Raw genomic sequence first — 72,089 nt, forward strand, 5'->3', positions numbered from 1 at the left:
AAGATGACGCTCTCCGTATTTCTCGTACAACCCACCCTCCCCCCAGGTCTATTGTTACTGAAATAAATATGTGTTCTTGATTAGAATAATTACAAACGACAAAGGCGTTGCTATCATTTCTATTTTGAGAATATTGTCAATTTTAATCGACTTCAATAGACATCAATCGTCAATAATAGACATCAATCAACGCCAATAGTCATGAAAAGACATCAGTAGACATCGATAGGCGTAAATCGACAATAAAAGACATTAATCATCAACAATAGACATCAATTGACTTCATTAGACATCAATCGTCAATAATAGACATAAATTGACTTCAATAGACATCAATTGACTTCAATAGACATCAATCGTCAACAATCGACTTGAATAGATTTCAAGATCGTCAACAATAGACATCAATCGACTTCAATGAACATCAGTAGACATCAATTTACTTCAATAGACATCAATCGTCAATAATAGAGATAAATCAATGTTAATAGTCATGAAAAGAAATCAGTAGACTTCGATAGGCGTAAATCGACAATAAAAGACATTAATCATCAACAATAGACATCAATTGACTTCATTAGACATCAATCGACTTCAACAGACATCAATCGTCAACAATAGACATAAATTGACTTCAATAGACATCAGTAGACATCAATTGACTTCAATAGTCATCAGTAGACATCAATTGACCTCAATTGACTTCAATAGATATCAGTAGACATCAATTGACTCCAATAGATATCAGTAGACATCAATTGACTTCAATAGACATCAATCGTCAATAATAGAGATAAATCAACGTCAATAGTTATGAAAAGACATCAGTAGACATCGATAGGTGTAAATCGACAAAGATATTAATCGAAATCAGCTGACAATCGACTTCGATGGACATCAATCGACAAAAATTGTTAACAATCGATATCGGTAGACATCAATCGACTCTTATGGATAATCGAATTTAAACCCTTATAGAGAAATTCATCCCCTTGTCATTCGGTATGCCTCTTGGCACCCGTTTCGGTCCGCAATTACAAATTTAACCTGAGTCTACATCGTTAATGTTTGAACAACTACAAAGGGTCAATGATAAAATAAAATATTTGATATAAGTGAGATTAGTTGGGCCAGAACAAATTAAACTTGGGCCATTAAGGTCTTGTTTCAGTTGTTGAACTTAATTAAAGGGAAGTTCGCGCCATAATTCAATGCCCACACTCGCAAATGAGTAAGCTCCTGTTATAAGGTAAAATTTGTTTATGCTTTGATATAGTTTCAATTTTCGACGTACACGAAATGGGGCGTTAGTGGTTTTCTTACTGATTAACATCTACTTCGATAAATTTCACATCGAAATTTTTTATATTTAAAAGAATTTTTTTATGTTTTCCAATAAGTATGAGAGCGAGATTTCGTTTTTTGCACTTAACGATCTTATACAGTGTACTGAATTTGGAATTTTTTCGAAATTTTTGAGGTTATATAACTCTACAGAGATACCATTTAGTATAGGTACAAATCGTCATATTTTGGGTTCACTATTACGTCTACGCTTTATGTTATTTTTATTCGCGACACCCTGTATAATTATCAAAATGATTAACGTCAAGAAACGAATCCCGATTAAAATCTTGTATTTGAAACCGAAATTGCTCTTTTTCTCAACATTACAGCCTTCAAAGTTTCCTTAAAGTTTTCTCATTGTATCAAATTACCCCGTATAATTTCTCGAATCAATCATTTCAGTATGTCACGTACACAATACCACCCGACAACTAATTGTTATAAATCTTCCATTCCGAATGATTATAGTAATAATGAGACCCCAAATAATCCGGTTTCAAAGAAGAACAACACCCCTGCAGACTTCCCTTTCCTCGCAATTCGTATATAACTTTGGGGGGTTATAACTGTCTCGTGAATTAACCCTTCGTCTAAGTTATTCCCCGGATATTCTGCGGCGTTTACTGAATAAACAGATCTGCAGATAGGATACTCATTGAAGGAATATTTATGGTTGTTGTAGTATTTGATAAGGGCGGGTCCAATACATCCAATATGGGATGTAATTTTAAAGGATTTACTCCTCGTCTTATAGATTTGCTAATCAATGCGCGTCCTAGACGGTTTTTAATAGATTTTATTTCCGTGTATTCCGCGTCTATTTATAATATAAAAATTTATATTTTCACATTCCCGAATCTATAACAAACATTAATTCAAAAGTCAGATTCTGTTTGAAGTACTGTAAAAAGATTTATACATGTTGGATAACAGAATAGGGCGAGGTTATCCTTAGGGACACACTTGCTTATGTACGATCTTTTTTGGCTTTAGAGACAGGAGAGATATTACAGTAGCATTTCTAACTTATGAGTTTCATCAAGTGAAGTATATGGGGGAATCAAAGATCTATGGTATTTTAATGAGTTTTTTTTTTTTTAGAAAGGCCAGTTGTTGCCATTTAATTTTCCGTCCCCTCGCGTTTACTTTAGGGAGAATTGAGTTTATAGTGCACCCTGTTGACGTGTTTTTAATCAAACTATTTGTTCGCTTTCTGAAAATTTATGAACCGAATAATTTTAAAAATAGCTTGAAAAGTAATTTCATCGTTGTTATTTATCATAATTGACCTAATTTATTGCACATATCTGTTAATGATCAGAAGTATCTGCCGATGATATCTATTTGAAAACAAATCAAAATTATTTCCCTACTATAGTCGGCCTTACACGTTCAATATTGCTATCCATACAATAATTTTGTTTATTATAATTTCGATTAGAAATTTCCCAAATTTAGGAAATTACAGACATCAATCGTCAACAACAGACAACAATCGGCTTGAATAGACATAAATCGACTTCAATAGACATCAGTAGACGTCAATTGACTTCAACAAACATCAATCGTCAATAATAGACATTAATCGAGTTGAATATACATCAGTAGACATCAATTGACTTCAACAGACATCAATTATCAACAATAAACAACATTCAACTTGAATAGATATAAATCAATCAGTAGACATCAAGATCGTCAACAATAGACATCAATTTACTTGAATAGATATAAATCGACTTCAATAGACATCAATTGACTTCAACAGACATCAAGATCGTCAACAATAGACATCAATCGACTTGAATAGACATCAGTAGACATAAATTGACTTCAACAGACATCAATCGTCAACAATTAACAACAATCGACTTTAATAAACATCAATTGACTTCAACGGACATCAAGATCGTCAACAATAGACATCAATCGACTTGAATAGACATCAGTAGACATAAATTGACTTCAACAGTCATGAATCTTTAACAATAAACAACAATCGACTTGAATAGACAAAAATCAACTTCAATAGACATCAGTAGACATAATTTAGCAAGTCTACCATTCACTTCACCCGGTTAATTTTTAACTTTAACTAGCAGATTGCAAATAGATGGGATGATCTGGACTGTCGATTTTGTCGAATCAAGGATAGAATTACTGAAAAAAATCTTATTTTTAAGCGAACGATTCCTGAAGGAGTTTCCAAAGATCACCAAGGGGATCATTCAGCTGTAAATCAGTATTCTTTTGGTATACAAAACATACTAGTAGCAAAAAATTCGCGGTATAAACTATTCAAGATTCTAGAAGAATATTTTTTACGCTAATGAGAAACATATTTTTTCTTTTAGATTTAGATGATTATTTTTTTTTAAATATTCGTTTTATTTATTATCATCTGAAGAAGTTTTATGTTACGACCTGAAGTAATCGTTTAGGTAATTAATAGAAGATGTAATATTTCTTTTTTTTGCCCTCGGTGGTATTATAAATTTATTTTGATTATTAGAAAATAGATTCGTAATTAATTGTTATAAAAATCAGTATATATTATTATTAATTTGTAAATCTTTCGTTAGTTTTTACTGGATGTGTAATTTCCTTTTTAGAACTAATCTTCCAAATAACAGTTTTTAGAAATTTCGAGATGTACTATTAATATTTGTTTCTTCGAATTCCTCCACCGCCGCCCTACGTTATTTTCAATTTATCTAAATACGGATGTTTCCCATTCCCTATGTTTCATTTCACCCTCACAATAAAGTCATTAGAATTATAATTACCGTTGATAATTTTCGAAATATATTTTTCTTCAGTCGTCGCAGATATCATCAACAACATGTCAACATGTGTACCAACAACAGTTTTTATGTTAATTTTAGAACTCGACGAAAAAGTATTTGAAATTTATTACGATCGTTAGTATGAATTATTATTCCAATGTTATACATGTGCGTTTTTTTATTTGAGTGAAAGAACTCTTAGATAATTCAAATTCATTTATATTTTTAACTGTTTAAATAATGAAAAAAGCGTCAAAAATCGACTCAAGTCGCAAGCTGTAGCTACAAAATGTATCTAAAACCCATCATTTATTTTTTTTGACGATGAAAATATATGAAAATACACGCTGGATAGCTGTTAGATGATTTTTGATATTAAGAGCTCATTTTCATTGCCTTTTAGACGATTTTTGATATTAAGATTTCATTTAGAGGTTCTTTTAGACGATTTTTGATATTTAGAGCTCATTTTCAACGCCTGTTTGGTAATTTTTGATATTAAGAGCTCATTTAGAGATTCTATTAGACGATTTTTTATATTTAGAGTTCATTTCGAACGCCTGTTGGATTATTTTTTATCTCAAGAGCTCATTTAGAGGTGCATCAAAACGATTTTTGATATTTAGAGCTCATTTTGAACGCCAGTTAGATGATTTTTTATCTCAAGAGCTCATTTATAGGTTCTTTTAGACGATTTTTGATATTTAGAGCTCATTTTGAACGCCAGTTAGATGATTTTTCAACTCAAGAGCTCTATTAGAGGTTCTTTTAGACGATTTTTGATATTTACAGTTCATTTCGAACGCCCCTTGGATGATTTTTTATCGATTTTTTATCTCAAGAGCTCATTTAGAGGTGCATCAAAACGATTTTTGATATTTAGAGCTCATTTTGAACGCCAGTTAGATGATTTTTCATCTCAAGAGCTTATTTAGAGGTTCTTTTAGACGATTTTTCATATTTACAGTTCATTTCGAACGCCAGTTAGATGATTTTTTTCTCAAGAGCTCATTTATAGGTTCTTTTAGACAATTTTTGATATTTAGAGCTCATTTTCAACGCCTGTTTGGTGATTTTTTAACTCAAGAGCTCATTTAAAAGTTCTTTCAAACGATTTTTGATATTTAGAGCTCATTTTCAACGCCTATTTGGGGATTTTTGACATTAAGAACTCATTTAGAGGTTCTTTTAGACAATTTTTGATATTAAGAGCTCATTGTCAACGCCTGTTTGGGGATTTTTAGTATTAAGAGCTCATTTAGAGGTGCATTAAAACGATTTTTGATATTTAGAGCTCCTTTTGAACGCATGTTAGATGATTTTTGATATTAAGAGCTCATTTTCATTGCCTTTTAGACGATTTTTGATATTAAAATCTCATTTAGAGGTTCTATTAGACGATTTTTGATATTCAGAGCTCATTTTGAATGCTTGTTAGATGATTTTTTATCTCAAGAGCTCATTTAGAGGTTCTATTATACGTTTTTTGTTATTTAGAGCTCATTTTGAACGCCCGTTAGATGGTTTTTGATCTCAAGAGCTCGTTTAGAGGTTCTTTTAGACGATTTTTGACATTAAATTCTCATTTAGAGGTTCTATTAGACGATTTTTGATATTAGAGCTCATTTTGAACGCCTGTTAGATGATTTTTTATCTCAAGAGCTCGTTTAGAGGTTCTGTTAGACGATTTTTTATATTTAAAGCTCATTTTGAACTTTTTTCATTTTATGACCTTTGAAGCTTCCGTGATACTATACTTAAAATTTTCGTTAAAACAATTTTAATAATCGGTTTTTTTCCAAGTCACCGGGGGTCAGATCTGGACTATACGGTAGATGAGGAAACAATTTGAAGTATAATTCGCTTCGGGCGTGGTCCACCGGCTGCAGTTCACTCAGATGGTGATTTATTACGTGTAAACATACGTCATATGAAATTGACATTGACAGCGCTAAAAAGTGTGTAATCACTCGACTTATCGAGTGTCGTTATACATAATTAACTTCGATCTAAGTTACGAGAACTGCTAGTCAAGTTTTAAGGTACGGCAACACTGATTTGATCATAAAGTTTGACATTTCTGATGATGAAGGTACTCTGATAACCACTTCAATTGGACTACCAGAACGTTCAACATCAATGCTGTCGTTTAAATTTAATAAATCAATAAAAAATTGCTTGTACAGTATTTTTTTCATCAAGAGAATAACAGAAGTAGCTACACCTATCAATATTTCGTTTTTGCATGAATCTAGTTCTAGTCCGAACTTCTTTTCATAAATACTCGATAGGTCGGGTCAATCCATAGCAAAAATTTCGATATCCTGTAAATAAACGTCTAGTATGTGGACGAAATGAAGTTTTCGCCGATGAAATTAACGTAGGGAACGATATGATCCTCTAAAATTTCTTGTATCGCCAATTTCCAAAAAAAAACTCGGTTTTTGATTCAATTGAAAAGCCCTCCCAAACCATCTAGTAAATTTATACAAAAACCACATTTCCTTTTATGCAAAGCTGCGAGAATCAGAGTCTGGATAATCAGAGATTCCTTCTGATTATCCAGCTACTTCCCGCATTTTTCTGAGCTCTTGTTGAACTTGAATACCAGTGATGGATCGACGATAATGTCAGGATAATGTCAATGTCAGGAATTGTATAAAACCAGAAATCGCGTAGTGATAAATCTGGTCGTATTATTGAACCTCATAAATGTTTTATCAAGTAGGAGTTTCACCATCGCATCGATTTGTATTTTCAAATAACTTGAGGCTAAAGCATGGTAAACACTACGTTATAGTTGAAATATTTAGAGAACGTTCGGAATTCCATCAAATAATCCATACACAACGTGTAAAGATCTGTATTCATAATCGAGTTACATGGTTCTTGCGGTTTTTGTCAATCCCTCATATTAAACTTTATACCGAAAGATACAAAAGATTTTGTTTACTTAGGATGGTTACGTTTGTTTAAAATTTAAAAAGGTAAAAAAATATTTGTTCGTAAAATATTAAACATAACTTATTTAAGAACTTAATATTCTTGAAAATCGAAACAACGATAATATGACATCCTGTACATATTTTTTTTTATTCCATTTGTTATATGTTGAATTTGTGTGAAAATGAAAAGATGTACAGCTGATCATTAGACACGCTTTGGATTTCTTTCACGCTGATTGGTCTAACGCTTTTTTGTGGAATCTAAAATTTTCGATCCAGAAGTTACCAAACAATGAATTCAATTCGTAAAATGTCAACGTTTAGCATTTTACGAAAAACATTTTGTCGTCCACTGGTTGGGGTTTAGTGAATATCTCTACCCCCATGACTAATCTTCGTTATGCTCATTACCCGGGAACGAATAAGGATAATACCTTTAGTGTGTCCTCTAGGCGTGCAAATCCTTTTATAGAAAATACCTAGCGACACTTATTCATACGGAAATGTCTTTAAAACCAGAATGATACCCACTGATGTATACAATAGCGGAAAGAGAATATGACAAAAGAGAAATTTAATTGCTGTTATGAAACAACCCCCATTAACGCGCGAATTGTGAGTTAACATAAATTTTTACGGGGTTTGTACAAAAAAATATTTTAATTCAATTATATATACTTTATAAAACAATGCATATTCAATTCGAATAGATAACGACATTTATTAAATTGTAAATTTCAATTTACCTACCCTTATTGATAGTTCACCCCGCGTTTCAATCAAATTACAGTTTATTATATTATTGTTACAGAGGAAAATGAAGTTGTTCGGTGTCAATAGTTTCTACCTGAAATTCGACAACGTCGAGCAATAAACGTTTACCTTTGTTCTCTAATTGGCGAATTGTTATTTGATACCGAGGCCATAATAGTTTTCGTGTGACGGGTAGTTCATTAGTTCGAACAATAGTCATTTGTTATGCCGTTTCATATCGATAACCGATGATGACGCATTCTCGATTAAACGTATCGCTATGATTTATTTAACTGTTTAACTAATTCCGGATCGACGACGTTTTCAAATTTTCTAATATCTTTCGTTCTACATTCAGTACATAATAATTATTCGTTGAGGATCTAATCTACTCGAAAAAAAAAACCGTTAATTTGTATGTTTATACTCGCAGGACATTATTTCCCTGTCCTTGCTTTTAAAATGAAATTTTTTCGGAAGATCTCCTTTGTGACTTGAATTTCTATACCATCCTTTAAGAAATCAGTGGCGCAACTTTCGAAAACGTACTAACGAAATTCGGATTTATTTTCACGATAATTTTTTTTTTAATTTTCATTATTTGAAATTTCCCACGTCAACAAGACGACCAACTCTTTATCGAAAAAGTGGTATGACATAAAAAAACGTCTCGAGTTGGGTTCTTTTGAACTATAATGAATTTCTTGATATAGGAAAGTTTATTCTGTACCGATTTATATTTTCGTAGACCGATTTTGTCTTTTCGAAACCTAATCAGTATAAATTTGTATTTTCATATTCGATATTTATTGGAATAGATTTAATAGACCCCGCCTGTGTGGTATCTTTGGAAACTATCGCGACAGGTTAGGGAGAAGGGTGAAAAGTAACCGCAAGGGATATTTTTCCTCCGTTCTGTATTGAACAATTTATTTTGCGGGAATGCGTCGGAGCGGATAACCTCAAAGTGGATTTCGTATTATGAACAAAGCATCTAACAAGCCGAAATTTCGGGATGAAATTTGGTTATCTGATATAAAAATAAAGTTTAGGTTCGATGGAAGCGTTCGGTTTCAAATTATTCGACGCAAAGTTGTATAAATTGTTTCAAATTTTATTCAACATGCATACCAACATTTCAAAAAAAAATCGTGTATAAACAAAAATACCTTTAGATAGTCCAGTATTTTTAAATTTCAAATTTAACTATTTGAATTACATCCACTAGCATGTAATTATAATTTATTTTCGTTACAGATTTCTACCAATCAACATTGAGAGAGAATTTTGGAAATCAATCTTCTAGTTCAAGACCTGGAATGCTGAAACGTTATGATATCCAGCTAAGCGATTTATTTCTACACGAAATAAAAAGTAAGTACGAATTTGACTGACTGCTTTCTACCGTTTGAATATTTCGATTCATTAAATTTTCATAATAATTTGTTACGTTAAAAATTATGTTGTTTTTTTTTTCCAATTTCATCTGTCCCTTTCACGACATCCAATTTCTTTCACTATTGGAAGATTTGCCCGAAACAAATACTTGTCCTCTCGAAATCTAAGTCTTCGGCTAACATTATTTAAAGTTTGCTAGGAGAAATTATACTCTAGGGAAGACAGGAAAAGGACGCGCTTATACAATGTGACTCGTTTATTTTGGAAAAGTATTAAATCTAAAATTATTTTTTCGAAATATTTATTTAATACTGTATCCCGAAACAAAGAACTTCTGATCAATACACCAAAGGAAAATCTGCTTTTTTGTCAGTCGTGAGAAGGTCTATAAGGTGTATATACCACCAGGAATCAAGTATTCCCTCGACATTGCTTGGAAAGCGTCATCATGGTGTGTCCAAACATCGAGAAAAGCACCCTGCTATAGCATCCTAAGAGTGATGTAGTTTTTGATTTCTGGGGAGTGCCGTCTTAATCACCGATTCTATTTACTTTTTCTTTTATCCAAAATCAAAAAAGTCCTTAAAGGAACTCAATTTTGATCGATTGGGGACAACCATCGGAGGTTCTAGTGTCAAAGACTCAAAATAGCTGGAAAGGAAATTTACTTCGAAGGGGATCATCATAAAATTAATAATATAATTTCTCTTTCGTATTTTCAAATATGTACGCGAAAACTATTTTCAGACATTCTCAAGTTATTAGAGGACATAGAAATTTGCACTTTATGAAGGAAACGTAACTGTCAGGCATATATTTGGAACACAACACATGTTTTCACATATTTTCGAGGGTGTCTTCCGTTACAGATGATTTCTAAAAACCGATATGTATATAAGGAAGTGACATAAACTTTCGAAATTCCTCCTAATAGATCTATTAGCAACAGGTGTTTGAAAATATGTATCGCTATTATTGTTTTAATTAGTACAACATCCGTTTAACTAAATGTTCATAATTTGAAATTTGGTTTTACAACTGACAGGAAAATCGAAATAATATTATACGGGGTGATTGTCTGTATGTGGCCTGGTCTTATTATAGTTTTGTATAATTGTAGCCTCCCCTTTTTGGAGATTTTTTTATTATTGAATTCAAACTGTTCACTTCCCTTCGTCATCCCAAGATGTACATAACTTTAAACTTGTTCCAAATTCATTGCTTTTTCTTCGTTCAGTCGTATTGGAAAACTTCTCGTTGCTCGTTTCCTTTGTGGTGTTGTCATTATCGTGAACTTCGATTTATCTTCGTTGATTCGTAGCTTCATTGTCTGCCGTTTCTATGAAGGCTCATCATATTTCCTTCATCTAGGTTTCCGATGCTGATCTCTTAGAAAATTCAAAATGTGGTATGACTGCAGCTGCCCAGGAATCCTTTTATTATTAGGTTGTCCCGGTAGTTCATTTTACCCTTATCTACTTTCCTTTCCCGTGCTTTTTCCATTGCTCTGTAACTCCGTTGTGCTCCGAAATCCATTGCACAGTAACTTTAAATGATTTACTTCATAGGTTATTTTCGATAGTATATTGTGGAGCTCCGTGCCTTTTAAGACTTTAAACAGCTTTCTTCACATTATCTTTATGTCGAGTTTGAAAGAAATTAGCAGAAACTAATTCCTCTCATTCCAGGGTACTTTCGGACCCTTAGGGGTAAATAAAATTGCAGAAATCGTATTTCTATAAGTTTAGAGCGGGGTATTTTATTTAATACTTACTCGTAATCGCACTAAAAGTTTCATTCTCTCAATTGAAAATGTACAGAAACAAAACTTGTCCCTTTACTAATATTTTTTTCTATTTTTTTCAGCAACAACATATCCTGGACCGGAAATGATGCGATTAATAATATTTTTATTATATGTGATATTTCTTAAGGAATTTTCATGTATTCACTAGGTACCAAACAAAATCTTGTCCTTTTCCATTATATTTAGATATTTTTTAAACATTTAATATATTTCAACAAAGTTGGAAGGGGAAATGGGGAAGATTTTTGGAAAAACGAAGAATTGGTCAACTTTTCGTAGGTACTCTGTATATATATATGTATATCTCTGTGTAACGATCTTACTGTTATAAATTGTATGTGTATTTTTCAATTAAATAAAATTTATTCAATAAAATCCGTGACAATAATCTGTGTTTCATTCCAGTCACATACTTAACTATCACTTGCTTTTAGAAGAAATCATATTTCGCATCAGAATAATAGAAAATTGAAGCGGTGTACGGTGTGAAATTCGTTGCTCCTGATATTTCCATACACCTCCTCGCTTTTCTGTTATCCTGATACAAAATTGGAATTTTTTTGTTAAATTTTGTAGATTTGTAGTTAAAAGATTTAAAAATTTCAGTTGTTCCAAATATTTTCGTACACCTCCTCACTCTTCTGTTATCCTGATACGAAATCAGACATTTTTCGTCAAATTTTGTCGATTTATAGTTGAAAGATTTTAAAATTTTAGCGGCTTCTGATATTTCCGTTAACATCCTCGATTTTCTGTTATCCTGATATAAAATCGGCATGTTTGGTCAAATTTTGTCGGTTTGTAGTTAAAAGTTCAAAGATTTTATCAAATTCAAGAATCCGATTTTGTATTAGGCTAACAGAAGAGCGAGGAGATATAAGGAAATATCGGGAGCTGCTAAAATTTTAAAATCTTTCAACTAGAAAATCGACAAAATTTGAACAAAAATTCCGATTTCGTATCAGGATAAGAGAAGAGTGGTATAGAGAAATATTAGGAGCAACTGAAATTTTTAAATCTTTTAACTACAAATCGACAAAATTTGACCAAAAATGCCGATTTTATATAAGGATAACAGAAGGGCGAGGAGGTGTAAGGAAATATCAGGAGGAGCGAATTTAGGAAAATAAAATAATAAGTAGTGATTATCATTTTTATTGAATTTTCATCTATAACACGATAAAACAAAATATACATATAACATATAAAACTTATAAATATTATATATATCACTGTCACAGTTGTCCATTCATTGAGGGTCCAATTGCCATTTCGTTGCTTTCTTCCATCTGAAAAAGAAAAAATGAAATTAGATAAATATAGAAGGGAAAATATAAGTGAAATGGGGATAAAGGGAACGAAGATGAGGTTTTTCACCCCATATATTGATTGAGCAACAATTGTTGCCACCAGACGGAACACCCAATGCAACCTTTACCAAATATAGCGAATGGCTCAAAATACACATCCAACTGCGATATACGTTCACCGAACGCAACGGAGATGCCATTACACTATAAATACTCCCTGCTATAAGACGCTTGCGCCTCCTTTTACGATTTCCCCTGTGCGTATCATCCATAAAATGACTACCACAACTACTTCCTAAAATCAAACTACCAATCTGAGAGCCCTACCATAAAAATAATGCTCTCAGGAATCGCTCTTAAAACACCTCCGACAAGCCTCGTTTGTTCATACAATTCCCCGCATACTTCACAGCTAGAAGTTCACCAAGCTCCAGCGATGGAGTACAAATTTCCATCTCATCCTGTTTATTTCGGATCCGAGAAATGTACTCTGATTAAATTGAGGAGGTCTACACCCTGTATAGCAATCCTAATCTATATAGTACCACTACCGTACTATGTTGAAGACTAAGAAGATTCACGAGTGAATATTTTCACGTTCCGAGCCGCCTGAAATCGGCCGTTAATCAAAGTTTCTTTTCCGGACACCGGAAACAGCATATCGATAATGTGTCTGTATCAAACTTTCCGGCCAATTCCGACAGACCATAGTTGACAGATGGTCTCCATAGTCGTTGCATTTAGTGAATGCCCTACGACCGACTATTCGTCCAACTCCTTTTGAGCGACTAGAGAACGAGAGAGAGAGAGAGAGAGAATTGAGACAGGCTCTTCTCCATTGGGGATCAGCCACCGCGTAAATGGAATCTTGTTGTTCACTGGTTGTTACTAGAGATGGAACACTGTATCAGCTTGGAGTAAATTGTACTAATAGTAGTAGAAACGATTCCTCATATTTTATTTTAAATCTCGAAGTTAATTTACAGATAACGATAAATGAAAATCAAGAGTGAGAACTAAATCAAGAGAAAACGATAAGTTAATAACATTGGAAATGGTATTTATTATTCAAAATTCAAGTATCCACCTCTAACGTTTTATTTTCAACAGCAAGAAGCGGTAAATGCAAACCTGTGAACCCGTTGAATAAAATATCAGGAAACGGTCGCGTTACTTCTCGGGGTGAGACTCTTTCTTGATAATCTCCTGAGGCGGATGATACGCTAAATGGACTGACCGTATCCAACGTGAATGTAGATTCAGAAAAAATCAATTTTTAAATCGCAGTATGTTTTGTCAAAAATAGAAATATAATTTACTTACTTGGGTACAATCCGAGATCTTATTTCTTTATAGGTCGTCAAAAATACCAAAATCCGGAACATGTAAAAGAAAATAGAGATTAATTGAGATCAAATTGAAAATTTATAGTAAAAGAATTTTTAATATTATCAAAATTATAAAGTTATTAGAATTAGATAAATTTTACTTACTTACGTCTTAGTTTTGGTTAAATTTCCGCTTTCTCTGTAGGTGACTGACTTATTCGTGTCGAAACGCCAATCTGTAACATAAAAAGAACGTCAATTAGATGAATATAAATAGCTACACTATCATTCAAAAACACATACAAACAATAAAAAAATTTATCAGATTCACGACTTGTTCAATATACGATTCGAATGGTTGTAGTTTATCCGAAATTGTTGGAAGATGTTTAGAGTAACATGGAATAAAAAATCATGGAATACGTATTTTAATTTACCTCGCACTTTGAATATGATTCGAATAATGCCACCTTTCAAAGCGTGCAAATAGTTCGCAAAGACGCTTCAACGTTCATAAATACACGTTGAGAAAAGTATGAAAAAGACGCAATTTCAAAACGGGTCACTTCAAAAGACCCAAGTGTGAATAGTTAGTAGGACTGTTAGTGATGTTGGCGTTTCTCTAGAGTTTTAAATAAAGAAATGTGAGTAGAGATTTGTGGAAGTTTCGAAACGGAATAAACGGACAGTGTTGCACTTTTTTTAAAAAGGAATAAAAAGCTAACAAAATTTACTTAAATTTCCTGTGTCCTGTGATATCGATTGTATCGAGAATGATTATTCGGGAATGCAAAAGCTGTGTTCAAATTTAACAACGACTTAGTGCTCTGAACGTGAAGAATCGACTCCAAAGCGCCTTATGGAATCAATGTTTGAGGATTCACTGGGTATATTCGGTAAATTTTTTTCTGTTCTTTGAGCTCACTGAACCGAGGTTATTGTCGAAATAGTAGCTTATTTTGAGGCTAAAGACAAACTCGAAAAATATTATATCTAATGCTAGTCTACGAATTTTCCACTAGGGTAAATAAATAAATATTTTTGTGAAATTTGACAATGTATACGATGAGTAAATAGGGAAAATATAAGGGAAGCTCTCATAAATTTTTCTGTCATCCATATGATAAATAAGAAATCTCCTTTATATCTTTTATACGTAGTCTCAGTGATATGTAGACATTTTAATATAGTGAACAGGCAAAAAGTCTTTGTGAAAACGGCGCTTTTTGATATTCGAGTCTCCGTCGAGATCACGTCATATTTGAGATATAGGAAGTGTGAGAACTTTCGAACGCTTTGAACTGGGGAAATCCTGAATTATGCCGAGTATTCGGAAACTAAACCATGTTATTCGATACTTGTTACGCTAAGACCATATTCAATTTAATAATGTATGAATAATAAAGAAAAAAAAAATATCGTACATGAAAGAATATGAATAAAGTTTGGGTGTAATTTAGAATTAATAATTTTTGTTGTGTATAATTCACGAAATGCAGTTACGTGGAGGAGAAAGGCATATGTTTGACGATACGGCATTCCGGGACATGTTTCGCATAATTACTAACGAGCTGCGATGTCCGATGGTAATTATCCCTAATACTCCAAACACATAAGAGAGGTTGGTATGCGTGTTGAATCGTAGGTTCACCAACAGCCGCAGATTCGAGAGTTTAATTATTGTACTCGTATTGTCTAAATAATAACCGACGAGTAATGGCTACCAAAAAAATAAAAAACGTCGTACATTTAACAAAAGTTTAATAGTGGAAGATACGTTGCGAAACAACCCCAATTTTATTTTCTACGGAAAAGATACCAAAGTAGAAGAAAAAACTAGAAAATGAAATTTGCGGTTACTGATATTTCTAGCGTATATATTTACATTCGTATACCAACAAAATTATGGGAATTGAAAAGGTGTATAGACTCTCAAAGATACAGAGCGGAAGTCATTATTTCAGGAACGTCTGGATTTTCTTCTCCTAAACGTTTGACGAGCAACGACGTATCCTTTTTGAAAAATAAATTGTTGTATAAACAACAACAATAAAACTATATTGGACAGGATTAAAAATAATATAGGAAAAATCCTATAAGGGAAAAGCAGTTGAGGAAAAATTTCTTAAAGAAAAACTATTTAGAGAATTAGCGAACTTTTACGGAAACAAAAATAATTACCAGAAATGTAATAACAAGAAAAGGTATAATTTCGTATTTAATTATTTAAGCCGGAAGAATTGTATGAAAAAAGTTTTCCGGAAAATTTCGTTCGTGACCGCTTTCATAAACAACTCGTTTTGAACTTCTTTAATTGATGAAGTTTTTAAATCAGTTGCACGCGAAAGTGAAAAAAATACGCTATGTAGATAAAATAATACTTGAAAAAGAACCAAAACATACACATGCAACTTGAATGCAGTCTCTACAATTTCATAATAATAATATATATATATACTGCACTCGATAAGAAACAGTCTGGAAAATTAGCTTCCCTAGTATCCGTCACGATATGCATTAAGTTATAATTTTCTTTAGTTTCACCAATCTTATAAATCACAGTATGATTAGTAGATATACAAACAAGTTTTTTCCAACTAATGAATTGTTGAATGGAAAAATAATGTGCTTCGATGTATCGGTAATGTAGCTTGTTAATTTCAATTGTTGTTTGTTAGATAATTCAAAAAATTTCCAAATATATGCACACACCTACCTTTCATATTTCGTAACAACCGTATTTCAAATACTTTGTTGATCGATTTAATTAAATTTAATTATAGAAATAAGTGGAACTTCATTAATTATTCGTTGTTAAGTTAATTAATGTGTGTGTAAATTAAAACGCGCCTTCTCGAAGAATTTTAAAAACTAGATTTATAACATTCAATCGAAGATTATTGAGTTTGTTATTTTAAATAATCGATTATAGTCCATTCACTTTCAGTGGCAATATGAATTGTAGCTTCAAATTTTCTAATCTTTTACTACACTTGGAAGTTTCCTCATGTTTCTTTAGAAAATTCAATGAAATCCCCATGGAAATTTTCGGTTTAGTCATGGAACTGCCACTAAACGAATGGACTATAAAAAATTTTCAACCGCAATATTCGTTAATATAATGGTTCCTAAAAGAGTTGCGATGTTTCCAACAAATCTAGGGATAATCTCCGATGAAAAGGCAGTTGAACAATGACCGTTCTCGGGAGTTTTTCCGTTGTTTATTGCAATTTATTTTAAGGTTATGGGTAGTTGATAAAAGAAATAATAATTTTTAGTCGGTTCGGGTTCAATACTGATACAGTAAATAAAGACGACTTTTATTAATAAAATCTAAATGAATCACATTGTATATATCGTATAGAACCGTCCCTGCGGAAATTATTTGGTTTTATACGTGTTAAATTTATAATTAAATGCGGACTTATCATGTACCCTAACCTAACTAAGGATTTAACCCTGCGGGGGTCAAGAGTGTCCTTCGTTGACAACGGTATGGGACGAAGAAATTAATTGCTGCAGGTCCATACAAGAAGTTTTTAGTATAGCTACCTAACACAATTTAAGGGGAAATGGTGCCTAGAACGAACCCTTTTGATTTATTCGGTCCGCAATACATTTGTTGAATGGAGATGAATAAAAAATTTTGTTTTGTGGTACAAAGGACAAAAGATTTATATATAGATATTTATTTTGTAGGTAAAAAACCCCGCTACTGTTAGTAAACTCACCTTACGCCTTGCCGCGTTGTAAACTCTTGAAGTAAATCGAATTACGTGCCTGACATAAAATCGTAGAAAATGTCCTGTCCATTTGATGGATGAAAATCCTTCTCATCTATCTTGACCTGTCGATAGTTTCCGAGAAAGGCCAGACTCCCTAATCCAAGTTAATTGACGTTAATTTGTACGTATTTATCAATCTACTAGGGGTATTTTTCTTGTGAGATGGGACGCGATTCGAGATTTTTAGCCCTTAACGGGAAACCGTATTTTTTATTGGGACAGGTTCCAAGTGGATTTAAGATTAATTAAATTAAGATTTTATTTATAGTATATCGATAAATTTGACTAGACTAAAATATCTTTGTCGAAGTTTACACCCTTTACATTTCACATGCAAATCTTACAACCGTCTACGAGAGAACTTCAAGAATATTTCTTTTGTTTAGTTTACAGGATATGATTTTCTCCCCTCAAAGTTTCAGTATCTCTTGTTTGGAAATTGTTCTGTCTCAAATGGATGAGGAAATGGAAAGTTTTAAGCTGATTGCGAAGAGACATTTGGAATTAATTCAGTCAACCAAAAAGGGTATACGATAATTTCAAAAATTTTACATATATAAAGAAACGTTAAAAATTATGAAAAGATGATTTAAGTTATATAACATTGTTTTTACATTATCTTGAATATATAATAAATGGCAACATTGCTAATTTGAAAGCATTGTTTAATGTCTTATCTACGTTTTTATTTAGAACAAAACAAATTACCTGAAATTTTAAAATTTAAATTGCCAGATAATGTTCAGCAACTACTGACTATTATCAATGTAAGGGAACAAATAAAACAAAAAAGTTAAGTAATTAAAAAGCAATAAGATTCTGGGTTAGGAGAAAAATCGATACAAAAATGTTAAGCTTATACACGATAAGTAACTTTCTAATAATTACACGGCCCAACAAAAAGATTTTTTGTTGTGGAAATTTTTGTATTTAATACTGTCATTTCAATGACATCCAGTTTGTTGGTGACTGCTACATATATCCATCTGATTTAATATAAGTCTCTTTTTTCGAAAATCTTCAATTAGACTGTACTAGGATAATCCCAGAAGTACCTAGACTCACCTAAAAGTGGCGGTAGTTGCTTGAAAAATACCACAATCTGTTTTAAGTTTGGAGACGCCGCGTTGTTTAGTATTTGTTTGACAGCCATTAAATAGTGAACGTTTTCAGTGAATTTGTAAACAGCCTTTGCTCATCCGATACAAAAATTGAACTAGATTCTACGCTGGATGAGATTACGAAGACCAGCATTGGTATGGGTCGACCAAATCAAGTGACGACTCCAAACATATTGACGAAAATCCACAAAGCGGTACTAGACGTCCAAGCGAACTAGAAGACATGACAAAGCTGCGTCGTGAAGAGTTTTTCATAAAAATATAGCATTTTCATATCCATGGATGAAACGTGGATCCATCACTTCACACCAGAAACAAAATAACAATCAAAACAATGGGCTAAAAAGGGAGAACCGCCAAAGTTCCATCGGCAGGATTTTTTGAAATACGCGTAGAATAATTTTCAGTGATTTTCTTGGAAAAGAAAAATGAATTAAAAGTTTAAATTGCTTCTTTATACACACCCTATTCGCCGGATTTAGCCCTCTCGGATTATTTTACGTTCCCATTCTTGGTGGTCGAAGTTTTTCCAGCAATGAAGAGAAGATGTCGGCGATTAAAGACTATTTTGAAGAGCTTGAAGATTCTTATTATAAAAATTTCAACTTACTCCTATGTTAGACTGCTATTAGGTTTCATATAGGTCTTAAGACCTATGCCAAAGTCTCCAAATCGAACAGAAAGATTCCAGATTGCACTCCGAAACATGTTCTAAGTCATCACGATTAAGTATCTGAAGATACTGAACTTCAAAAAAATCGCATTTATTGAGATAAAGTGATTTAATTGATTTGTCATTTGAATCTATCGAAAAGAATGATAAACTTTTGGGCTTCACCTTTCATTGTGGCAAATTTGGGGGTTGTAAGTTGTAACTGAAGCAAGAGGTTTCATCGGAACATTTGCCAGGTGATTATTAAGACTTTCCAGAAGCCAAATATTCACAAAAATTTATTCATTCATTCAATAATTTATACACAACCCTGTCTTTAAGGGTAAGATTCAATTTGATATATTTATTTTTTAAAGAAGAAAATTTCTATAATGATATTCCGAAAAATTGTTTTCAAATTTAAACGAAATCATTGAAGCTTTTGAAATTCAATAAGGAAGTTATTCCGTAAGAATTTTTTTTTCTCCAGACTGTCATATAGTAAAAAAAATGATATATTTTTTAAAATTCTATTAAAATTCTTGGTTCCCGAAGGGATACGTGCAACTGGTAGAGCTTTATAAACATCGCATTCTTTCGCAAACCTTTTTCAATTCAAATCATTAATCATTCATCGCTTGTGTGTGTGGAGGCCCTTCGAAAAATCGAAAAGAAACTAACACGCGGATTTGAAGGTACGACGAAACGACATTGATGGAATGGGTCTTTGAGTGGCATTGTCACATGTCAAGTCGAATACGAGGGTTTACGAGACTACTAATTTTTTTTATACGATGGAATTAGTGCGTCTTTAAAAATGATTTTGTACGGTTTGTTCTGTTATAAAAAATCTAATCGAAAAGAAATAAACGAAATAATAATTGAATCATCTATAATCTAAGAATTTTTAACCTAAACTATCACTCACAATTGGAGGTGTGTGATGGGAAGTATATTGGACAAACTAAGAGATCCGTTCATGTTCGGTTGAAGGAACATAAATATTATAATGTAAAGGGCCCGTTGGACTCAATTTTCGTGGGAGAGAAGGTTTATTAGTAGGAAAATTCGATATAAAACAGGTTCCAATTTACCTTTAGTCTCTGAAGATGATAACTTGGTTATCGAAACGCGCGCCAGACAGTGTTATTAGCATTATAAGAATGATTGTGTTATATAAATTTGAGAATCGTTTTTTCTGAATTTAGAACGTGATTTTAAACTAAAAGAATTTAGAAAATAACATCTCCATAATTTATCTACGTATTTACATGGTTTTGGTAATTTATTTTAGATCTATTAACGTCCGTTTCAACGGCAACATATATTTCAAACGGTTGCACATGTCTTCTGTAAATAAACGCGTTTATTCTTTTTGATTTTTTTTCTTCTCTCATCGTTCGAAAATGTCATCAAACATCTGTCCCGTTGCGGTATTCTCTAAAAATTATTTGTTCACCAAAGCGTAAAACTCGGTGGCCATGATTTCATCGACTATATACGTTTAAAATAAGAATTAACGACGTAAATCTTTTTGCCTACCGAAGATCTCTTCGGGTTCCGTCCCGTATCATTCCAGATGAATTATCTAAATTCGTGTTACGTGTTATTCGTTTATGATTGTTTAATTTAGCGATCGTTTCTAGGGAATCTAAACGAAAGCGACATGTTTACAAGCATTGTACCAGTACTTTCGGTGACAATGAAACGGGTTCCTTATACGACATTTGTAAGGGATTTACATTTATTTTCTAGTTCATTCAAGGAGCGAAGGGACAGAAAGCTTATACGACTATACGACATTAGCGTATCGTCATCATTTGAAATAGGAAAAAAAAAAATAGATTATGACAAAACTTATAGTCCATTTTTTATATATTCGATGTATAGATAAAAAATAAGTGATACGCCTATGGATTACGAATACCTCATTATTTTATTACTCTTTCTTTAATCAAAAATAAATAAACTGGAACTACGTCAATTTACAATGAAAATTTGTCTTTTTAAAAGTTACGTGTTTGAATTTTTGTACCTCCACTGGTACATTCGATACGAAATTAGATTCTCACTGCATAATACTTGATATACATCTGAATGGGACGCATCTTCAAGCCTAGAGCAAGTCTTATTTGCTGATTTGGTTGTATGCCAGCTTGCAGCTTTATACGTATAGGTAAATATTTGTCTCCGGAGGCTTTCTTTTTTTTTTTGGAAATAGAAAAATTCTTTTGTCTACGACATACTAAAAGAACATACTGTCTGTATACGAGGTTTGACGCTCAAGTTCTAAGATACGGCGATACTGATGTGGATATGTTAAAGCTGACATTGACAACTTTTGAAGTTTGACGTTTGACGTTTCTAATAGTGAACGTTGTCATACGAGTGCGATGATTTTCTAAGATATTCGAACCACAGAATCCATTTAAGTAGCTCTAAGATGTCTTAGAATTTGAAATATTTGTTGAGTTTGTATATGAAAACAAACATGTACTTTTCATCGGAATTGATTTCTTTTTTTACAACTTGTCATACAGTTTATGAGCTCCAATAACTGAGATGGCTTCAAGAGATGATTTCATAAATTATTTATTTAATCAAAAATTATGATGAATAGAATAGAAAGTTCACACAACTATTTAAAGACGTTTTCAATATCCCGGATTTTCTTTACACCGTTTTTTTTTGGAAAGGAAACCCGAAAAAAAAAAATAGTTACTAATGACTCAAAACAGATGTTACGAGTCAAATACCGTATCAATCTGGTCTACCCTATGTTTAGTCTCATGACGATGGTTTGTTACAAGATTTTTCACACTTGAAAAAAACTTCCCTAAATAGTTGAATCATTTTTTTATCCCACAACTAAATTGGGGATCGTTTACTTGTTTTTTGTAATTAGATATATGTACAAGGTTTTTCGTTATTGTTTTTAGTTAATGTGCGGGACTGTTTTTTTTTTTTTCGTCAAGTCACGTGTTATTCTAGGTGTCGATCGGTAGACATATCGACTATCTTTGAAGAAGTTTTTGTGAAAAGGCCGCTCCCGCATTGTCACCTGAACAAAGGTGTCTAAGGAAACCATAATAAAGGACGCCGAACGCATTGTGTCGGATAAATCTAAAGTCAAAAAAAGTTGATTTGTGGTGTTTTGTAAATATTATTTCCCATTTCGAGCTTTTGTTGTCAACGAGTGCCGAATTGTGAAAATTATTTCGTCGGCAAAAATTTTTGATTTTATTTATAGAGCTTACTTAACATCCTTCGTTTCTCATAGATTGACCAACAGGGTGTTCCAAAGTCAAGTATAACAATATTTGCAGGTAGATTTGCCGGAAATAGACCACTTGACAAGTACATGTCAAATTCAACTACGAGGTGCACATGAATTTATATCGCAAACAAGATAACAATGGATTTTAAATAAAGGTTCGCGGGTCTCTTGAATTTCCGAAAGCTGAGTAAATATTTTATGTCTGAATCTCAGATACATTTTGTTTGTTCTGATTTTGACGAGTCAAAAATGAAAAATAACAGCAAATTATACTACACGAAGAGACAATAATACAATTTGGGGACACAAAAAATGCAGAAACGTTGTATTAATTTCCATATCGATGAAGATGACTGACGACAGCAGAAATGTCACAAATTAATCGATCTAATTAAATTCTGTTGTCAGTGAAGTATGGACGGTCCGTCAAAGTTATCTCGATGGTCATCTGATCGTCCTACCATCGACCAGCTCATTAAGCATTAACTAAATCGACCGGTGGCTTCTCTCTTAACACATGACCGATTTTCTATTAATAATATTTGATAATACATGACCATCATTTAGGGATAATTTAAAAAATATTTAGTTGATTATACTGGTTAATAAATTTTTTTTTTGTCGCGCGAAAGCTTATGCCAAATTTTGATTGGACTATGGTCGACAAAAAATGGAAAAACATTTATATATATATATATATATATATATATCAGGTTTCTTTATGACATCGAGACATATATTTATATAAAATGTTAAAAAATCACTAAATATGAAAAAATATTTTTTAATTTATAATAAATAGCTTTAATTTTCGTGAATGTTCGCTTCTGGTAGATCCCTTCTAAGTAATCTGCCAGCATTTTTGGGTTTTTCCCCTGCTTGCGCTTTTCCATTAAGGAAAATGACCTGATGAAATCTTTCGCTTTTTTCGTCAATCGCAGTACCCAAATTCTCGTGGAAAAAATCCAGATGATCAAAGACATATTACATTCCGAAGGTTGCTACGAAATTACAAGCTAGTTGATTAAGTCTTAGTAAATTTTACCTTCATTATCTTTCCAGATAATTCAGCTTTCCTTCATTAGTTTCCGAATTTGTGGACCAATAAATATTTTTTCTTCAATTTGTTTCTTACTGACGAAATATCACTTTCAGGTATAAGATGCCATTTACTAAAATTTTCATTAGGTCAAGCTTTATATGCATTGGTGGTGAAAGAATGTGGTCAAGGTTCAATGTTCTGGAGTAAGGGATCTATGCTTGGGTCATGCTTTCGAGGTGTAGTGACTTTCTCTGTTCCTGCTGTCCCATTCGCAAATGAAACATTAATATTATGTGTAACCAAGCTAAAGAGCTTCGACTTTAAAATCTCCACAAATTTTTCAAACAGTATTAAATTTTTTCAAGAAGGAACTTCATATTTTTGTCTCTTTCAAATCACAACCATGGACAACCAGTACTGAAGGACATTTGTTTCAGTTGTGTAACAGCACTGCTTTCAAACTAATTTTTGAGGAATCAATTAACAATTGCCAATGACGTGGATCATAATCAAAATTCAATAAATTAATCACTATAGGAATATTATTACGAAAGACTAAATCATTTGCTTTCCGTACCAGGAAAAAGTAATTTCCAGTCGTTTAATTTAGACCCCAAAAGCTCACCTTGTTTTGACTAAGAACTAATTCCAGACTAGAAACAGAATCCTGACTTTCTGTTTGATTTAGAGGCTTTAGCACTGGCAGTTCGGCACAATGTAAGATTAATTTATTGACCGATGACGAGTTTAGGTACTGAACAGTGTGTTTGGACTTGATTATGGCGCTTTTTGTTTGATTCAAACAAAAATAACAATCATTTAGATGATCTGATAAACTTAGTCAAAAGCAATCGTTATACCACCAAACAAAAACTGGATGTGACTGGAACAAATTGTTTTTGAATGAAAATATAATAAAACACATAAAAATCATGACGTTTAACATCCTCTAATACCACGTGGAATTTTTTTTAAAAAAATAAAACAAACTAAGCAACATACCTGCTATCGATAAAAGCAAGGGTTATTAAAGTAAACATCCCACTTACAAGCAACGTATATATCCTGCAATAAATTACGTAATAATTTGTTTACATGAACTAGTTGAACAACATATTAACTTGGATGTAATATAAACAGTTTACCGGATTTACAGATGATCTCAATAAATTTATACAGAGACGGTTTTTATCTAAACTTCTTCTAGAAAGTTGTAGTGAAAATTAAATTGAAGAATGAAGAATATAGAATACTTCTCTTGAGGATTTCTGTGACTTTTATCGACGTATTAAAATGATAAATTATGTATTCTTGCCTCATTGTATAGTTCATTAATGTACAAACGCAGTCGCCTAATAAAAATTGCGATAAAATTCCGTTTTCACAATTTCTACAACTTCCTTTCTATAAAGACATCGACATCCGCCACTGAATATCGTCACAAAGTTCTTTTGTTCTATTGTTTATGTTAATAGTTTCATCGATGGTGTGATAATCCACCTAATGAAATGAAATGTCCATAGAGACGTCTTTATTGTTGTCTACTAAAACTTGTACGAACGTTCAATGTTTTTTATAATACGAATCGTCAAGCTACTCAAAATAAGCATTAACTCTGTCGATATCAACAAGTCTGGGAATAGAAAATAGTCCGAGGAAGCTAAATCTGGCGAATAAGATGGATGAAGTATCAATTCAAACTTTAATTCATTAATTTTGGCCATTACAATAACGCCCAAACGTTGGAATGTGTTCGCATTATACACGCCGTTGATAGTTTTTCCTTTATCAAGATAATCAATGAAAATTATCCCAAAAAACCGTCGCCATGACTTTGCCTGTAGATGTAACGGTCTTTGAAATGTTGAAATTTGTTTATGATTATAAATGTAGCAACTTTATTTAGTGGATTATCACTCGGTACGTGATTTAAACAAGTTTCGTGTCGAGTTTCTCGTAGCGGGGGAGTATTATAATGCATCGTTGTCTCATTAAAACCTTTCCCAACTTTAATACGATATGTCTCAACAATGCACGTTTCTAATTCTAATTCTCTAAGGCAGATTAAAATTCCGCTTCTGGTTACCGGGATGGAAGGTTTATGCTAATTTTATAGTTCAACTTAATACGACGACATGAAGAAATTACCGTGGTTATTCGAAAATAATGTTTCTTAAAGCGATTCATCATATTTTTAGTTAATTTAAATAATAGAGTTTGTATTTAAAAAAGATATACAATAATAATAAATACGATATTTCGTTTTAATAGGGGGCGTAGCTCAGATGGTAGAGCGCTCGCATGCGAGAGGTACCGGGATCGATGCCCGGCGCCTCCAAAATAATTTTTAATTTTTCAAAAAATCAATTGATTATAAAGTTTTTTTCAATTTTTTTTACTTCACAATCATTTGGATACTGATTTTATCTGAAATTATCATTATCGAATCTTTGAAATCAAAATTTCAAAAGACGAAATGTCAAAAATTATTTCTGATTTTTCAAAATTATATATATTATTCCGGTATTTGTTGTAGATGCCTCTATTTGCAGCCCGGCTAGCTCAGTCGGTAGAGCATGAGACTCTTAATCTCAGGGTCGTGGGTTCGAGCCCCACGTTGGGCGGTAATAATTTTATACATACAAAATAAACAAACTCATTAATTTTTGTTCCAGCGGAATATTTTTCAAAATTTGATCTATCTAAACCTAACCTAACAAAATTTAATTAAATCAAGGCATATATGAGGGTTGTAGAAAAAGTTTTCGATTTCGATGTCAACTCTTCTCAATATAATTTCAGTTTAGTTGCGAAGATTTTTTTTTGAAAATAGAAAGAATTGAGTACCGATCTGTTCGGAATGGCTAACATTTAAAACTATATATGACTTATGAGAAGACTTTACTGAATGATAAAAATAATATAGATGAGAAATTTATGTTGGGTTATGAAATTAAAAAAAAAAATTACCGCCCAACGTGGGGCTCGAACCCACGACCCTGAGATTAAGAGTCTCATGCTCTACCGACTGAGCTAGCCGGGCTTGTATGAAACACTTCATTGACTCATTTTTCACTAACAGAGAATTGGGAAACAAAAGACCCAGGATAAAAAAAAGAAAGATACACGTAAAGGTTCAACTCTAAAAAATATACGAAAAGAGAAAAGAAAAAAATTCCGATTGTCATTTGACAGATCTATGTCTTGATTTTTTTTTGCAATATCTAATTTTGTATCTTAAAAATAGATTCCATGTTGATAACAAAAAAAATAAATCAACTATTCATAGAGGTAGGTTTTGATTTTGAGCTAGCTTTGATAATTTAAGTAATATTGAAAAATATTTTTTAAAAAACTCAATTAACTAGAAATTCGATTTGCATTAAGTAAAATCTAGATTTAAATATAATAAGGTTACGAAATGAAAAGAGTTTTAAATTTTTTTCTATATTATTGTTTTTTGTATACCTATGTCTGATTTTCGTTATGAGGTCCTGTGGCGCAACGGATAACGCGTCTGACTACGGATCAGAAGATTCCAGGTTCGAATCCTGGCAGGATCGAAACTTTTTAATATTGATTAGAATATTTTTATACATAAGATTATAACTCAAAAAAAGAACTAAACAGTAAACAGTAAACAAAAAAGTCAATGTTTATAACGATATTGAGTGCTCCTTTTTGATATAATTTTCATTTTGAGTATTTCTTTATCATGATATATCATCCCACGTTTTCCAATACCATCGTTTGGGTTACCATATGTTCCTGTAGCTGTTGTCTCCATGTTTCGAACATAAATAATAGAACAATCACTGTAATTCGATTTTACTGCTAGAAACCCCCTAAAAGAGGCATACTTCCACCTCAACAGCCGATAAATCACTGGTAGGGGCGGATTTCCCAAATAGGATCGTGAAATTAACAGGGACGGTCTTTAAGAAATGAAATTCGATCGGATTGACGTTTCAATATTATTTTCTTTGCTCCATTTTGATATTTCTGAAATGTATTATCAATGGAAAGGATACGATGAAAAGGATAATCATCAACTTTATCCCTATAACTTCCAGTTGCTATTTTTACTTTCTTTTACTGTTTCTTTCGTGTTTCTCAGATAATTCTGTGTCTCATCTATCTCCTAACTTCATTTAACTTGGCTGTTTCTTGGCCATTTGCCTTCGATGTCTCTTGTTTCCTTTTTTGCAGTTTTCTAGTGAGTTTTCAACTGTTTTTTTTCAAATAATTTTTGTTTTTCAACATCGTTGTCACTTTCTTTAACTGTTTCTTTGGTATCTCTGTCTTTCATCTATCTCCCAACTTCATTTAAGCGTTTCCTTGATGTGTTTTGGATTTGTACCTTTGTTGAATCTTAATTGATTATCTTCCAACTTTTTAAATAGTTTTCCTCGTAATTTCTATTTGAAAGTGTTTTTAAACATTGTTTTCGCTTTCTTTTATTGTTTCTTTGGTGTTTCTAGGCTAATTCTATGTCTCATCTATCTCTTAGCTTCCTTTAACTTGGCTGTTTCTTGGCCTTTTCCCTTGGATGTCTCTTGTTTCTCTTTTTCAGTCTTCTAGTGAGTTTTCAACTGTTTCTTTTTCAATAATTTTTGTTTTTCAATATCGTTGTCACTTTCTTTAACTGTTTCTTTGGTGTTTCTGTCTTTCATCTATCTCCTAACTTCATTTAACTTGGCTGTTTCTTGGTCTTTTCCCTTGGATGTCTCTTGCTTCTCTTTTTGAGTTTTCTAATGAGTTTTCAACTGTTTTTTTTTTCAAATAATTTTTGTTTTTCAACATCGTTGTCACTTTCTTCAACTGTTTCTTTGGTGTTTCTGTGTTTCATCTATCTCCTAACTTCATTTAACTTGGTTGTTTCTTGGCCTTTTCCCTTGGATGTCTCTTGCTTCTCTTTTTGAGTTTTCTAATGAGTTTTCAACTGTTTTTTTTTTCAAATAATTTTTGTTTTTCAACATCGTTGTCACTTTCTTCAACTGTTTCTTTGGTGTTTCTGTCTTTCATCTATCTCCTAACTTCATTTAACTTGGTTGTTTCTTGGTCTTTTCCCTTGGATGTCTCTTGCTTCTCTTTTTGAGTTTTCTAATGAGTTTTCAACTGTTTTTTTTTCAAATAATTTTTGTTTTTCAACATCGTTGTCACTTTCTTCAACTGTTTCTTTGGTGTTTCTGTGTTTCATCTATCTCCTAACTTCATTTAACTTGGTTGTTTCTTGGCCTTTTCCCTTGGATGTCTCTTGCTTCTCTTTTTGAGTTTTCTAATGAGTTTTCAACTGTTTTTTTTTCAAATAATTTTTGTTTTTCAACATCGTTGTCACTTTCTTCAACTGTTTCTTTGGTGTTTCTGTCTTTCATCTATCTCCTAACTTCATTTAACTTGGTTGTTTCTTGGTCTTTTCCCTTGGATGTCTCTTGCTTCTCTTTTTGAGTTTTCTAATGAGTTTTCAACTGTTTTTTTTTCAAATAATTTTTGTTTTTCAACATCGTTGTCACTTTCTTCAACTGTTTCTTTGGTGTTTCTGTCTTTCATCTATCTCCTAACTTCATTTAACTTGGTTGTTTCTTGGTCTTTTCCCTTGGATGTCTCTTGCTTCTCTTTTTGAGTTTTCTAATGAGTTTTCAACTGTTTTTTTTTCAAATAATTTTTGTTTTTCAACATCGTTGTCACTTTCTTCAACTGTTTCTTTGGTGTTTCTGTCTTTCATCTATCTCCTAACTTCATTTAACTTGGTTGTTTCTTGGCCTTTTCCCTTGGATGTCTCTTGCTTCTCTTTTTGAGTTTTCTAATGAGTTTTCAACTGTTTTTTTTTTCAAATAATTTTTGTTTTTCAACATCGTTGTCACTTTCTTCAACTGTTTCTTTGGTGTTTCTGTGTTTCATCTATCTCCTAACTTCATTTAACTTGGTTGTTTCTTGGCCTTTTCCCTTGGATGTCTCTTGCTTCTCTTTTTGAGTTTTCTAATGAGTTTTCAACTGTTTTTTTTTTCAAATAATTTTTGTTTTTCAACATCGTTGTCACTTTCTTCAACTGTTTCTTTGGTGTTTCTGTCTTTCATCTATCTCCTAACTTCATTTAACTTGGTTGTTTCTTGGTCTTTTCCCTTGGATGTCTCTTGCTTCTCTTTTTGAGTTTTCTAATGAGTTTTCAACTGTTTTTTTTTCAAATAATTTTTGTTTTTCAACATCGTTGTCACTTTCTTCAACTGTTTCTTTGGTGTTTCTGTGTTTCATCTATCTCCTAACTTCATTTAACTTGGTTGTTTCTTGGCCTTTTCCCTTGGATGTCTCTTGCTTCTCTTTTTGAGTTTTCTAATGAGTTTTCAACTGTTTTTTTTTCAAATAATTTTTGTTTTTCAACATCGTTGTCACTTTCTTCAACTGTTTCTTTGGTGTTTCTGTCTTTCATCTATCTCCTAACTTCATTTAACTTGGTTGTTTCTTGGTCTTTTCCCTTGGATGTCTCTTGCTTCTCTTTTTGAGTTTTCTAATGAGTTTTCAACTGTTTTTTTTTCAAATAATTTTTGTTTTTCAACATCGTTGTCACTTTCTTCAACTGTTTCTTTGGTGTTTCTGTGTTTCATCTATCTCCTAACTTCATTTAACTTGGTTGTTTCTTGGCCTTTTCCCTTGGATGTCTCTTGCTTCTCTTTTTGAGTTTTCTAATGAGTTTTCAACTGTTTTTTTTTCAAATAATTTTTGTTTTTCAACATCGTTGTCACTTTCTTCAACTGTTTCTTTGGTGTTTCTGTCTTTCATCTATCTCCTAACTTCATTTAACTTGGTTGTTTCTTGGTCTTTTCCCTTGGATGTCTCTTGCTTCTCTTTTTGAGTTTTCTAATGAGTTTTCAACTGTTTTTTTTTCAAATAATTTTTGTTTTTCAACATCGTTGTCACTTTCTTCAACTGTTTCTTTGGTGTTTCTGTCTTTCATCTATCTCCTAACTTCATTTAACTTGGTTGTTTCTTGGCCTTTTCCCTTGGATGTCTCTTGCTTCTCTTTTTGAGTTTTCTAATGAGTTTTCAACTGTTTTTTTTTTCAAATAATTTTTGTTTTTCAACATCGTTGTCACTTTCTTCAACTGTTTCTTTGGTGTTTCTGTCTTTCATCTATCTCCTAACTTCATTTAACTTGGTTGTTTCTTGGTCTTTTCCCTTGGATGTCTCTTGCTTCTCTTTTTGAGTTTTCTAATGAGTTTTCAACTGTTTTTTTTTCAAATAATTTTTGTTTTTCAACATCGTTGTCACTTTCTTCAACTGTTTCTTTGGTGTTTCTGTGTTTCATCTATCTCCTAACTTCATTTAACTTGGTTGTTTCTTGGCCTTTTCCCTTGGATGTCTCTTGCTTCTCTTTTTGAGTTTTCTAATGAGTTTTCAACTGTTTTTTTTTCAAATAATTTTTGTTTTTCAACATCGTTGTCACTTTCTTCAACTGTTTCTTTGGTGTTTCTGTCTTTCATCTATCTCCTAACTTCATTTAACTTGGTTGTTTCTTGGTCTTTTCCCTTGGATGTCTCTTGCTTCTCTTTTTGAGTTTTCTAATGAGTTTTCAACTGTTTTTTTTTCAAATAATTTTTGTTTTTCAACATCGTTGTCACTTTCTTCAACTGTTTCTTTGGTGTTTCTGTGTTTCATCTATCTCCTAACTTCATTTAACTTGGTTGTTTCTTGGCCTTTTCCCTTGGATGTCTCTTGCTTCTCTTTTTGAGTTTTCTAATGAGTTTTCAACTGTTTTTTTTTCAAATAATTTTTGTTTTTCAACATCGTTGTCACTTTCTTCAACTGTTTCTTTGGTGTTTCTGTCTTTCATCTATCTCCTAACTTCATTTAACTTGGTTGTTTCTTGGTCTTTTCCCTTGGATGTCTCTTGCTTCTCTTTTTGAGTTTTCTAATGAGTTTTCAACTGTTTTTTTTTCAAATAATTTTTGTTTTTCAACATCGTTGTCACTTTCTTCAACTGTTTCTTTGGTGTTTCTGTCTTTCATCTATCTCCTAACTTCATTTAACTTGGTTGTTTCTTGGCCTTTTCCCTTGGATGTCTCTTGCTTCTCTTTTTGAGTTTTCTAATGAGTTTTCAACTGTTTTTTTTTTCAAATAATTTTTGTTTTTCAACATCGTTGTCACTTTCTTCAACTGTTTCTTTGGTGTTTCTGTGTTTCATCTATCTCCTAACTTCATTTAACTTGGTTGTTTCTTGGCCTTTTCCCTTGGATGTCTCTTGCTTCTCTTTTTGAGTTTTCTAATGAGTTTTCAACTGTTTTTTTTTCAAATAATTTTTGTTTTTCAACATCGTTGTCACTTTCTTCAACTGTTTCTTTGGTGTTTCTGTGTTTCATCTATCTCCTAACTTCATTTAACTTGGTTGTTTCTTGGCCTTTTCCCTTGGATGTCTCTTGCTTCTTTTTTTGAGTTTTCTAATGAGTTTTCAACTGTTTTTTTTTCAAATAATTTTTGTTTTTCAACATCGTTGTCACTTTCTTCAACTGTTTCTTTGGTGTTTCTGTCTTTCATCTATCTCCTAACTTCATTTAACTTGGTTGTTTCTTGGTCTTTTCCCTTGGATGTCTCTTGCTTCTCTTTTTGAGTTTTCTAATGAGTTTTCAACTGTTTTTTTTTCAAATAATTTTTGTTTTTCAACATCGTTGTCACTTTCTTCAACTGTTTCTTTGGTGTTTCTGTGTTTCATCTATCTCCTAACTTCATTTAACTTGGTTGTTTCTTGGCCTTTTCCCTTGGATGTCTCTTGCTTCTCTTTTTGAGTTTTCTAATGAGTTTTCAACTGTTTTTTTTTCAAATAATTTTTGTTTTTCAACATCGTTGTCACTTTCTTCAACTGTTTCTTTGGTGTTTCTGTCTTTCATCTATCTCCTAACTTCATTTAACTTGGTTGTTTCTTGGTCTTTTCCCTTGGATGTCTCTTGCTTCTCTTTTTGAGTTTTCTAATGAGTTTTCAACTGTTTTTTTTTCAAATAATTTTTGTTTTTCAACATCGTTGTCACTTTCTTCAACTGTTTCTTTGGTGTTTCTGTCTTTCATCTATCTCCTAACTTCATTTAACTTGGTTGTTTCTTGGCCTTTTCCCTTGGATGTCTCTTGCTTCTCTTTTTGAGTTTTCTAATGAGTTTTCAACTGTTTTTTTTTCAAATAATTTTTGTTTTTCAACATCGTTGTCACTTTCTTCAACTGTTTCTTTGGTGTTTCTGTCTTTCATCTATCTCCTAACTTCATTTAACTTGGTTGTTTCTTGGCCTTTTCCCTTGGATGTCTCTTGCTTCTCTTTTTGAGTTTTCTAATGAGTTTTCAACTGTTTTTTTTTTCAAATAATTTTTGTTTTTCAACATCGTTGTCACTTTCTTCAACTGTTTCTTTGGTGTTTCTGTGTTTCATCTATCTCCTAACTTCATTTAACTTGGTTGTTTCTTGGCCTTTTCCCTTGGATGTCTCTTGCTTCTCTTTTTGAGTTTTCTAATGAGTTTTCAACTGTTTTTTTTTTCAAATAATTTTTGTTTTTCAACATCGTTGTCACTTTCTTCAACTGTTTCTTTGGTGTTTCTGTCTTTCATCTATCTCCTAACTTCATTTAACTTGGTTGTTTCTTGGTCTTTTCCCTTGGATGTCTCTTGCTTCTCTTTTTGAGTTTTCTAATGAGTTTTCAACTGTTTTTTTTTCAAATAATTTTTGTTTTTCAACATCGTTGTCACTTTCTTCAACTGTTTCTTTGGTGTTTCTGTGTTTCATCTATCTCCTAACTTCATTTAACTTGGTTGTTTCTTGGTCTTTTCCCTTGGATGTCTCTTGCTTCTCTTTTTGAGTTTTCTAATGAGTTTTCAACTGTTTTTTTTTCAAATAATTTTTGTTTTTCAACATCGTTGTCACTTTCTTCAACTGTTTCTTTGGTGTTTCTGTGTTTCATCTATCTCCTAACTTCATTTAACTTGGTTGTTTCTTGGTCTTTTCCCTTGGATGTCTCTTGCTTCTCTTTTTGAGTTTTCTAATGAGTTTTCAACTGTTTTTTTTTTCAAATAATTTTTGTTTTTCAACATCGTTGTCACTTTCTTCAACTGTTTCTTTGGTGTTTCTGTGTTTCATCTATCTCCTAACTTCATTTAACTTGGTTGTTTCTTGGCCTTTTCCCTTGGATGTCTCTTGCTTCTCTTTTTGAGTTTTCTAATGAGTTTTCAACTGTTTTTTTTTCAAATAATTTTTGTTTTTCAACATCGTTGTCACTTTCTTCAACTGTTTCTTTGGTGTTTCTGTCTTTCATCTATCTCCTAACTTCATTTAACTTGGTTGTTTCTTGGTCTTTTCCCTTGGATGTCTCTTGCTTCTCTTTTTGAGTTTTCTAATGAGTTTTCAACTGTTTTTTTTTCAAATAATTTTTGTTTTTCAACATCGTTGTCACTTTCTTCAACTGTTTCTTTGGTGTTTCTGTCTTTCATCTATCTCCTAACTTCATTTAACTTGGTTGTTTCTTGGCCTTTTCCCTTGGATGTCTCTTGCTTCTCTTTTTGAGTTTTCTAATGAGTTTTCAACTGTTTTTTTTTTCAAATAATTTTTGTTTTTCAACATCGTTGTCACTTTCTTCAACTGTTTCTTTGGTGTTTCTGTGTTTCATCTATCTCCTAACTTCATTTAACTTGGTTGTTTCTTGGCCTTTTCCCTTGGATGTCTCTTGCTTCTCTTTTTGAGTTTTCTAATGAGTTTTCAACTGTTTTTTTTTTCAAATAATTTTTGTTTTTCAACATCGTTGTCACTTTCTTCAACTGTTTCTTTGGTGTTTCTGTCTTTCATCTATCTCCTAACTTCATTTAACTTGGTTGTTTCTTGGTCTTTTCCCTTGGATGTCTCTTGCTTCTCTTTTTGAGTTTTCTAATGAGTTTTCAACTGTTTTTTTTTCAAATAATTTTTGTTTTTCAACATCGTTGTCACTTTCTTCAACTGTTTCTTTGGTGTTTCTGTGTTTCATCTATCTCCTAACTTCATTTAACTTGGTTGTTTCTTGGCCTTTTCCCTTGGATGTCTCTTGCTTCTCTTTTTGAGTTTTCTAATGAGTTTTCAACTGTTTTTTTTTCAAATAATTTTTGTTTTTCAACATCGTTGTCACTTTCTTCAACTGTTTCTTTGGTGTTTCTGTCTTTCATCTATCTCCTAACTTCATTTAACTTGGTTGTTTCTTGGTCTTTTCCCTTGGATGTCTCTTGCTTCTCTTTTTGAGTTTTCTAATGAGTTTTCAACTGTTTTTTTTTCAAATAATTTTTGTTTTTCAACATCGTTGTCACTTTCTTCAACTGTTTCTTTGGTGTTTCTGTCTTTCATCTATCTCCTAACTTCATTTAACTTGGTTGTTTCTTGGCCTTTTCCCTTGGATGTCTCTTGCTTCTCTTTTTGAGTTTTCTAATGAGTTTTCAACTGTTTTTTTTTCAAATAATTTTTGTTTTTCAACATCGTTGTCACTTTCTTTAACTGTTTCTTTGGTGTTTCTGTCTTTCATCTATCTCCTAAATTCATTTAACTTGGCTGTTTCTTGGCCTTTTCCCTTGGATGTCTCTTGTTTTTCTTTTTCAGTTTTCTCCTGACTTTTCAACTGGTTTTTTTCCAAATAATTTTTGTTTTTCAGCATCGTTGTCACTTTCTTCAACTGTTTCTTTGGTGTTTCTGTCTTTCATCTAACTTCATTTAAGCGTTTCCTTGATGTGTTTTGGGTTTGTACCTTTGTTGAATCTTAATTGATTCTGTTTTTCAGTTATCTTCTAACTTGTTCAACAGTTTTTTCTCATAACTTTTGTTTGAATCTGTTTTTCATCTTTATTTTCATTTTTTTCAACCGTTTCTTTGATATTTTTTAGCTAACTCGATCTCGCATCTATTTTTCGATGGTTTACTATTTATTCATTTCGAAAGATTGTTGATGAGCCTACCCTGTCCGGATGTCATTAACTGCCTGTAACAGAAGCTTTTTCGTAAATACTAATACCATAAAGGTGACCATTTACTCCACCCTTGACCATATTGTTTGCTATTAATCTAACTGTATATGGAAGGTAATGGTTTTCTATAGGGTTCTGTGATAAATGTGAATTTACTATATACATTTAGATTTTAGGAGATACTTGTATAAACTAGTTGATTTCTATTAAAACTAATTCAAATTTCAAAACGGCAACTATTCAAAAGATATTTCGAATTTAGAATATAACAGACTGAGATATTTAATTATGTATCTGTTGTTATGTTGGATTATTCTAGATTTTCTTTGTTGAAAGTTCCACTAAATAGCAAAATATTCATCATTACCTTTTACAAGATATTCTCTCTCAAGAGAGTTTTATTATTTACGTATCTTTCATAGAAATTGTCGGTTGTACACTTGTGAAAAATTTGTAGCAAGTTTTATTAGATTTTATAACTGTGTTTTAAATTAAAATTCATATAAAAACATTCCAAGTCAATTCAATTGAACGGGGATATTTCAGGTAAATGAAAAGGTAAATACAACTTGTGATGGATCGAGAGTATTACCGACTGAAAGTATTTAATTTTTTTGTAAAAATGAACGGAATAAAATCTCACAATGTGACGAAATGAAATATCTGGACTGGGAATGAAACTGGAAACGTATTTTACAAGTTGCTGTTTCACTATTCATTTACAAAAATATATTGAAATTCAAATGTTATACAGAGATTTTACTTGGAAAAATGATACTAGGGATTCCGTTGTTTATAACTTACGAAACTATTCACCAGGATGTAGATTTATAGAATATAAAACTGGAAAATTAAACTTTCTAAGTGACCCTTTCAAAATTTCAAGTTAACTAGAGGTTAATGTTTTCCACGAGTTTAACGAAACATTTTCTATTTATTTGGTTCTCGCAGATATATTTTCCAGTTAATTTTTCTAGGAAAAGTTTTAGTTTTATGAGCGGTTTTCCCAGTGTTTTTTTATATTATGATGCATATAAACTGTTGAAATACACAACAAGCAGTTAAGTAAAATATATATGCTTTTGGCTCATAACGAAAAAGTGGTCCAGGTGTGTACGTGTTTTCTAAGGAAATTTCAAACTTTTACTATTCTAGTTTTCATGATTGGGAGTCATATAACTTCAAGTAGATGCACTTCCAGCTTCCACGTTTTACTTTGTTAGCAATTTCTTTCGAAAATAGTTCTGGAACCCAAATACTAAACCTTGATTTTTGCTCACTATAATTAAATATATTTGAGCTAAATTGTGGTTTATTATGAATTCATTGCAAGGGATCAAAAGGTCGCTTAAACAATCCAGATTATTTTGGGACGCTTTTGGACAAAAATGAAAAGTTTTAGGCTCCCACTTGTGTTCTAGACTAATTAAAAGTCTATCTAAATGACAGTATCAAAGTTATAGTTGCGTTCAAGGTCCAAGTGCCTCTTCAGTGCCTAAAAATATATTTGAAACCTTAGAACAAGAGATTGCAGGACCAGATATGTCAAATAAGCCAAAATGCTTTTCCCAAAATGAGTTAGATGATTCAAATCTTTCTAAACAAGCTTTAGAATTGCTAACAACAAGCCTGAAGGGAAAAATCCTATTTTATATGTTTTTGGATCAGTCGATGAAAGATGTTCGATACAGGAATTGTATGATTGAATTAGAACTAAAAGCTTGGACAGCGTTGGTTTCCGTGGTGCAGATTTTTCTCAGAAATGGAGAATCTGAAAATTATACTCAACTTGAAGGTTTAAAGGGTCGTGGTAGGGTTTCTAGGATTTGTCTTTGGTAATCTATGATACGTCACTTTATGAAAACTCAATGATATATTTGTTTTTACTAAATTCTGTTTTATACTTGCACATTTGGTACTCAGAAACTACTGTACTATTAAATCGAATATTTGTCTAATTATAATAATAAATAAGAATGAAAAATAACATTCCCGATTTCCATGACTAACACAATCGGTGACAATGGAGGCGATGGGGTTGGGAAATCCGGTGAAGTTTTATGAAATATGTAAATGTTGAAAATGGCGGTTGGTCAGGGACTGTTGTCCTGGTTGTGGTTCACTCGTACGTATAAATACGCGAAACCATATAACGGCAACTTTCCGGGCAATAAAATGCTATACAAACTACGCCATTGAATGCTTACGAGGTTATGGAAATGGAGATTTTTTTCCGAATATCAAATGCGGTACACAACGATGGAAAGGTAGAAATAATAGTGATGCGCCATTTTTATGAACTGGACCTTTTTTTGCTTTTGTTTGGTGCTCGAGTCGCGTTTTATGGCAGTTTTGATAGAGACGGGATTCTATTGAGGAAATACTCCACGTTTGGAAAAAAAAAATCCGGGTATAATTTTCCCATTTCATACATACAATCTCAATATTTGAATATCTTAATACACCAATCGATTTATTTTATATTCGATGAAAATAATGAAAATTATCCACTACACTACACTAAATATTAAAAAATATCTATTACAAAATGAATGAAATGTAGACCTCCAGCTGTTGTTTCTTTACATAATAATAAAAATGTATTTTTATGACCGAACACTGTACCCACTTCACTTACGGAAAAATAATCAAAACTTCAAGAAGTTCTAAAAGTAAACTCCATTTCACAGTAAGTACACGAAGTTATATGGTAGTTTCGGGTATCTTTATTAAGTTTTAAACAAGCTCGTTTTATGACACAAACAGACGACTCGAATAAGCTTGAAGTATAAAATTTTAATTCACAAAAATCGATCATCACAATTATTTTCCGTTCAATTATTTCGAGTATCAAGTTATATGAGAGTTGTACAAAAAAGTTCCCGAAGACGTCTGTTAACCTTTGTCTATGGACATCCTCGCATTCATAGAAAAAGTCTTCTTCAGATAGTAGTTACCAAATTAGAGTTCACTGAACATACCAATAAATATTCGCAGCTCATCTTTGTTTAATCTCTATCAGGATTATTTTTTCGATTGTTTCAGACCTTTTCTTTCGGAGGTAATCAGCTTGTCCATTGCTGTGATCTGGTATCCACATTAAAGTAACTTTGTTTTGGTTTCCTGTGAGTTCAAAGCTGCAAGGGATGCTCTCTTATCTGATACATATATTTGCAAGTTTACGCTTGGAAAATATAATGTTTTGAGCACTTTAGAGTCGCTAGTGTGGCATTTGACATTTGTCCTTTGTCATCGACTTGTTATTATAGTTTTTGATAAAGCATAGTTTGGAAAACATGTCGCAGGATTTTATATGTTGTTTTATTTTCTATAAAGGTTTTCAAAAACGGTCTAAAATGATTTATAATGCGAGGGTTGTTTTTACGAAGTTTTGTTTTGGTTTTTACATCCAGTTACAAGCGACCATTTTGCAGCATTTAGATACAGGAATGATATTTGTAAATAGTTTGCTTTTTATTTAAGATAAAGTATTATTTCTATCGATAATGTACGCCTCTGTATGACAGCGATTTGACCACAGGCTATACACTACCAACAGTACAAATTGAAATATAATCGATGGGATCATGTATTCAGGCGAGTCACGATTATTTTCAACTACCACCTTTTTTGTTTTGAACAGCGACTCATCACGATTATAATGACTTTATCTACTAAGTTTGTCTCGCTTGCGTTGTATCAATTTATTTTTGTTTGTAGAATTGTTTTGTTTTTATTTTCGAGATATTTTTATATACAATCACCCCCAAAAACGTCCGTAATATTTTAGTAAAACTTTGATTGAATATCCGAAATTAAAGCTAATGTATTACACTGTATAATATATTTTTTTTCTGTTGTATTCATGCCAAATACATTTGCAAACATACATTTAAGCATTTACTTTGGCTGAAATCCAAAACAGCTAAATGCATTGTATACTGATTTAATTCAAACATCAAAACCGAGTGACACACAAATGGTAAACATATTTCTCTATTTTTATAAATTATCTATTCATTTTAATTCATATTTCAAATTTAATGAACTGCTTTAGAGTAAATGATCGTATCTATAAAGAAAAAACTTTAGTTATAACTCAAAACTGTACTGTACGTTAAAAGGTAATTGGACATGACACAATCTGACAATTAACTACTTTAATTTTTTTTAAGAACTCTGGAAATTACAAAATTGCTCATTTAAATAGAAACATTAATTATTGAGTCCAGTCGAGTTGGAGGAAACTCCGAGCTTCCGGATGGAACGAAATCTCTAGGTAAGGAAGTCGTTGTTTTTGGCACTCTTCAAAAAAATTACAGCATTTTGGGCGCTAACAAATCCCTTCATTGGAGTAGATTATTCCCTTTGTTCTTTTTTTTATAATTTTGACTTGGTTTGTGTTAGCTTTGTCTTTGCGTTTTGCTTTCTAGTCTACTATTTTTAGGATTCTGGTATCTTCAATGTGGTTTTACCAGATCTATCTCTGCCTGGTCATAAAGGTGTTATCCTTACCAGTTCTCTATATATTCTTCTCATGATGTTTCTTGTCCAATTTAATCTTTGTACTTTTATAAACCTTATTTTCTTCATCTTTAGGGGTGTGTACAGTTTCTAAGGCCCGCCTTGGCACTCGTCAGTCAACAACCAAGTTAATTACATGTAAACATAATAAAAAAAAACGAGGAAAAGTTATATAAATATTATTATAAATTACAAGTCATAAGTTTCGTTTTTTCTTAGACATTTAGTTATACCTCGTTATCGTGAATAATATTTTGAAACGTACTGGTATAACAAAGTCGAATGATTTAGTTTAGTCAGGAATATATATAAACATAAAACGAACGTAAGCTTTTGAGAGAGAAAGAGCAATTTACGACTGATAAGCTCTAGCGATACCTTCGACTATTTCTATGCAGATCCAAACAATCGTAAAAGCACTATAAAAACTAGTCACGAAAGTTATTAGAATAGAATTTTACAACTTAAATATCTATAATAAAAGAAAGTTAGATTATGTTGAATAATATGGTAATAAACAAATTTATTTTTATAGTTTCAAAATACGTGAATCATCTATTAACCGAAAGAATTTAACAAAGTAAAAAAGAAATTAGCGATACATAAAAATATCAAGTACCACGGTTAAGGGATTGAGTTTTAAGTTTTGTAAAATGGATACTATGGATAATAATATGTAACAAACACCGAAAATCTATTAAATAACTGTATAAACATCTATCAAGATAAACTAGAAGTATAAAGCGTTGATTCCTTTCTATCATTATTTTAAATGTTGTATTATTAATATAAATCGTATCGGTAATAATGATTTTGTCAGTTATAAATCACAGACTAACCTAACAATCGAATTCTAAAAAAAATTTTTATGGCGGCTGTACAGAGATATGCCGAGTACGAGAATGTGCAAGGCCTTCGCCTCGCCTCGGTCTCGTAAGCGAAAGACCGTGCAGAATATACGTGGCACTATAGAATCTGTACTTTTGGATCTAAGTCATAAAAAAGACGTACAAAAAAATCAAGATTCTTTGAAAACAGGAATTGGTTTGGAAACGAAATAAATATATGGGAGAGAAGGATACCGAGAAGAATTTTCAGGATTGGTGGAGAAAAACGAGCGATCTGTATGGTCAAGTTGAAATAGGTTATGTTTTCATAACGGAAAGAATCGCGTTAAAAGGATATACAGGAAGAAAGGATGGGTGAAAAAATCCTTGTTGAAGAGGATAAGAAGATAGAAGTGTGTAGAGAAGATGTTGAAAGAAAAGGAATAAGAAATTGGCGTGAATCAGGCATGAGTAAAAATAAATTTATCATTATGAGTTACTTTATAAAAATTTTTGTTTACTACTATATAAATATCTATAATTACCATTTAAAAAATTGTTTTTTGTACCTGTCATTAACAATTCTCGTTAAAGAATGTCCATTCCATTCGATTTTTACACTATGTATAAAAAAATCCGTAGGTACGAAAGATATTAGATATAAATACACGCGTACATTCCGAAATTTCGTGACTACAATATTTATTTTTATCACTTGGCGTGTTCAGTTTTAGTTATTCGGCAAAAAAAACATTCTATAAGTTTTTTAATACTATTAGTCGCATGTATAATTAAAATAAAACGAGAAGAACCAGGAGCAGAATAAAAAAGCGAGGGAGTTAATAAAGATAGAAACAGTACAAAAGATAAAATAAAACGAATAGGGGGTGGAGTGGAAAATAGCAAAAGATTGATAGTTGATGATACACGAAATGATACACAGGCAACATTTAGATCCAATAGATTAATTCTAGATGATTTTTTTTTATAGAAAAAACTACTAATATTTACGTAACTTTTATTTGGTTTCTTTGACGGTATAGATTTATGTGTATAATAGGTACAGTTTTGGGAAATGATATTTTTAATAAAACAATTTTCGTCTGGTGGATTCCAATAAAAAGCGATAAGAATAATGGCTGAAGCAAGACGTAGTAGCAGTTTGTCGCATCTGTTACAAACCACCGCGTATTATATTTATAAGGGACCATTCAGAGAAAATTACATAATAATGTTTAAGACAAAGTGTTTCGGGGATTGTACGACGAAATTTATCTCAAGAAATGTTCCTAGTTTCGATGCAAATCGAATATGAATACGTTTATCAGAAATGGGAGAAAATCAATGAACTTTTTTTGGATAACGGAAAGTTTTAGTTTGATTTTTTTTGGAAAAAACACACAGTCCTGGAGGAAATTAGTGATGAGGTAATTTTAGATAATTAAGTTCTGATTTTATCTAAAATAACGTGTCCTGCAGGTGTTGCAAAAAACCAGTTAATTTTTGTTATGTTCCTAGATATTTCTTAGGAAAATTTTTGCACCTACTGATCGAAGGTAAAATTGAAGGAACAAGAAGGATCGAAAGGAGGAAAATATCAAGCAATGGACACGATATACAACTCTAAATACACACTACAAGAAATAGAAAAGCGATGGAAAATCCATCAGTGGATATGCATTTATAGAAGAAGAAGATTGAAGGAAACCACGAGGCTGATTTTGTGAATTATTGATTGAGTTGATAGCCTTGGAGTTCAGGAGTTAAATTTTCTAACTGGACTCAAAATCACCGGGAAATATAAGAAAATATTGTCTTCTCTTGGGTCAGCTGGTAGTAATCGAGAATAAAATTGGACAAAAAGAAACTGGCCACGAAGATTAACTTTGATAAATGGAATCAAAAATTTAAATCGCGAGAGTTTTAAAAAATAATTTATACAAAAAAGAAAATTGTTTTAAATATTTGTACGAAATAATATTTGAGGAGGGAATCTTTGTAAGGCTTCAGAATAATAGTTTATAGAGTTTGCAAGGATAGAAGATGCGTGGAAAGCTTCTAAGGAAGTTGTAGAAAATTATGAAGATCCAAATTATGTTGAAATCGATGAAAATATGCAGAATTATTAGTTGAAATTAAAATTCACTTTTTATATTACCATTTGGACTATTTCCTGTAGAATCATGGTGATTGGAGGATATTTCAAGAGAGAGATCTGATTTCAGAAGTTTAATTCAACAAAGAAAAGCTTAAATTAAAGTTTCTAACAGATTTGGAATATTTAGACAACAGCTAAAATTTTTAAATCAATTTTCAACTACAAAATTCCGGCTTGTGTTGTAGAAATAAATATAAGATTAAGACGTCGTGTTACTAAATCAGAAACTTGAGCTATATGATGCGGAAGAACGACGAAATATATAAATAGATATATACTGCTCTACAAAATTTCATGATTGTGTAAATTAACAAAATATTTTCTATAATTCAATGGAAAGTATGCATATTTTGCACGTATTTCGAGATAGAAAGTTAAGTTAAAAAAATATAATACGCTGTGTCTCAAACAATCTATTGTGGCTCCTTTTTTTCCTTTATAACTTGCTCTGTTAATCCTGTTCTTTTTAAAAAGTTAGGATGGTTCTAAAAGTATCCCTATCGTCTTCTAGTTGTTTCACAGGAGGGTTCATGTGAAACCTATTTTAGCAAGTCATTGGTGATAAATTTGTACTTGTATTCCCAAAGCCGCTCAAATTCATGATATTTGAGGTTAGAGCTCTAGGCTATTGGACTGCATGGTAATTATCTGTTTGCGATGATTTTTTTCAAATATAAATAAACAGATTTTTCGATTAAGTTTTGTCCTGTTTGAAAAATACTTGTTGTATTGCCTAAATTTACAGGGTGATTTTTATTCCAGTTCAATTTGTCGTATTAGAACCATCTGTGTACCAGTTGAAACAAGTGTTTTATATTAATAGAAAAAGGAAGGAAATATTTAATAATTTTGAGTATAAATGTAATATTTTTGTGGGGTAGTGTATACGGCGTGTCAATTTTTCTTATTTTATAGTCTAGTTCGCTTTTATGATCTCTTTTATTTTCTTATACAATCCAGAAACAAGAAATATCAGTCCCAACATGTCTTGCCAAGCTTTAAGCTACTGCGAATTCCATAAATTACTTCTTTAGAGACTATATATTTCAAGTTGGTTCTAGAAAACTGCAAAACGCAGTTATTCATTCGTCAGATGCGGATTTCAACATTTTAATTTATTAAAAGGCCGTACGCCACTGAGAATAAGTATTTCTGTATAAAAATATCCGTTTACTTTTTTCTAAATATTTTTTTTTGATTATTAGGATAACGAAGTGATTCGGTTTCATTGCAAAATGTCTCTAGGGTATACAAACAATTCAATATTCACTTCTCATCTTCCTTTTATGACCAAAAACAGTATAAGGTGAAATTTTATTGAAGGTGGTATTAAAACTTAAGTAGTTTCATACCTGGAGATTGAAATTCGGTTTATTGTAAAAAAAAAACTTGATAATTGGCGTTTATGCTAAAATTCGTTGATTACTTTATATTTGAGAAAACTTTTTCGGAAAATTACTAAAAATATGTATCAACGTGACCAAGAATTGAATGCCAAGGGATTTTTCGAAAAAGTTTTCGAAATTTTGAGATTTTGTCCTACTTTGTAGCAAACAGATTTAATTTAAACTCTGTATACTTGTCAAAGATCGACGACGAAGTGATAACTCGATTAAAATATCTGATTATCCCGATTAGATTCGTCAGGATTCATAATTTTTTTTTGCACGAGATTTAGAAGGTGGGTTGAATACGTAAGCGCGCAGTTCCAGATTTACAAAATCGATAAGCAACCATTAACACATCTATACACATTAAAAACGAGTTCAACTGAAAAGCAAAAACACCGAATTGAAATTAGCTTTCCTACAGACCAACAGAATTCAAAAATTCCTTTTATTTAATAACTTTTTGTCATTAAAAAAAAATATTTAAAAATTATTGTAATATACAATTGTGGTGTTCTTTGTTTCGTACTAACGTGATCAAAACGTCACCATTGTTTAGTTTTGATATAGTATTATCATAAATACGTTTCGAATTAAAAAAGAAGAAGAAGAATATAATATAATGGTTGTATAAACATTTTCTTCTGGTATTATTTCCACCTATTTTAAATTCCGAATCATGACCCATCATTATGTAAATTCTAACCCAACTAAGGCCATCCTAATCGTATTGAAACAAAAGCTGTATGTCCACGTTTTCATTTGAAAAGAAAAGATATGGAAATTACCGAGACTTACTTGAATATTTTATAACTGATACTCAATAAAAATAAATAAATTTTAATACAAATTTTATACAGAAAAATCATAAATAATAACAAATATAAAAATAATAAAATCTGAAAAACTAATGAAATAAAAACATAAACGATCGAAATAAGAACTGAACATGTTTCTCAGTGTATATAACGAAATAACAACTTATATACTGGAAAAAATCCTTGATGTGTTATTAAAGTGTTATTTAAAGTGTTTGTTTATATTGGTACGTGCCTTTGATTTTTTGTATTCCAACAACGTGGGTCTTTATCTATTTTTTTAAATTAGTCAGGTGTTCAAAGTGTTGTGATTTTTGTAATAAAAAGGAAATGTTTTATTTACTACAACTGAATTCGAAATTTCTTTTTGAATTTACCGAAAATCATTTCGGTTGTTGAAAGCAAATATTTCACGAAAATGCTACACATTGAAAGTTCGTATACAAGAAATGTTTCTTTATATCATTTATCTTGATATTAGGATGAATATCATAAATATATAGGGGTTGTTTGAGAAGTTTTAGTTGTAAGTAAGAAACTTCTCAGTATATACAAGTTTCCTAAAGATACTTCAACGTTTATATATGTATCCGATGAAAATTTCTCTTCAGTAAGTTAAACTTAAAGTTAGAAGACAGGAAAAAGTCACGAGCGATCAGATCTGGTAGGTGTAATTGGTATTTTCCATAAAGCTTTTTGTTTAACTCAAAATTTGTAGAATTTACTAATCAACATTTTGATTCAGTTCTCTCGTATTGAATGAATAAATTCCGAATGTATACCCTTAATAAAAATTAATTTAGTATCCAGAAAAAAAGTTTCTCTTTCTCTTACTAACGTTATATCAGATAAATTCAATTACGAAACCGGCAGTAAATATTCATTAGCTTAGAAGACAGCCAAATTAAATTTTCAAATCCCCGCACAGATTCACAAACAAGACAAAAACTCCATTTTATTTTCATACGTTTACCACCATACACAGACACAAACACACCCTCTCGCGGTGCAAGCAAAAAAATTGAAATTTATTCTCTCCAAAACATCCTCTCGACTAAAAAAATATTAATACCAAAGATAAATGACTATAAACTTGCCCCGTCTTAGCAAAAAGGAAGTTCATGATACGAGGGAGATTCCAGAAATACAAAGGAAGAGCGTAATACTAAGGGAGGTCGATTCGTTATCTACATGAACGAAACGTACTACAGGAAAATTTTATCACAGAAATTTTAACCCGATTCTTTTTATAGATTATAAAACATGAAAATACACCTTAATTCACATAAAGTAGACGACAGAAAATTGTATATGTATTGGAACAGAGTGAAAGTCATAAAAAGTAAAAAGAAAAGAGATTGAAAGTTATATTGGAGGAATCGCGTGGAAATCAATTAGAAGCACGAGAAGGACAGCTTAGCAAGCAATGTAGGCGTTGACTGAGAATGTTATTAACTGTAATTTGTCATTTGTCAAATGTACCAAGTATGAACATTACGTCTTTGTTAGAAATATTGAAAACTGAAAGAAAACGAACCATCTAAGACAGTTACCAAGTTGTATGAGCAAAATCAAGGTCTAAAGATATCGTTTGTAAGCCAGAAAAACAATTTACGACATCTGTCGGCGAGTTGAGATAGATATTAAAATTGAAAGAAAGTCAGGATCTTAGTGACTAAAAAGTTTTCGTCCGCTGAAGGTAGGAAAAAAAAGAATGAATCGTGAGAGTTTTAGTGAAATAGTTGTGAATGGCCCTCGTATAAAACTGACACATACAAAAAGAAAGTCTTGTGTACATCCATTTTCGGAAGCTTAAGCTTGAACGTTTTAAGGCCCGTAACGCCGAGATTTCTATTACATTTTAGCTATTTTAATCAACATAAATTCTCTTCAAAGTCTTGAAGCGCAAAAAATAGCGTTAACCGGATGGATATTTTGGTAAATACTGTTGGGTAAATGAAGGTATGTCACTCGAAGCCAATTTATATAGGTCTTGTCTATTCTATTTTACTTTCTAGGGAATATACCGCAAAAACAACGGTTTCTCTGCTTTGAAATTATCAAATTTTAATTGTAAATTAACATTCTTTAATCATAATGCGATTCCTATCTTCAATAATTTTCTAAAGACATCGTTAGTCGTAGTTTCAAATTATTTAAATCAAAAAGCTTAATTCTGTACACACCATCCTTCATAAAGGAATTTCCATGAGGAAGATTTCTAGTTATAACATGTCAAGTTTTGTAAATTAGTGGAAATCAACAACGTTTTATAATTGTTGTCTTCCAAGAGGTCCTTAACAAATGTGGGTAAAGTTAACCCAGCCTTTTTCGAAATACAGTTGTACTTTTAGAGAAAAATTATTGAAACGCCACAAATTTCTTGTTTCAAATTTGATTAAAATGTCGAGTAAAAATATTTGGCAACACTGATTTGAATATGTCAAACATTTTGAACGTACTCGGTACGTGTTGTCATACGAGGGTGAACGTGTTCATACGAGTGTTATTTAAGATGTATTTCGACGTGGTTGTGTCAGAAAATATCGATGCTGATATTGCAGAATCGTCAAGTGATATACCGTAAGATTGAGGAGTTGTTTGCCAAAAAAAATCAGGAAATAAATCGTTGGGGATGAATCATTCACCACGACAATGCAAGTTTTCACGCATCAAACAAAAACGTTTTCGTCCATTTCTTCTTATTTCCGTAGATAAAAAAATAAATTGCAACTCCCACGTTTGTCTATATTTGATTTATCAATTATTGCGATAAATTTGGGAAATTATATTTTGATTTTCCTAGTAGATCTACAACGTTGTCTATTCTACTCAATTTCAATAGAATATCATTCATTTCCAGATACAATTTTATTATAATGATATCTTTTCAGTTTTTCTGGGCTAAATTAACTAGACTATAACTGAATATTTTATCTAAAAAGGTGATAAAATTACAGCTTCAAATTTTCTAACAAGAAACTCTCGAAATACTTTTCACAAGTCCAATCAATTCGTTAGTAATTTGGTTCGAATAAAAGGAATTTGAAGGCCAATTTGTTTCTGTCGTTTTTCAAATATCCAATTAAGTAGTTAAACTTTGGAGATATAGTCATTGAGAGATTTTCTAATCGAAGAACCAGATAAAAATATCCAGATTGATTCAAGAATTCGGTTCGTATAATATAAGAAATAATTATCATCATCATCAAAGAACAGATTTTATTCTATTTTAGTAACGAAATGTGTTCTCCTGATGAGTCCTTCGTCAAGAAGGATACCTAGGTATTAAGGTACGTCTGTTCAACGTTACTGCAGGTGTGAGTCTTCTATGTAAATTTATTTTGATTCGTTTAGAGCTTGTGTGTGTGTTAGAGCTTTCTAGGCAGTTTTTTTATTAGTTTTTCTGTGATGAAGTCATAGCCTGCAGCTTCGTTACGATAAAGATTATTTCCGTGGAGAGTTGAGGAAGTGGTGATATCTGGTATGAAGTCTCTCTTCTAGGTTTTGCGATTTCATCTGATTTTTCATAGTCCACGCAGCTCACGTTCTGCAGGATTCGGGGAATTAATTCTTCAAGATATTTCATGTTTCTGGTAGTTTTTCATAAACAATTATCGAACTCTTCTAGTCGTTTTTTCAAATATCCGTTTATTATTTCGTTAATAAGCTTTTTTAGTTCACAGAAGGTTGTTTTGTATCTAGTTAGTTGCCATGTTTTTCTCGATTTACATTTTTCTGCAAGAAGAAAGATCGCTGATATGACTCCGATACTACCACGGCAGATACTCTTCAAGATAACCTCACCTAGAGCGGTTTTTTCAAGATCTACTCGATGGGTACACGTGGATCATGAATGTCGAGTTCGTCAACTTTTAAAATATGATAATTTAAATGTTTTACAAGAGTCGTTTTACCTATCTGGAGATACATAGTTTCGAGTTTGAAGAAATAACCATTGATCAAATATTATTTTATTTGAACACTATATATATATATATATATATGTAAATATTAAGACTGATTTATAATATTTCCTGAAAGATAACAATTTTGTATAAACTTCCATTCGAGTCGATGAACTTTACTCATTCTTCTCAGATAAATATTTTTTCAAGAGATAAACCCACGATCGAATAAGCGATCATAGGTAGGCAGACATGGTAGTTAGTATAATTTTCATCCTACGATTAATTTCAGGGTACGTTCTAATACAACGAATATGAATGGATTTATTCAAAATTCTAATCTACAACAAAAGATAGTTTCTTATAGAGTTATCACAAGTCTTCTAAATTGGTACCATTATTATACCAACACCTGCTAGCTATAATAACAGAAAGTGTATACTTTTTGATGTTTATTATCTATTTATGAGAACCCATCATTAATAAAATTGTGATCCCCAATAACTACATCGAGAAACATTCGATGGGAATGGGTATTAAATTTCGGTACGGATATTTAACTATTTAAAAATTGCGTATGTCTAAAAATTTGCCTTCAATTTGGATGCGATCTTTTGACTAATGTTGTTTTTTTTCTTATGGTGCGCGTAAATCCGACAGGTAACATCTTTGGATATTCGTTTGAACCTTCAATACCAGATCTCTATTACTGTGGATCTTACAACGCGGAAAAAAGTTAACCTTAAAATTTTGAATGACACAAAGCACTCTGGGAAGGTGACAGAACTTGTCACGATAATGACATATGACATATGTCACTTGAAAATCATCTTATCGGCCATAGAGAAATAACAGAGGCTCTTAACATCTCTACATATCTACCAGTTTGATTATAAACATGAAAAGACACATGAATCCGTATGTTTTTCATAGTCTATGTATGTTTTCCTTTGTGAATGTCTAATTTTTAGGTATTAGAAGTATTTTTTCTTCTATAATGTATATGATAGCTTTCCGAATGAGGATCACGTCAATGTTAAGTTTATAAAAGACTAGGTACAATTACGAAAAGTTTAATTAATATTTAGATTTTTCTGTAATAATATTTGCAATGACTGTACAAAGTTTTGCATTAGAAATTACGCTTCATTAACCTTTCGTATATAAAAACAGATTAAAGTGAACGAAGAATGTTACAATGAGAGGATGTATTCGTCATATGTTGAATAATCTTTAAATTATATGAATAAATACTTCAAATAATGTATTTCCTTTACGTTTTATATCTGATTTATATATTTTTATGTGGTTTATTTAAAAATATTATTGACATTCCGTCTGATAGTTATATTTATCGAGCCGCGGTTATGGTTTATCAGTCACTTCCTGTTCGAATACCTGGGCAGTTTTTTGGATCTTGTTAGTACATACAGCTGCCGTCATTAATGACTTCTTTATGGACCAGTTTGAAAATTGTTGGGCAATCACTTCTCGACACCGAATGTTTCTGTATTTATAAAACGAGGGTAGAAGGAAGCTTTTGAGATTATTAATTTTAGAATCTGTTAAATATTTCAAAAGATCTTTAGAATATTTAGAGCTTTTATTAAAATGCGATAAGAAATTTGATGGTTTTTAAATCTTTTATTTAATCGTAGAAACGTTACTAACTTTTTGAATAACCCTTGTATTAAGTTGTAGAACGACAATTTTCCATATTAAAAATGGAATAAAAATAATAAAGAGACAAAAAGATGCGAAAAAGGAATAGTAAATGAGGAAATTAGATGTTATAAACTCGGCGAAAGCAAAAAAGAAAAGAAATACTAATAAATCATTAGAGACAAAATAAAAAAGAACAACATTTTGAAATATAATAGTAAATGAAACAGATTAAAAAAATTTAGAAGCTACCAATAACGCAAACAAAACAAGTAATAATAATAAAAGTTACTTAAAAACATAAAAGATGTAAAACATAATATGATGAAGACATATATAACAGACAAAACAGACACCAAAATTAGGGAAAGCCCAGAGAATGGACCAAATAACAAGAAACGTGGTAAAAGAAGTGGAAATAGATATAACAGAGGTACAAAAAATCCTATGACTGAAAAGAGACACGGAAGATTGGAAGAATAAATAAAAAAAGGAATATACGAGAAGTAGCCACAAAGGAAGATTTAAGAAAGATATATGAAGTACGAACTTGTGAAAATAAAGAAAAAGAAATCGAGTAGCTGGACAAAAAGATTGCATGATGGAAACGACAAATAAGATAGAAGGAAATAGAGTACAGGATGCTGAAAAGAGTTGTGAAGCCTTACACCTGGGAAATAAAAACATAGAAGATGTAAAATATAACAAAATATATGAAGAAGGTATAAATAAAGAGGATATAAACGAACCGATAAAAAAAGAGACTAAAGGACGAGCAGAACGTACAGAAAACCAAACAACAAAAGCTGAAATGGGTACAAAAGAAATATAACATACAAAACAGACACTAAAATTAGGGAAAGCACAGGGAATGGATCAAATAACAAGAGACGTGGTAAAAGAAGTGGAAATAGATATAACAGAGGTACAAAAAATCATACGACTGAGAAGAAGTAAGGAAGATTGTTCAAAAGGGAGAGATACACCAAACTGGAAGTAGCAGAACAAATAAAAAAAGGAATATACGAGAAATAGCCACAAAGAAGATTTAAGAAAGATAAATGAAGCACGAACTTATTGAGAAAAAAAAAGAAAAAGAAATTGATTAGCTGGACAAAAAGATTGCATGATGGAAACGAGAAATAAGATAGAAGGAAATAAAGTAGAAGATACTGAAACGAAAAAATATTTTTGATAAATAATTTGTTATTGAAAAATTACAAAAACTTTTAGTGGGTAAGACGATAAAGTCTATATTGTGAATAATTTCAAAGTGTACTATAAATTTCGTAATTCGTTACATAATGCAGAATGCCTGAATAATGCTGGAAAGACAGGTTTCTATTAAAGAATAATCAGATTATTCAAAAATGTCTGCTTCCGTCAAGTTTAAGCGTCCTTAAAAAAAGTATCGTTTTATTAAATTCAAAATGACGCTAATATATAACGGTCTAGTTGGTGATATAATACAGTATGTTCATAAAAAAAGTATGAAAGATATACAGGATGTACATTTACTTTTCCTCCTAAATATAAATTACAAAATTTTTGGTTCTTAATTAAGTGACATGCACTTAAATTTCTTTATATATAGATAAAATACGTCTACTTTGATACAAGCATGGTGAAGACATCTGCTGATTCATCCACTTCCGAGGCACTGAGTAATATAACGCCCGAAACTATTGAAAAGGACACGCGCGTGCTTTTATGACATCGGGTTTTGGGTCCTAATAGTGGGTTAGCACCCAACTTACACGACCCGAACTTTATTTAATGTCTCTAATATCGTTACACATACTATTATTACATATTCAGAACGTGAACGACGGCTGTAGGATATACAATGAAAAAATATGTACAGCTACCAATCATTTATAGTTCAAGTTAATCGGTGTGTTTACTATCGATGAAAAATTAGAGGTTTAGTAGTAAGGAAAACTGCATATAGAGAAAGCACAAAAAATGATCATGACTCAATAAATCATAGAGAATTTCCATATTTCATAGTGTGAACTGATGAAAATCGATGAAAAAAGTTGATTAAACGACTTTTTCGACTAAAACTGAAGAAAATACAGAGAGGATCTCATAAGTAATGTCGGTTTACCTAAGTAAAAATTTCTATTTTATTCCTTTTAATTTGATGTCTCAAATTCTGAATCTATGAAGAGTCCAGTATAGTCTTTGTTTGCAGAGGAAGCAGATCGTTCTTATGATAAATAGAATGGAGAAATATGAAGTTTGTGTATTGTGGAAACATTATTGGAAAAACGAAAATTTAAAGCAGTCGTGACAACAAGGAAAATACACAAAATCAAAGGGAAAACACAGTTTATGAGCGCACCCCTAATATAAACAAATTTTAAAAAATTTTTGTTGGAAATATTGATCATTCATGCTACGACGATTTATCATTTACATAAGAAACAGAAGTCTCCACGAGGATCCAGATATGGATACTATTGACCAAACACATACTACGATTTCATCATCATATTAATCTCAATGTAATCCAGCTTCTTAACACAAGAGGATTGGAGTTTTTCAATGGATTTTAAGTAGGCCTTTGTCCAATATAAAAGCTGAACAAGATTCAACGAAGACCAGCAACCAAGTTGTCGACCAAATGAGTCCAGAAATGTTGAAGAAAATCCACAAAGTGGTACTGGATGTTCAAGCGAGCTACAAGACACAGTAACTAAAAATTTTCACATGTGTGCAAGATGGTTGCCGCGTTTGATGATCACGATAGAACAAAAGCAGCGGTGTGAAGATGTTTCCATTGAGTGTTTCACAGTAATAAAGTTGTACTCCAACTTTGACAAGATTGAACAGAGACAAGAGAGAACCGGGTCCAAAGAAGACAAAGATTGTTCCTTCTGCGGTTTTTTGGGTTACGCGTGCGATATTTTGGAATTATTTTGTAATAGCTCGGAGAGCAAACATTTTCCAACGATGAACAAGTGATGTCGACCATTTTGAAAAGATTAAAATTATAAAAAAAGTGTATGGAGCTAAAATTAAGATATTAAGGTGAGAAATAAATATATTTTTTTCCAAAATTCTTGTTTGTTGGCCCAGGTACCTACCTCGTATTCGACACGATAATGTTATAAAAAAAGTAATAAATTAGTTGCAAATATTCAACAAGCATTTAGAGAAAGTTAACTAATAAATATCACTTTAATTCGAAATTTTTAGTTAGAAATAGTTTATGACAAATTCTAATGGAGAAATTTAGTACTAAATATTTTTTAACGCGATTTAGCGTTCTAGATATAATTAAAATGATAAATAAATTATGAGATAGTGTGCATAAACGAAATAATCGTAATTTTTCAACTTCATATTTGTAAAAACGTAAAATTATATTTCAATTATGAATTGTTGGACCAATTATGTTTGATATTACGTACTTGGGTTTCGTTGAATAAGAAAATTATATACTTCCAACCCGCCATACTGTATCGTATTTTTTTTTAAATTAACCATATGACTTTATTTATCATTAAAAATAGACTTATACGCCCATAAATTAACCTCATTTATAAAACAACCTTTCATTATGGCGTTCAATTCACTCCAATTAGAGTCCTACAAAAATCTAAGGGTATTCACCATGTTTTAACATTCCCTCATCGATATGAGTTTATTTTCTCGCGTATTTTTCACTATAAAAAAAAAATGAACAGAATAAGTTGAATACAGTTAGGCAAAAATACTATGTATGTTAGAAAAAAAATTTGGTAAAGTATATATTTCCGAACTTTTCCGAACTAATTAGAAACTAAAGTCTCTGGAGTTAGGAATCCTCTAATATATCAACGTTTTAATTAGTCTAGTAGCATCTAGCATCTAGAGTCAGAAGCCCATTCACAATTTCTAGACAAGACGCAAATTAGTTTGGCGAAATTGAAAAGAGGATTCTATGGTTTGTCGGTTGGTTATGAGGAAGTTTATTCGATGTACTAGATAAGCTAATAAATAGACTTCGTGCTATTCGAAATAATTGTGTCAAATAACTCATACTAAAGAGAAATATGAAGAATTAATTACGAAATTATGTAATGGAGATAATAAGAATTTGTTCTGAATATTGGAAGAAAAAGTGTAAAGAGAAAATTAAAAATAGCACAAAATAAACAAAAAACGTCTAAAATAATGAAAATAATAGCTTGTGGTAACAAGGTTAGATCAAAATAGGAAAATTTCTGTTCAGGAGACTAATTGGGGCTACCAGGAGTATATAAGATTTTAAAAATTCGAATATAAATGTCAGTAGTGAAAGTAGATGAAATATTAATAAAGAAAGATATAAAACTTAAGGCTTAAGGCCACTATTTTTGATATTAGTTATGGATTATTATGGAAATAAATCACTTTTACATGCTGAAGAAAATGTGGAATAAAGAAATATAAAGAATGAATGACCGATATTGGAAATTGATATACGAGATTGAACAATGAGAAAGTGGGATGAATTGAGTTGAAATATTAGCAAGGAAAACAAAGTGAAATATATGTGGGGATAGAAAGTTAATAAGAATAAGAAAGCAGGAATCATAACATAAAGAAATTGACATAGATACTTAAACAGAATAGAAAAAGATAGACTTGAAGTTTATCACGAAAATAAGAAAGGAAAATGTAATAAATCCAAAAGAAAAACAAGGAAAGATTAGGATTAGATAGCCAAGAACGGAAATTTTGGTCTAAAAGGTATGGGAACTGGTAGGAGAATGTGATAAGTATTAGGGACGTTTGATCCAGTGCCAATGATTTAAGTTGTTGACAAACAAAATCAATTTTATATACAACATGAACTACAAATTTTATCTTTGTTAAACTATAGCAAATAACAGTAGTTGAACGTTGAATCCATCATTACAAAGAATTATCAAAGCAGTCATGGGATTGCAAAGGGAAAAGAGTTATGGGATTGCAAAGGGAGAGCAGTCAGTCATGGGATTGCAACGGGAGAAGAGTCAGTCAAGGGATTGCAAAGGGAGAATAGTCAGTCGTGGGATTACAATGGGAGAACAGTCATGGGATTGCAATGGGAGAACATTCAGTCATGGGATTGCAAAGGGAGAACAGTCAGTCGTGGGATTACAATGGGAGAACAGTCATGGGATTGCAATGGGAGAACATTCAGTTATAGGATTGCAAAGGGAGAACAGTCAGTCGTGGGATTACAATGGGAGAACAATCTTGGGATTGCAAAGGGAGAACAGTCAGCCGTGGGATTACAATGGGAGAACAATCTTGGGATTGCAAAGGGAGAACAGTCAGTCATGGGATTGCAAAGGGAAAAGAGTTATGGGATTGCAAAGGGAGAACAGTCAGTCATGAGATTGCAAAGGGAGGACAGTCAGTCATGGAATTGCAAAGGGAGAACAGTCAGTCATGGGATTACAATGGGAGAACAATCTTGGGATTGCAAAGGGAGAACAGTCAGTCATGGGATTGCAAAGGGAGAACAGTCAGTCATGGGATTACAATGGGAGAACAATCTTGGGATTGCAAAGGGAGAACAGTCAGTCATGGGATTGCAATGGTAGAACATTCAGTCATGAGATTGCAAAGGGAAAAGAGTTATGGAATTGCAAAGGGAGAACAGTCAATCATGGGATTGCAAAGGGAGAAGAGTCAGTCAAGGGATTGCAAAGGGAGAATAGTCAGTCGTGGGATTACAATGGGAGAACAGTCATGGGATTGCAATGGGAGAACATTCAGTCATGGGATTGCAATGGGAGAACATTCAGTCATGGGATTGCAAAGGGAGAACAGTCAGTCGTGGGATTACAATGGGAGAACAGTCATGGGATTGCAATGGGAGAACATTCAGTTATGGGATTGCAAAGGGAAAAGAGTTATGGAATTGCAAAGGGAGAACAGTCAATCATGGGATTGCAAAGGGAGAACAGTCAGTCATGGGATTGCAAAGGGAGAAGAGTCAGTCAAGGGATTGCAAAGGGAGAATAGTCAGTCGTGGGATTACAATGGGAGAACAGTCATGGGATTGCAATGGTAGAACATTCAGTCATGGGATTGCAAAGGGAGAACAGTCAGTCATGGAATTGCAAAGGGAGAAGAGTCAGTCAAGGGATTGCAAAGGGAGAACAGTCAGCCGTGGGATTACAATGGGAGAACAATCTTGGGATTGCAAAGGGAGAACAGTCAGTCATGGGATTGCAAAGGGAAAAGAGTTATGGAATTGCAAAGGGAGAACAGTCAATCATGGGATTGCAAAGGGAGAACAGTCAGTCATGAGATTGCAAAGGGAGGACAGTCAGTCATGGAATTGCAAAGGGAGAAGAGTTAGTCAAGGGATTGCAAAGGGAGAATAGTCAGTAGTGGGATTATAATGGGAGAACAGTCATGGGATTGCAATGGTAGAACATTCAGTCATGGGATTGCAAAGGGAGAACAGTCAGTCATGGGATTGCAAAGGGAGAAGAGTCAGTCAAGGGATTGCAAAGGGAGAACAGTCAGTCATGGGATTACAATGGGAGAACAATCTTGGGATTGCAAAGGGAGAACAGTCAGTCATGGGATTGCAATGGTAGAACATTCAGTCATGGGATTGCAAAGGGAAAAGAGTTATGGAATTGCAAAGGGAGAACAGTCAATCATGGGATTGCAAAGGGAGAACAGTCAGTCATGAGATTGCAAAGGGAGAACAGTCAGTCATGGAATTGCAAAGGGAGAACAGTCAGTCATGGAATTGCAAAGGGAGAAGAGTCAGTCAAGGTATTGCAAAGGGAGAATAGTCAGTCGTGGGATTACAATGGGAGAACAGTCATGGGATTGCAATGGGAGAACAGTCATGGGATTGCAATGGGAGAACAGTCATGGGATTGCAATGGGAGAACATTCAGTTATGGGATTGCAAAGGGAAAAGAGTTATGGAATTGCAAAGGGAGAACAGTCAATCATGGGATAGCAAAGGGAGAACAGTCAGTCATGGGATTGCAAAGGGAGAAGAGTCAGTCAAGGGATTGCAAAGGGAGAATAGTCAGTCGTGGGATTATAATGGGAGAACAGTCATGGGATTGCAATGGTAGAACATTCAGTCATGGGATTGCATGGGAGAACAGTCAGTCATGGGATTGCAAAGGGAGAAGAGTCAGTCAAGGGATTGCAAAGGGAGAACAGTCAGTCGTGGGATTACAATGGGAGAACAATCTTGGGATTGCAAAGGGAGAACAGTCAGTCATGGGATTGCAAAGGGAAAAGAGTTATGGAATTGCAAAGGGAGAGCAGTCAATCATGGGATTGCAAAGGGAGAACAGTCAGTCGTGGGATTGCAAAGGGAGAACAGTCAGTCGTGGGATTACAATGGGAGAACAGTCATGGCATTGCAATGGGAGAACATTCAGTTATGGGATTGCAAAGGGAAAAGAGTTATGGAATTGCAAAGGGAGAACAGTCAATCATGGGATTGCAATGGGAGAACAGTCAATCATGGGATTGCAAAGGGAGAACAGTCAGTCGTGGGATTGCAAAGGGAGAACAGTCAGTCGTGGGATTACAATGGGAGAACAGTCATGGCATTGCAATGGGAGAACAGTCATGGGATTGCTTGTGATTATATAGACAGTTGAACTATGGAGGTTAAACTTATAGGAAACAAAATACGAGGAAAAGTTAATTGTAAACAGGGTGTACTGATCGAGGATAGTCAAGCAATCTGATTTGGGAAGATGATCGCTTTAGAGCCTCAATTAGTTTTAGAAATCTATTGTACAAGAGCGACTTCGTAATATGGTATCACTGTAATTATCCAAAATTAACCCCCTCGTATTACCAAGCTAATATTTTAAAAATAATAGATTTAAAAAAGTATTTGAATACTAGACACGTATTGGAGTAGATTCGTACATTGTTTGGTGGAATTTAAATACTCATTTCGTAACTAGGTAATTTGTCTACAAAACTTTATATCTAACAACAATATTAACACCATACTTCGGTTTTACAAGTCGGGGAACTGTAAATATTTTCAGAAACATTTCAAAAGAGGAAAATAAAATATATTTTTCATAGTTTCAATTTTTAGTATCGTTATTGGTTCGAGAACATATAATATTCATAAACGATCTATGAGGCAACTTCCGCATTAAAATATAAATAAATATTTCAGGAGCTCATTCCCTTGCATCACCTAATAAAGTATGGGGTTCAGCCCCTCTTATATGTCTTAGAGGTACTTGATTTATATACGATAGTTAAATAAAACATGAGCAATGACGTGTCCTTTAATAAACTCGAATCTATTTAACAGAGCGAGAAATTCACGAGCACTGACTTTGAATCGTACATCTACCTTCGGGGGATGACTTTTTAGTATGCCTTAACCGGGGTGGAATGTTAGTCATGTAAAATTCGACAACATATTCGAAAATTAAACTTGTTTTAAATGATTACACTCAGATAAATTGGGAAGATCGACATTTCTTTTAATAGTTAAATAACAACAGAGAATCTATTATACGAGGACGGTTCCGGAAGTACCTAATCTCACCTAGAGTTGTGTGAAAAATACCACAAACATTTCATGGAAAACATGGAAGAAAAACTATTAACGACGAGTATTATGAAAAATCTTGTATATATATATATATATATTTTGATGTAAAACTATTGGAGTATTTTGAGTGTACCCCATAACGAATAGAATAGCCCTATAAGTATCCTACCCCGAGGTGTAAGGACAGAAAAGGGAGCAGGAAAATAGAACAAGCGCGCCCGATAAAATGATAAATCCGGACAGGAGAGTGTTTTAAGAGATTAGGGTTAGACCGATTCCCGATGGAAAGTTATGTTGGGAGCAAAGGAGCTCTTGACCAAACAATCTTTGGAGGGTTATTGAAAAGGTCGGAGATAAAAACGTTTCCGGTTTGTTTTTTTTTCGGATTTGAAAATTAATTGAACTAGTAAAAAGTTTATTGACATAAATATTCGATATTGATAAATTTAAAGTGAGTTTCCGTAGTTGCAAAAAGGAAACGAATAACTTGTCGGTCTAACCTCAAATCTAACAATTTATTTTCTTGGCATTTTCTACGATTCAATTTTTGACGTTTTATAAATGAGACTAAAAGAAAAATCTTGTTGGTGGAAATAGGCATCAAACTTACATTTAGTTGTCGTAAAAAGTTTGAATTAATATCGAACTTATCGAAGCGAAACGGTATTGAAAGCGACAGCTGTCATAAAAAAGCCCCTTGTACTTTCACCCCAAGCACGTGACTGTTATAATACATAAAAAGTATTGAAAATATATTGTGTGCTTACATATTGGATATTTTCGCGTGATTTTTTTTGGGATAAATCTATTTCGTTGTATTGTTAGAATTTGATAAGCTACTTATGACACCACGATGTATTTAAAATATTACCGATCGAGAAAAAAAGTATCGAGGTTAACTGTGGGTTGTTTAATACCGCTTTGTATCATTTTGAATCTCACGCTAAGAATAATGTTAAATATATTTGCTCAAATCGTCATATTAGTCAAGGTTTTAACTTTTTTGAAAATTTAGAAGTGTTTTATTCAACAGAATAACTTCTTCATAAAATGGATAAAGTTACAAAGTATTTCATTATATTTTAATACGCAAATTTTAATTTTTTCTCAATAAATTAACCCCAATTTTGAAGAAAAATTCATTTTTAACTTTTAAAATTACTTTTTGATTATTATTTAAACACAGACTAAGAAACTAAACTAAGAACTAAGATTTAAAAGTTGAATCCATACAAAAAGTTGGTGCGGCCACCTCCTAATTAACACAAAGCGAGCTAAAAAAATTTGAGAGGAAGTAAAATGTCAGGTAAAGGGAAAAAAAGACCGCGAGCAACACGCTAGGGAAAATTTTTGAGAACGAGTTTTGAAACTTTTCATAAGGAATTATCTACATACATTCTATAATTTCTTATTTCTTAGACCTTTTCAAATAATAATGCATCTGAATGTTCTTGATTTTAGGTCTGTTTTAAAATTGTTTTGTAAAAGATAAATTTTGACGTTTCGACTTTTTTCGATATTTTGATAAAGACTTAAAGAAAAGTAGAAACGTCAAAATTTATATTTCTTTTAAAAATTATCAAAATAAACTAATTTGAAAACAGCGGAGCTCCTAAACTTCCTCCATACTTATGTATATAAATATTTTTCGATATTCATCGTAGAACAATGGGAAAATATTATTGAAGAAAAAGAACTTGTAGGTGTCAAAAAAATCATTGTATTTGCAATATAACTGACAATTTTTTTACAAAAATTTTAGTCACAGCTAGATTTTTTTTTTGAGAAAATTGATTCTCCCTATTTACAGTTGAAATATCTCAAATTTTTCTTCAAAAAGGCATAATCCGGAAAATATTACAATAATAAAAATAATATGAGAACCAAATTTGTCTTTAAATCATATAATTTTCATATTTTTTTAAGAAAATGAGTAGTTTTTCTGTTACTATTAAAAACTGTTTAAGCTTTTTTGGGTCAAAACTAAGCAGGTTAAATCGTGAAAAACTTAAAAAATTATTATAAAAATACTTTTTGGTTAAAATAATTCATTTATCGAATTCTGAGGTTACTACTAAATTGATATTACACCCTGTATAATCACAGGGATAGATTAGAAATTATTATTTTAAAAAACGTTGCCAAATCTAGTGAAATTTTTTGATAAAACTTATTTGTAATTCGTAGGACTATCGGAATTAGTTCAATAGGGTTGAAATCAGTATAATATGGTGCTTATTTAATAAAACACATTTTATAAAACAAATCCTCGCCCTTTAGGAATGAGGTAAAGGAGAAAACAATATCCAATTTCCTCGGGGAAAAAAGCGTTTCATACTTTTTTAATAAAATTAGTAGTTTTTCTATTACTATTAAAAACTGTTTGAAAATAAGTTTTTTTAGATAAAAAATGAGCAGTTTAAATCATTAAAAACCTAAAAAATTATTATGAAAATATTTTTTGGTTAAAATTAATCCATTTACAGGGATAAATTGGAAATTATTATATTAGAAAATGTTGCCAAATCTAGTAAAATTTCATGATAAAACTTATTTGTAATTCGTAGGACTATCTGAATTAGTTCAATAGGGTTGAAATCGTTTAATATGGTGCTTATTTAATAAAACACACTATATAAAACAAATCCTCGCCCTTTAGGAATGAGGTAAAGGAGAAAACAATATCCAATTTCCTCGGGGAAAAAAACGTTTCATACTTTTTTAAGAAAATGAGTAGTTTTTCTATTACTATTAAAAACTGTTTAAAAATAAGATTTTTTGGGTCAAAACTAAACAAGTTAAATCGTGAAAAACTTAAAAAATTATTATAAAAATACTTTTTGGTTAAAATAATTCATTTATCGAATTCTGAGGTTACTACTAAATTGATATTACACCCTGTATAATCACAGGGATAGATTAGAAATTATTATTTTAAAAAACGTTGCCAAATCTAGTGAAATTTTTTGATAAAACTTATTTGTAATTCGTAGGACTATCGGAATTAGTTCAATAGGGTTGAAATCAGTATAATATGGTGCTTATTTAATAAAACACATTTTATAAAACAAATCCTCGCCCTTTAGGAATGAGGTAAAGGAGAAAACAATATCCAATTTCCTCGGGGAAAAAAGCGTTTCATACTTTTTTAATAAAATTAGTAGTTTTTCTATTACTATTAAAAACTGTTTGAAAATAAGTTTTTTTAGATAAAAAATGAGCAGTTTAAATCATTAAAAACCTAAAAAATTATTATGAAAATATTTTTTGGTTAAAATTAATCCATTTACAGGGATAAATTGGAAATTATTATATTAGAAAATGTTGCCAAATCTAGTAAAATTTCATGATAAAACTTATTTGTAATTCGTAGGACTATCTGAATTAGTTCAATAGGGTTGAAATCGTTTAATATGGTGCTTATTTAATAAAACACACTATATAAAACAAATCCTCGCCCTTTAGGAATGAGGTAAAGGAGAAAACAATATCCAATTTCCTCGGGGAAAAAAACGTTTCATACTTTTTTAAGAAAATGAGTAGTTTTTCTATTACTATTAAAAACTGTTTAAAAATAAGATTTTTTGGGTCAAAACTAAACAAGTTAAATCGTGAAAAACTTAAAAAATTATTATAAAAATACTTTTTGGTTAAAATAATTCATTTATCGAATTCTGAGGTTACTACTAAATTGATATTACACCCTGTATAATCACAGGGATAGATTAGAAATTATTATTTTAAAAAACGTTGCCAAATCTAGTGAAATTTTTTGATAAAACTTATTTGTAATTCGTAGGACTATCGGAATTAGTTCAATAGGGTTGAAATCAGTATAATATGGTGCTTATTTAATAAAACACACTATATAAAACAAATCCTCGCCCTTTAGGAATGAGGTAAAGGAGAAAACAATATCCAATTTCCTCGGGGAAAAAAACGTTTCATACTTTTTTAAGAAAATGAGTAGTTTTTCTATTACTATTAAAAACTGTTTAAAAATAAGATTTTTTGGGTCAAAACTAAGCAAGTTAAATCGTGAAAAACTTAAAAAATTATTATAAAAATACTTTTTGGTTAAAATAATTCATTTATCGAATTCTGAGGTTACTACTAAATTGATATTACACCCTGTATAATCACAGGGATAGATTAGAAATTATTATTTTACAAAACGTTGCCAAATCTAGTGAAATTTTTTGATAAAACTTATTTGTAATTCGTAGGACTATCGGAATTAGTTCAATAGGGTTGAAATCAGTATAATATGGTGCTTATTTAATAAAACACATTTTATAAAACAAATCCTCGCCCTTTAGGAATGAGGTAAAGGAGAAAACAATATCCAATTTCCTCGGGGAAAAAAACGTTTCATACTTTTTTAAGAAAATGAGTAGTTTTTCTATTACTATTAAAAACTGTTTAAAAATAAGTTTTTTTAAATAAAAAATGAGCAGTTTAAATCATTAAAAACCTAAAAAATTATTATGAAAATATTTTTTGGTTAAAATTAATCCATTTACAGGGATAAATTGGAAATTATTATATTAGAAAATGTTGCCAAATCTAGTAAAATTTCATGATAAAACTTATTTGTCATTCGTAGGACTATCGGAATTAGTTCAATAGGGTTGAAATCAGTATAATATGGTGCTTATTTAATAAAACACACCATATAAAACAAATCCTCGCCCTTTAGGAATGAGGTAAAGGAGAAAACAATATCCAATTTCCTCGGGGAAAAAAGCATTTAATACTTTTTTAAGAAAATGAGTAGTTTTTCTATTACTATTAAAAACTGTTTAAAAATAAGTTTTTTTAAATAAAAAATGAGCAGTTTAAATCATTAAAAACCTAAAAAATTATTATGAAAATATTTTTTGGTTAAAATTAATCCATTTACAGGGATAAATTGGAAATTATTATATTAGAAAATGTTGCCAAATCTAGTAAAATTTCATGATAAAACTTATTTGTAATTCGTAGGACTATCTGAATTAGTTCAATAGGGTTGAAATCAGTATAATATGGTGCTTATTTAATAAAACACACTATATAAAACAAATCCTCGCCCTTTAGGAATGAGGTAAAGGAGAAAACAATATCCAATTTCCTCGGGGAAAAAAACGTTTCATACTTTTTTAAGAAAATGAGTAGTTTTTCTATTACTATTAAAAACTGTTTAAAAATAAGATTTTTTGGGTCAAAACTAAGCAAGTTAAATCGTGAAAAACTTAAAAAATTATTATAAAAATACTTTTTGGTTAAAATAATTCATTTATCGAATTCTGAGGTTACTACTAAATTGATATTACACCCTGTATAATCACAGGGATAGATTAGAAATTATTATTTTACAAAACGTTGCCAAATCTAGTGAAATTTTTTGATAAAACTTATTTGTAATTCGTAGGACTATCGGAATTAGTTCAATAGGGTTGAAATCAGTATAATATGGTGCTTATTTAATAAAACACATTTTATAAAACAAATCCTCGCCCTTTAGGAATGAGGTAAAGGAGAAAACAATATCCAATTTCCTCGGGGAAAAAAGCGTTTCATACTTTTTTAATAAAATGAGTAGTTTTTCTATTACTATTAAAAACTGTTTAAAAATAAGATTTTTTGGGTCAAAACTAAACAAGTTAAATCGTGAAAAACTTAAAAAATTATTATAAAAATACTTTTTGGTTAAAATAATTCATTTATCGAATTCTGAGGTTACTACTAAATTGATATTACACCCTGTATAATCACAGGGATTGATTAGAAATTATTATTTTAAAAAACGTTGCCAAATCTAGTAAAATTTTTTGATAAAACTTATTTGTAATTCGTAGGACTATCGGAATTAGTTCAATAGGGTTGAAATCAGTATAATATGGTGCTTATTTAATAAAACACACTATATAAAACAAATCCTCGCCCTTTAGGAATGAGGTAAAGGAGAAAACAATATCCAATTTCCTCGGGGAAAAAAACGTTTCATACTTTTTTAAGAAAATGAGTAGTTTTTCTATTACTATTAAAAACTGTTTAAAAATAAGATTTTTTGGGTCAAAACTAAGCAAGTTAAATCGTGAAAAACTTAAAAAATTATTATAAAAATACTTTTTGGTTAAAATAATTCATTTATCGAATTCTGAGGTTACTACTAAATTGATATTACACCCTGTATAATCACAGGGATTGATTAGAAATTATTATTTTAAAAAACGTTGCCAAATCTAGTGAAATTTTTTGATAAAACTTATTTGTAATTCGTAGGACTATCGGAATTAGTTCAATAGGGTTGAAATCAGTATAATATGGTGCTTATTTAATAAAACACACTTTATAAAACAAATCCTTACCCTTTAGGAATGAGGTAAAGGAGAAAACAATATCCAATTTCCTCGGGGTTTTCTATAGAGAGAAAAAAAGGGAATCTCTGTTAATCCTAACAAAAACCAAATCCAATCGCGATATGGTTGGTCGGGAACAAGCAAAGTTCCAACCAGTATTCGGTAGAATTTAAGTCCTCAATTTAATTAAGATTCCATGTAAATACAGCTCGAGACTCCCCCTCGTTAGATTTATTTGTCGGGTGACACGCAAACGAACAGGACAACAGTAATTATGCCGAAGCTCAAATAAAAACTACCGAATCTGGTAACAATGGCGGATGAATGAGTGGTCTGTTCTCTTGCATTATACCGCGAACCGCTTTTTGGTTAAACAATAGCGATAATCGCGTTAACAAATACCGGCTTCTATACAAGTAATTAGCATTCAAGAAGGGAATCGCTTTTAGACCGACTGATTAGTTTGTTAAGTGATAAATTGTGTTTTATCAACTTTTTATGGTGCAAGGGCGTCGAATTTTTAATAATTCTTTCACCATATCAATAGAACACATCTGAAGATGACGATACAACTAACCAAAACGTATTATACGAGGAGATAAGAGGAAATTGATTTGAATAAAAAAAATACAAAACTACAAATCAGGGGCTCAATAATGGGAATGATTACGATTTTAATAACAATAAGCTGGCAAAAATATGTGATTGAAAATGGAACAAATTTATTTGAAAAGATAATAACGTCTCATACATCAAATCTGTATTGAGTTTGTTGAGGTGTGTATGAAAAAGCAGCACGCGTCCTGCAGGAGCTGCCAGGAACTTCCTGCAATGTTTCAAACAATGGAATACTCCATACGTTTTTTCCATTGATCGAAGCAGTGCTGGAAGTCTTCTTTGGTGAGCGCCTTTAGGAATTTCAAAGCAGATCTTTTTCTAACCTTTCAAGGGAAATCTGAGCAGACCCGTTGACGAAAAAGCTTTTGGTCAGGGGTCGGATGTGTTATTCCTCGTGTAAAATGTTTCTAATCGTTTTTTTATTGGCGTTTACAGCCTCGGAAATCATCAGGATGCTCATTCGACGATCTGCATACGCAATTTGGTTGATTTTGGTCACTGTTTTTGGAGTTAGAACAGTTATAGGGCGACCTGGGCGCTGGTCATCTTCAGTGTTCTCACTAAAGCGGTTACACCACTCAAAAACACGCGCACGAGATAGAGAATTGTCCCAATAGGTCTCTTGCAACAATTTATAGCACTCAGTCGGAGTTTTTTTCAATTTAACGAGAAAAAATAATAGCCAGATCCCGTATGTTGCTTTTTGAGTTTTTCAAAAATAGTCATGAATCGATTCGAAATAACTTCTAGTTTATAAATAAGTAAAAAATATTGTTAAGAAGTGGTTTTCGACGTTAAGTGAAAAAAGAAAATGTCCTGACCCCTTGTCAGGTATTCTCTCAGTACTTTCAATATAAAGCAAGCTTTGGCATTGTTTGGAATACTTCCGCGAAGCTTCAACTCAAAAAGTATAAACAAGATTTCAATCGAAAAATAGATTCGCTCAAAAATATTAGAGGAAAGTACAAGAAGATGTACTGCAAAAGGAAAAGAGCTATAATTGTTTCTAAAGACAAAAAATCTAGTTCTGCAGCTTCAACAGTAATTAGCAAGATTGTGGAAAACTATGGAGAAAACTCACACGAGAAAAATATCTGATGTCAAGCTTAAAGTTCGTTGAGCTTCACAGAATTTCTTAAGACCTAATGGAAAAGTTATTCTTCAATAGAGTCTATCAAGGCAATTCTGATTATAATATCGTAGAAAATATTAGAGAAAAAACACAATTAATAATTTTTGAATCAGCAATTGAATAAAGCTATCAAAAACATTTTTTTCAACAATTTGTCACCAAAGCCGCCGAAAACATGGTTTTCAGACTTTTAAACTGACAGCTCAATGTTTTTGTCGATCTTTCAAATCAGTATTCAATAGTCTGTAAAAGAAAATTCATGGTTTTGATATAATTTACGGATCCGTATCAACTAGTGGTGCTGGAAACTCACATTTGGTGAATGCACAACTTATTAGAAGAGATCTTTCCAAAAAATGAAACTTTGCGACGTATTTTAAAGAAAAAGCTTGTTCTAGAATCCGCTTTGAACGAATTCGAAGCATAACATGACTGTCAAATGTATTTAATAGTATTTAAGACAAATAGAAGCGTTAATTAGTCGAAAAGACGATGTCGCTCAGTGGTGATTTGATTTTATTTAGTTCAGTTTGAAAATCGACGAGTTAACTTCATTCGTATATCGTAAATATCCCGGCTATGAAACAACAAAGCCGCACCGAATAGTTTTCGCCACCCTATGTAATGTTAAAGAGCCGGCGTCATCTGCAGTTGACAACGCCATATCGGCTCTCGAATGCCGATTAAACCCATCAATATTCGTGATATCATTTCGTTTTACTTAAATTCAAAATATAAATATTATTTTATATGATACTAGATATCTTATTTATATCAATATTTAAATAATAAACGAGGGTTGTCTCAAAATTTATCCTACCTCAACATTTGTGTTAGAGATTCTTATAAAATGTAAATTTACGTAACTTTTCCTTGGTTTCTTTAATTATATTAATCGTAAAACTATGTAACTAACTTTTGAGATTATTTTTTCAAGTTTCTATAAGATTATATAAGTTCTACATACAGTGTTCGGTTTTGCAATGGCAAAATGTTTTCCGATGCAATCTTTCAAGTATACGAAAATCGAGTATTACTTTAATTGTAAAGACATCCTGTATACGCTTTTACGTATTAAATTATTCACGAAATTACGTTTTTATGGAAGGATCGAACAAATATAACGTTTTTCCTATAAATACTGCATTATTTAACATCGTTTTCATCGCTTTTTAGAGATTATTTTTTTTTCACTCAATTTCCAGTACATAAAAAGCAAAATTTGAATATTTTTTTTTATTCTATAAAACCCATTCGACCTTACGCGCCTTTTTCTTTTCTTCTTTACTGGAAAGGAGGGCGGAAAAGGAAAAAAAGGACAATAACCAAATAATATAGTAACAAGGTAAGTGTCTTGCAAATCGCCGTTCATGAATTTAAAATCAGGTCTCAATTGGTTTACCTCTTTAACTTTTGATAAATTCTGCTTCGAACCAGAAACGGGGCTTGCGAAATCTAGTTACCGGAGATTGAATACACACACACACACCCGGTGATTGGCAGGGGAACCTGTCAGCTTTTATCACTATATAACAGCAAAGAATTTAGATTATAGAGATGGAAACTGACATTTTCTATAAATATATTATTAAATAAAAGTATTAAAAATAACTCTTTAAATGAAAAATCGTCTCTATACCAAACAACAACTCATCGTTTAACCATAACCATAAGTTTTACAGATGGTGAAGCAAACATGAGGCTCTTTCACCAATTATTGATGTGGGATTCTCATTGGGTGAGGTTTAAATTTAGATAAAACGTTTGACAACAAATCTCGATTACAAACACTGCATTTTGAAGTATTGTAGGCAAAAATAACTGCAGTTAATCTTAAGCTAGTCGATGATGATTTTGATTATAAGATTGAAGATTTTCTTCGAGTGCCTTTACATAAGTTTGGTTTCCAAAAATGGTGTGCAAGGAAGGAAGACAAAAATAGAAAGAGTCAATTTCAATCACAGGACGATCCGTTAAACACACTATTAAGGATCATCAAAAATTACAGGAAATTGATCTAATAAGGTGTTTAGAGAGATATCGTTTCTTTTTTTGAAAAGTACGTACAGTGTATGGGACTCGCGTTTTGCTCAGAGGGATGATCTACCCACTAAAAAATTAGTTCATTTGGTTTCATATACCAACTTAGATTCATGGAATCCTTAAAGGGAGCTCAAGGATATCAAAAGATTTGAGACAACACAAGAAAATGTACTCGAACCACAACGATTAAAGATTTCTTGCACCTTCTGTTGGTGTTTTTAGATCCTCTGGGGAATTTATCCAGCTCTTAAAACAAGTTTACTCTTTGATGTGAGGCTTTGAAAGAGCATTGAAAAGAGCATTGAAAGAGCGCGTAGAACACGTTTATGTACCTCAGATGAATAATAATAATCATTTTTAGCACTAGCTTCCTTTAACATGTCGAGTCTATGTTCTTGTACAAATTTTTGAAACTAAAGTCAGGGGTTATTATCATTGGATTGTTCTCGAAGTTGGAAATATGATAGTTATAGATTATAATTATTATTTTTGAAATACCATCGATACCCACCTCTAAAGTAACCCTCTTTTCGACGCCTATAGGCTTTATTACTCACCACATTCAAAATTATTGATTTTGCATATGAATATAGGAGAGAGCTTTTCATTTCTATAAATGTTGATTCCATTTACTGATTGCGCCATAGGTTCTAATAAATTTCCTACACGAAGTAATTTTCAACGCCTAGTCGGATTTGAGAAATAAAAAAAAAATGAAAAGATTCATTTTTATTTTTTAGTTTTTCAATTTCCGAGTTGACGCTGTCTCGACTTTATTGCATACTAAGTATAGAAATATACAATTGGGAAGATAAAATCTCTCTCGGTATTATAAATAGTTTGATCTCTAGTGAAAATCAAAAATAACGACGAAAAGTAAAAACAGAAAAAGTCTAAAACGTTACCAAAAAAATTGAGTTCTGAAAAATGCTTTTTTCTCGTGTGTAGATTTTCGAAAATGATGTATCGGAGATAATTTTTGTAACCCTTGTAGCGCTCTCCCTTCACATCGCTCATATATCCCCTAAATTTTCCGGAAACTTATTGCACCCCATATTTTTAAATTGTAGCCGAACGTCTTCTGCTATCCAAGCCTTCAGTTTTAACTCATTCAAAGATGTCTAATTTGTTCATGAAAAATACCGGCTTCAATCTTTTCTGAGGTGAACGAGATGAAAATAAAAAATCATCGGGTGCCAAATTAAGACTGTAGCGTGGATGACCCATTAATCCGATGTGTGAGAGCTCGCATTGTCGTGGTGAAAAATGCGATTGGTTTCCCTAATTTTTTCGAACTCTTCTAGCAAACAAAGCTGGTTACAGCACGTCTAGTTAATCCAAAATAACAGGTGTCCATTTGCCCGAACAACTTTTGTTTAAATTGGAGCACGGTGGTTCGAGATGGCGCTTCATAACGGAAAGTCGAAGCGAGTTGATCGAGCTGTTAATTCAATCAAAGTTGAATTCATAGAATTCGTACGAAAACACGTTCGGAATACATTCACAATTAGAAACGTCAAACTACTGTTGGTTCCATGCACGTTGAATTCATAGAATTCGTACGAAAACACGTTCGGAACACATTCACTATTAGAAACGTCAAACTACTGTTGGTTCAATGCATGTTGAATTCATAGAATTCGTATGACAACGCGTACTGAATACGTTCACTATTAGAAACGTCAAACTACTGTTGGTTAAATCCACGTTGAATTCATACAATTCGTACGAAAACACGTTCGGAATACATTCACTATTAGAAACGTCAAACTACTGTTGGTTCAATGCACGTTGAATTCATAAAATTCGTACGAAAACTCGTTCGGAATACATTTACTATTAGAAACGTCAAACTACTGTTGGTTCAATGCACGTTGAATTCGTAGAATTCGTACGAAAACACGTTCGGAATACATTCACTATTAGAAACGTCAAACTACTGTTGGTTCAATTCACGTTGAATTCATAGAATTCGTACGAAAACACATTCGCAATACAATCACTATTAGAAACGTCAAACTACTGTTGGTTCAATGCACGTTGAATTCATAGAATTCGTACGAAAACACGTTCGGAATACAATCACTATTAGAAACGTCAATCTACAGTTGGTTCAATCCACGTTGAATTCATAGAATTCGTACGAAAACACGTTCGGAATACATTCACTGTTAGAAACGTCAAACTACTGTTGGTTCAATGCACGTTGAATTCATAGAATTCGTACGAAAACACGTTCGGAATACAATCAATCACTATTAGAAACGTCAATCTACAGTTGGTTCAATCCACGTTGAATTCATACAATTCGTACGAAAACACGTTCGGAATACATTCACTATTAGAAACGTCAAACTACTGTTGGTTCAATGCACGTTGAATTCATAAAATTCGTACGAAAACTCGTTCGGAATACATTTACTATTAGAAACGTCAAACTACTGTTGGTTCAATGCACGTTAAATTCGTAGAATTCGTACGAAAACACGTTCGGAATACAATCACTATTAGAAACGTCAATCTACAGTTGGTTCAATCCACGTTGAATTCATAGAATTCGTACGAAAACACGTTCGGAATACATTCACTATTAGAAACGTCAAACTACTGTTGGTTCAATTCACGTTGAATTCAT

General features: G+C 31.9%; 1 long non-coding RNA gene and 3 other non-coding genes across 4 annotated transcripts; 2 read left to right on the forward strand and 2 right to left on the reverse strand.

The window, feature by feature from the left end:
* Nucleotides 1-13,869: 13,869 nt before the first annotated feature.
* LOC130895176 (uncharacterized) lies at nucleotides 13,870-41,524 on the reverse strand. Its single transcript, XR_009059442.1, has 3 exons — nucleotides 41,417-41,524; nucleotides 17,406-17,553; nucleotides 13,870-13,910 (listed from the first exon to the last, which is right to left on the reverse strand). It is a non-coding gene; the product is annotated as an uncharacterized LOC130895176 (long non-coding RNA).
* On the forward strand, nucleotides 26,103-26,175 carry Trnak-cuu (transfer RNA lysine (anticodon CUU)). The gene has a single exon. It is a non-coding gene; the product is annotated as a tRNA-Lys (tRNA).
* On the reverse strand, nucleotides 26,522-26,594 carry Trnak-cuu (transfer RNA lysine (anticodon CUU)). The gene has a single exon. It is a non-coding gene; the product is annotated as a tRNA-Lys (tRNA).
* On the forward strand, nucleotides 27,042-27,114 carry Trnar-acg (transfer RNA arginine (anticodon ACG)). Its single transcript has one exon. It is a non-coding gene; the product is annotated as a tRNA-Arg (tRNA).
* Nucleotides 41,525-72,089: the final 30,565 nt, after the last annotated feature.

Source organism: Diorhabda carinulata, chromosome 6 (genome assembly GCF_026250575.1).
Source record: "Diorhabda carinulata isolate Delta chromosome 6, icDioCari1.1, whole genome shotgun sequence".
NCBI classification, from domain to species: domain Eukaryota; kingdom Metazoa; phylum Arthropoda; class Insecta; order Coleoptera; family Chrysomelidae; genus Diorhabda; species Diorhabda carinulata.